This window comes from Melospiza georgiana, chromosome 12, assembly GCF_028018845.1.
Source record: "Melospiza georgiana isolate bMelGeo1 chromosome 12, bMelGeo1.pri, whole genome shotgun sequence".
In the NCBI taxonomy this organism is placed as follows: Eukaryota; Metazoa; Chordata; class Aves; order Passeriformes; family Passerellidae; genus Melospiza; species Melospiza georgiana.
The window spans coordinates 7,787,116-7,858,048 of record NC_080441.1 but is presented as its reverse complement, the minus strand read 5'-3'; the positions used below and the strand labels follow the sequence as shown (position 1 = coordinate 7,858,048).

General features: G+C 44.5%; 3 protein-coding genes across 3 annotated transcripts; all 3 read right to left on the bottom strand.

Moving 5' to 3' along the window:
* Window positions 1-21,323: 21,323 nt before the first annotated feature.
* Window positions 21,324-25,517, bottom strand: LOC131088693 (protein FAM162A-like). Its single transcript, XM_058032941.1, has 4 exons — window positions 25,397-25,517; window positions 23,457-23,562; window positions 22,084-22,192; window positions 21,324-21,431 (listed from the first exon to the last, which is right to left on the bottom strand). Exons 1-4 carry the CDS (start codon window positions 25,515-25,517, stop codon window positions 21,324-21,326), a joined length of 444 nt encoding a protein of 147 aa, XP_057888924.1.
* A 12,560-nt stretch (window positions 25,518-38,077) lies between these two features.
* On the bottom strand, window positions 38,078-51,968 carry LOC131088689 (sodium- and chloride-dependent neutral and basic amino acid transporter B(0+)-like). Its single transcript, XM_058032936.1, has 14 exons — window positions 51,903-51,968; window positions 51,168-51,306; window positions 49,277-49,408; window positions 47,639-47,800; window positions 46,154-46,289; window positions 45,265-45,397; window positions 43,304-43,444; window positions 42,120-42,348; window positions 41,910-42,035; window positions 41,700-41,818; window positions 40,431-40,530; window positions 39,927-40,036; window positions 38,824-38,991; window positions 38,078-38,224 (listed from the first exon to the last, which is right to left on the bottom strand). The coding sequence occupies exons 1-14, from the start codon at window positions 51,948-51,950 to the stop codon at window positions 38,078-38,080; spliced, it is 1,890 nt and encodes a 629-aa protein (XP_057888919.1). The 5' UTR covers window positions 51,951-51,968.
* Window positions 51,969-53,405: 1,437 nt separating this feature from the next.
* Window positions 53,406-67,397, bottom strand: LOC131088526 (sodium- and chloride-dependent neutral and basic amino acid transporter B(0+)-like). The gene is made up of 14 exons (XM_058032654.1): window positions 67,350-67,397; window positions 66,563-66,725; window positions 64,663-64,794; window positions 63,034-63,195; window positions 61,566-61,701; window positions 60,674-60,806; window positions 58,717-58,857; window positions 57,531-57,759; window positions 57,321-57,446; window positions 57,123-57,241; window positions 55,854-55,953; window positions 55,348-55,457; window positions 54,245-54,412; window positions 53,406-53,644 (listed from the first exon to the last, which is right to left on the bottom strand). The coding sequence occupies exons 1-14, from the start codon at window positions 67,395-67,397 to the stop codon at window positions 53,498-53,500; spliced, it is 1,914 nt and encodes a 637-aa protein (XP_057888637.1). The 3' UTR covers window positions 53,406-53,497.
* Window positions 67,398-70,933: the final 3,536 nt, after the last annotated feature.

Sequence of the window (70,933 nt, the reverse complement as noted above, 5' to 3'; positions counted from 1 at the left end):
CTCTGTAGACATTCCCATGCCACCTTATGCCTAGGAAATGCTGTCTCTACCACATTCACTCGGGTTTTCAGTTGCTGAGAATTTTAAGCCAGGTTGCAAAAATCTCAGAACAGCTTTCCACAGCACAGGAAAGCTGTTGTGTTGGGTTTTATTTAGCCGCATGTGTTCAAAAGCAAATGCTATAATTTATAAATCCGGGGAAAAGAGGTAAGAAAGGTAAAAATAAATCTGACTACTATCCTATGGCTGTTTAGCTCCAAGAGGAACAGTGTAGTTTTCTGTGCGCAGCCTGAGCCATTCTGCACACCACCATTTCATGCCAAATGACAAGGAAATGTTTGACCAAAACAACCCCTAAAAAACTGAAGAGCGGTTTCAGAGCCATTACCATCACTCAGAACAGAATGATTGCTAACCCTGACACGTGTTCATAAACACAACCTTTGTGAAGCCACTGGAGAGGGGACTGAAACAGCAGATCATTAGGAGACTAATTATGGCCAACTCAGAGACATTTTTATGACCTAGTTAACATTTGATGGCCAATATTAGCAGATGCAGCTGCCTGTGTCAGAGGACCTCAGTGGTGCCCATCTCTGTGCATTGCTGAGCCCTTGCTGATCCTGTCCCTGCTAAAAACACAGCCCTGAGCCAAAGAGAGAAACTCTGCTGCTCTTCAGAGGTGGTTTTTTTTTAATAAAGAGAGCAGCTGAAAGACACAGACAGAAGAGCTCCAGGGATCATAAAAAAGATCATGAAACTGCCATCTTCTAAAATTAACCACACACCCTATGAGTTCTCCCACTTCTTGTAGGAGTAGTGGGGCTTTTTGGAGTGGATTTTTTTTTTTCATTTATTCTATTTAATCTTTTTTGTTAGTTTTGCATGACTTAATAAATCTAAACAGCCTTTACTGAACAGAAATGCCAAGGCTGTCTTCTAACCAGAGGGCATTTAACTCTGCTGTAACACAAACAAAGGGGGGTTTTTTTTGAGTCAGTAATTAACAGAAGTGATATTGCACCAAATAGATTTTTGTGGTGATCCAGAACAAAAAGGTCATGATCCAAAATAAAACATAAAAGCCCTTATAATTAAATACCAAACTACTGATGTAGTGTTGAACAATAAGTGATAGAGACAGCAAAGGCAGCCTGTGGCTGCAGGAACTTTCAGTGAAACTGACACTCTCATAGGAAAATGTTCAAAATTTATACTCTCAATAGCATGGCAGCATTATCACAGGAGCAGCTGTGGCTTTGCCTTACCTTTAATGATCTCAGGTATAAAAGTAATAATGATGGACTAGTTAATTGCAGCTTTCCTATTCAGTAGTATAAAAGATCCTACTCTGCTTTAATTTTAATGTCAAAGGGGGGAGATAGAGAATGAAAAGACACCTAGGTAAGGAGCATACAATTTTGCTAAATATAATCCATGGTTTTACTTTTCTGTGTGTGCCAGCCCCCAACTGACACACATGGAAAAGAAGATATTTCATGCAAATGGGAAGCCCATTTCCTTCCAGCAGGGCCATTTCCTGCCTTTCCACATGCCAGTGTGGGAGTTCTGCATTTCATCTCCTCCCACACAAGGCTCCAGCCCCAAGTCTGCTCCCTTTGGTGCCAAAAGGGCTTTTGCTCTGAGCTGTGCAGGCTCCTCTGTGCAGGTGCTGTGTGTGCAGTTGCAGACCGACCTGAGCACGAGTTCAGGAGATGTGGGAGATCAAGCAGAATCACTCCAGCAGTGATCTCAGTTTTGCCTACCCCATCTCCATCACAGAGGAGCCTCAGGAAAAGGCTCACAGCGTTTCCCCAAAATTTCTTCTGTGTGTAGATATTGATGAGGGCAAGGTAACAGCAGCAGGGAGCACAGCCCAGCCCAAACCAAAGCAAAAATGAGCCTCCCTTTTGCTTTCAGAGTAGCCTACCCATCTCTGTTGTGTGTTTCAGCTGAGCTAAACCCAGCACAGTTTTCAGATTGTGCCCATGCTGTAATTGCTCAGGGCCCCATTATCTGGGGATATGGGACATGCTGCCCTCAGCCCCCTAAGAGCTTACAAAAATATTAATGCCAAATGTTTTATTTGCCTTTGCTTCATTTGGCTTTCACCTTTCAGCCTTGCTCCAACGAGCTGAAGGCAGAAGGGAGCAGCCCTGAATTTCCTCTGGGCTCAGCAGCACAGGAGCTTGCTCAGCGCAGAGCTGCAGACACAGGGTGACCCTGCTGCTGATCCCAGCTCTGCTCTCACCCCAGAGCCCGTGGGGATCCCTGTGCCTGCTCAGCTGGCAGGGAGGGAGCAGCCCTGTGCCCCTGGTTCCTTGGCTGGGGTGAAGGAGCTCGTTCCAAGAAGGAATTGGGATGGTCACAATCTGTGCTGTCCCAGGGGAGCATGCAGTGCTCTTTCTAGCTGAATGCAGATTCTTCATGGCTCAGAAATCATGAAGAATTGTGGCATGAAATACCTTGGGAAAAATTCTGCATGCTATTTACACCTGCCACCATTAGCTGAAAATTATTTTCCATAGGTGAGAACATTGACGTTTCATTTTCTGTCAAAAATATCAGCAACACTGCTAAACTCCTACAGATGAGCATTTTGCCAAACTCTACAAAAAGGAAAATACTTTTTGAGAGGTGAGGATGCTCTGGGAAAGGCAGGAATGCTGGCAGGTTACTGCTCAATGTCAAACCCCCTGCTGCTTATAAGGGGCAATTAACTAATTGCTTTCTAACTAATTGGTAATAGTAATTAGTATTAGTAAGTACTAATAGTTACTAATTACATGCTAACTCATATGCCTTATGAACTTCTAATAAGAAATAAATAATAATCATCTCTTCAGAATCTTTTTTGAAAGTCTGAGTTTTATCCTTAGCTTTAAACACTCCTAAAGCTTTAGCACAGCTTCTAGCAAGAGCTTCAGAAAGGGGAGCACAGTCCATGGGTGGCTGTGCCTTTCAAAGGAGAAGGGGAGTTCTAAACAGCAGAAAAACATAAAATAGAACATATAATAGAATAAAATATTCAGGAGCATCTTAAAATAGAGGGACTAGGATACCCTGGATGGCAAGTCAGGTACAGACAAAACAAGCCAGGCTTCTGCAGACAATGTGCTCTGTGTCTCCCACTCTCACCTCATCAAAAACACAATAAAATTATCATTTTGCAAAATCATCTTTGCAATAAAGCCTCTAGAATTGGGTCTTCTCCCTTGACCTTGGTGGTGCTGTCAGGCAGGATGGGCAGCAGCAGAAGAGGGGGAGGAAGAGAGAAGCACCACATCCCACCTCACTCCAAGCAGAATCATCCTTCTTTAGAGGGGTTAATAGATGCTGCTCATTTGGGGTTCACATCCCATTCTGCAGTTGGCCAGCTCCTCTCCCTGTCTCTCAGAAATGTCTGTGAATTTCTCATTTTGTTGCAGCACAGGACAGAACTGAAGCCCCAGCTGTGCCCATAAAGCAGAGCCAGTTCATGTTGACTCAGCTCCATGCACACCTCCACTCCTGCCTCCCTGCACCACAAGGAGGGAGATGGCACAGAGAAATTATAACCAACTCCTAGGCAGTCTCCCCCAAATGGGCTTTGCAATGGGTGTAGGATAGCTTGAAAGAAAAACAGAGTGTGGCAAGATTTTTGTAAGTTTTGCTAAACACCCAGTGGCCTTTAGCAGCACAAGGCTGGGGAACAGACTGGCAGGGGGTGTATGGAGTGAGCACATTCACTTGGCTTCACGTGCTGTCTGTGCAACAGTGATTTTTAACAATTCAGAGCTGCCCACTCTCCTGTCATATGAAAGTTCAGCTGTTTTCCCCATCTCAGGATGAATCACAGGGTGATGAATTTGCCTGCTAGCTAAGGACACAATCCAGCACTGGGCTGGCTGGCCCCTGCCTCTGCCCTAAACCCCACCAGCTTTGTTAAGACCTTCTGAACTGAGTCAACATGCAGGGCTGGGCTTTTGTGCTGGTTCCCACAAAGCAGACTTATTTCCTTTTGAAATTCTCCAGCTGTGCATTAGAGAAAGATTAACCTGTGTTTACGGGGTGGAGGAAATCAGACAGACAATGGATGTCTCTGCCTGATGCCAGGAGATCTCAGGTGGCCTGTACCAACAGAGGCTGCAAATCCACAGCCAGACAAAATGTCATCTGTATTACTCAGCCCCTGACTGTGGGAGCATTTAGCATGTAAATGTGCTACAGTCAGAGCAAAGGGTTTCCTGATCGATCCAGCTTCACACAGAATTAAAAGAGCAAAGAATTAAAAAGTGGTAAATTGCCAGTCTGTAAATCTGAGCAGTTCCCAGAAGCAGCAGAAGGGAAGGGACCTGTCAGACCAGACTGGTGATGTGGTAGATCACCTTCATGTGGTACTGGAACTGCTCTGTGGTTTTGGATGCAGACCTGGTTCACTGGCATCACACCTGCTCTTGGTTCCTGCACAGCCAGAACATGACTTGCAGGGGTGGAATCCCTGCTGATCCATAACAAAGGAGCAAGGTTGAAATCCCATGGAATCAGCAATCACAGTATTGGGAATCAGGACACACACTGCCAAAACCTTCTAGTTCTTGTGAAGGAACTGAGCTAGTTTCTCCAAGCTGTGTCTGCCTTTCTCTTGCAAACGCATCATGAACTTTCCTGTCATTTCCTCATAAAATTGTTCAGTCAAGATTTCCATACAGCTGGCTTGAGTGCATCCTTCCTATCACATTTATACATGTAAATGGATGGCATTACTGATGCAAGCAAGGGGATAAAAGGTCACTGAAGCAAGTTTAATTAAAGAGAAAGTCTGAAGTTGAGCAAGACTTAGCTAAACTGAGACATATTGATTAGCTGAGCTAACAGTTTTAATTATTACAAGACAACCACAAGTTTGCTTTGATTTGAACAGAGACCATCCTTCAGATCACACTATCCCATCTCTCTGACATTTCCAATCACTTGGGAGATTGATTAGGCTAAAACCAACAAAAGACAACTGCAAGTGAGCAGAGGTCTCCAGCCCAGTGTGGGCAGAGTTCCTGTTCTAGATGGAATTCAAACAGATGCTCCTGCAGAGCCCCCTTCTGTGGGGTAAATAAGTCAAAGCCATCTGTGTGAAAACTGGCCCCTTGGAGAAGACAGCAATGGCAGAATGGCTTAATTCCTGTAATTATACAGCTAACACATATTAAAAATATTTTTTATAAATGATGTCTTCAAGCATCACCATAGAATTTGAAATCAATTTTAAAAAAAGGGTGACAAATGGGGGTATATACTTATCCTAGATTCATAAATGGTGTGGAGAAGGGAGACAAAATAGAGTGGCATTTTGTTTTTTCTTTTAACCTTTGTACAAACCAGGGTTTGGGCAGTCAGCAGCACTATTCCTGAACAGAGAATGCATCCACAAGGCCCTTCTGCCACTACCAGTTTCTCAAGGAAAGGATATTTCTCCCATCACTTGCACCATGAGACAACCCTGAATGCAACTTAATATTTTTGGGTAAAGTTTTAAAATTATCGTGTCCCAGAAGAACTGGTCAGTCACTTCACCAAAACTCAGAGAAATTTTCTTTACTTCATCTCCCTAATTTTCAAAGCACTCTTTCCCCCAAATGAAGAGATATTGCCTGCACATTTGCTCCATCACACTTGTGACACTGCAGATATGGAGTGATAAAGGAGCACCAAGGGGAAAGGGAGCAGGAGGACTCTGAGGAAGTTTGATCATCTGAGAGGATATATCCAACTGAGAGTTGATGCTGGTGAGAGAAGAGAGGCAGAGAAATGAGTCTCTGCACCACAGATGCAATTTAATCAAAAGGAAACTGCTTCCCATAAATTCCCATAAATGTCCTGAACAATCTGATAAACAATGAGACTCATAGCATAAATACAAGAATGGGTGAGACTTTTAGTCATGGTAAACTCCAGCACAAGAGCAAAAATATTCAGGGCAAATGCTGCCTAAGCAGAACAGGAGAGATAGCATCAGATGTGAAGAGCTAATTGAAATTATCCCAGTGTGGCTGAAATAATTAAGTTGAAGCTTAGTTCTAATAGGAGCTAATTCTCCTCTGGGGGAGGCTGCCCTCCAGTGCCAGCTGGGCAGTGTCCCCCTGACCCTGCCAGCCCCCACTGCCACCCAAACCCACCCATCTCACCCACCCTGCATTGCCACAGACAAGCACTGCCTTCCCAAGCCTCAGCCCTGCTCACCTCTGGAATCTCGGGGCTCTGGAGCTTGAGTCAGAAGCCCCTGCATGGCACAGAGCTGGAGAGAAAGGGGACAGCAGCAGAGGCTGCTCCTCACCATCCCCATGGATGCCAGAAGGTGGCAAAGACCTTCAGGCATCCACATCTGCTTTTGGGGCTGGGGAGTTCAACTGCTGCCTCTAGAAAAGGTTCTCCTACCTAAAGCAAGGGTGCTTCAGTAAGGGCAAACCCAGCAGGACCTCTGTTAACTGGTGATTAATAACAAATAATATTACAAGGAGCTGGGCCCCTCCACCTCCCAAGGGAAGAGGCTCCTGTTACATCCCTCTCTTTTCACCTTGTTTCTCACTTGCCATTTCACCCCCAGCCCCTGGCAATAACAAAGCCATCATTTCTCTCCACACCTGAGGCTCATATTAATTCCTCACAGCTCTTCCCTCGGTCCCTCAGCTCCTGCTTGTGTTTTCCCAGTAATCTGCTGGAGCCAGAGGGACAAAGGCACCTGGTGCTCATCTCCACGAGGCTGCTCCATCCTGCCCTGTGGTCAGCGTTGGGTCTTGGCTTGCAGAAGCCCAGAATTGAATGGCTGCAGGTTGCATGATGAGGAGTGATTGCACTTCAATCAGCAACCAGCCTTGTGAAGATCAGCAGCTTTGATTTTGCTTGGTAGGAGAAAGGGAGGTTAGAAATATTCTAGCCTTGATCCCAGCTGGTCAGGTAAATTTTCAAAAGATGAAACAGAGCAAAGATTGTGTTAGGAAGTAGACTTTTGTGGATTTTCCCCCAGACTGAACAGAGTGCTCAGTAATATTGTAAATAATATGTTGAAGGCACCTGAACTGCAGTTCACAATCACAACCCAAATGATGCTCTGAGCTGGTACAGAGGACAAGGACCCCACTAGACAAGGAGGTTTTGCAATGAGAAATTGCACTTTAAGGGACATCATTATAGTCACTGCATGAAGATGAGAGGCTGGATCCATATTTAGTTACATCCCTGAAAAACAGCTCACAAAGTGCTTCCAGAGATGAAGAGAGGCTACAATCATGTCCTCAGCATGAGAGGGGAGAGCTGCTCTGCACAGGGCAGTGAGGGAGCAGCTCTGGACAGAATTCCAGCCTCATCTCCTCTGAAACCCTTGTGTGCTGCTGCACACTCTCCATGAAATGGCAATTCAAATGCAGGCTGAGTCCTTGTTGGCTTCCCCTGGCTAAGTCAAGAGAGCTAAAACCCATTCACAAGTACTCTTACAGTTCAGTCACTGCTGTTTGTACAGCAGAGCCAGGAATAAAACCTCTCAGAGTCAGGAATTCAAGGAGCCTCAAATCCCCCATGGTGGCAATCAGGCTGATCTCAAGCTCATCTTTTTCTAACTGAAAGTTAAATTTAAAAAGTTTACAACTAATCTGTCCTCTCTCTTCAAAACAACACATTTAGAAATAAAAAATTCTTTCCTGCATGAGACTTCAGCTTTTTACCTCCATAACTACAAGGCAGAGCTGAGATTTCTGCAAGGCTGAACTTCCCCTGATTTCCAGGCACCCAGGCTGATCTCTCCTAGGAAAAGCTTGCTGTGCTGTTCTGTTTGCTAAAATCCAGGCAGTAAGGACATCCCAACATAAGACATTACAACAGAATATTTCTGCTATTCAGTTATTGCAGAGAAACAGATCTTCAGTCTCAATGTGAGCTGTACGGTTGCAGGAGAATAAACAGCTGCTGAAATTAATTATATCCACACTCTTTGCTTCTAGGTTTTGGGCTTTCCACAAATAAAAATCTTCTGCTAAAAATTTTTAGTCACTTGAACTTGTATCTTTTCATTTTATGTATAATTTTTCTTATTGTGACTGTGTCCTGAGTTTTTCTGACTAGGGATTCTTTCCACCACACCATGCTCCATGTCAAATCCTGCTTTGAAGACATGATACACCAAATGTCATAGTACCACACAGGATATCTGTCTAATAGACTTTCACTCCTTTCATCTTCTTTCACATCAAAACACAAAGTATTTCCAGGCACTTTAGAAAGCCAGCATGTGTCTGCAGCACACCAAGATCAATCTACAATTTTAATGTAGTTTTGTCAAAAAATATTAATGCACCTAATGGCAACATAATGAGGCAAGGCTTAACCCAGCTGCATGAAAATTAAAGCAGATGAATATTATTTCACAGGATCCAGTCCTTCAGCAAAGCAGTTACTTGCCTGTCTGCGTGCCAAATTTGAAGCTGTGGTTCTCTCTGATGTGAAATTCTACTTTCTGATTAAAAAATCCACATCTGACATGAAGAATTTGAGCCAACTTGATTTGCACTGATAATCTGTGGTTTTCAAGAAGTTGCTATGTGGATCATCTATTAGAATCATCAGAAAATCCTGGGATGGGGTAAAGGACATAAAAGCCTCTCTGGACTCTGTTTTCAGGTGAAGAGTGCTGTACAGAGACATGCCCCTGCATTTCATTCTTTGCCGTTTTCAAGGTGGGATAAATCCTTCCCACACTGTGCTTGTGTTACTTCACATCACCTCACTTCCATTCCCTTCCCTTTTATTTCTGCCTTTGTATGTTTTGGAGGCTTCTCAAGTCCTTGATATCCATACCCTGCAGCCCTCCCCACTTTATCAAATGTGAGTTCCCCAGAAAGAAAGGTGGGGTGGTCTTTGCTGTCTTTGCTCTCCTGGGGAGCTTGACTCTCTCCATGTCCAGCACACTGTGAATGAAAAGCCCAAGTGATGCTGCAAGCCAGGCAAATGCTCTGAGACTCCTGGATCTGTTTGTTTTCCCACTGCTTCATTTAATTCGTGAAATCTGCAGGATTTCACAACAGTCCTTTCAAGCACAATAGTGCTCCAGATAGAAGGGCAAACACAAACAATCAGAGGGAATTTTGTGCACCAAAGAAAAGAAACAGCAATAACAAAGCAACGCCCTGAAAAAAAGGACAAATTATAAGCAGCTGAAAAAGCAGGAAAGAAAGTGAAAAATGCTGGTGATGGGAGTGAGAGTGCAGCAGAGCAAACCCTTGGCAGCTGGGGGATGCCACAGGGCAGTGAGGGCAGCACACAGGAGCTGGCTGCTCTGTGCTCTGCAGGTTCTGCCCTGGCTGTGAACAAACCTCTTCTTGCCAGAACAGTAAAACTGGCCCAAGAATCCACCCCTGATGGTGAGTCTGCCCAGGCTCCTCCAGGAGGGCACATCCAGTTCTGCTCTGTCTGCCACAGCCACTCTGCAAAGGGACCAGAGCCCTCTAGTGCCTCCAGCCATCACTTCAGACAGACTTCCCTGGCTCTCCAGCCAGCCATGAGAATGTCATTCATAAATAACCCATCAATTATCCATTTGCTAAAATGGCAGAGTCAGTCAGACACCTCCTGGGCTGTCTGGGTCACTGAAACATTTCCAAGTGGATGGGTGCAGCCATGGATAGTTCTTCACATTTCCCATCTTTGTGCCTGTCGGAGTGGGAGCCTCATTCTAGAACTGCTTTTATTTTCTTCTGTTTGCTTTTCATATTTAATTTCAGATTCAGGACAAATTTAGCCTAAGTCCTTATGTGCACTAAAGGCATTTTTTCTACTGCTAAATTACTAGTTGTCTTTCGTCCCATGCTGCCTGGTAAACCCAGAGTGAGCTACTTGCTGTTCTCCACCCTGAATCCAAGAGCATTTTATTGATAGTTCTACACCCAAATGTGTTCGGCAAAGCACAGAGACAGTGTCATTGTCTGGGACAATGCCCTTGATCCAGGTCTGCAGCCAGCTGCTGCTCTTTGGAAAAATCTGATTTAATGAATGGAAGGCAGTCTCCCACAGGAGCCACAGGGCCACCAGCCAGCCCCACCTGCCACCTCCCCCTGAGCATTACCCACACCAGGTACCAGCAGGATGGGCTGGCACCTGGTCTTTTTCTTATGGAAAACTGGCAAAAAACTGACCAGGACATGAACTTTCAGCTGGATTAACTCTTAGCTATTTCACATTTCCAAGATTGTTCCTTTCCTTGCAAAAGCTAGAAGCAGGCTACAAATTCACCTCCTCATGTCCCTGCTGACTTCCTTGCTTAGGCAACTCTGGAGTTGGGTTGAACTTCTGTGCTGTTCATTCTTGGTTCCTTTTGTTCTTCATTAGGAACCTATTCTTCTTTGAAATTTCTTATTTTAAAAACAACAAAAAGCTGAAGTTGTGTAAGACTGGGCAAACTTTCATCTGTTCAAGATAGCGCAAAATGGAAGCTCTACCAAGTCAAACCAATAACTCTTAGGTTTGTCTTTTAGGAGCTGGACTCACAACATGGAGAAGTATCTTTGAAAAATTCCTTGACTGAACTATGAAACTTCCTTTTCTTCTTTTGTTAGCCTGTGATAGTCTTACAGAGAATAGTCAAACCCCATAAAATTTACTTTGTGTATCTAAGTGATGCACTGGGACATAGCACCCTCTATTAACAATGCAGTGATCAGATCCAGAGAACATCAGCCAATATTCCCAGCTAGGAAACAAAAGATACTGTCCCCAACTTACATAGTTTAGTCTTTTTTCTGCTTCCATGGAGGTTAGGGATGGAGCTGTACCTTTTTTTTTTTTTTTTTTTTTTTTTTTTAATATGACTGCATGTGATGAAGATCTACTTTTTAGTGATTGAACCACTGCATTTTTGAAAGGCAGATTTTTTCCTCTATTTTTGCCACTGATAAAACATTATTATGTTGTTTGTAGGAATTATGGTTTTTATCTTCCTGCCAACAAAATATGCATGCAAATAGACTTAGATTATTTATGGAGCAACATCAAATTAAACTGCTTGTATAATGACTTAAAACTGGTTATCACCATCCTGCATAATATCTGTTTAAACACACCACTTGCAACAAGCTTTGCTAATCAAAGGAGGAAACAAAAACACAGTGTCACTAATTTTATGCATGCCATAGAGTGCTGCTCTCCTCTGAGCAGTGCAATGCAGGAGAGGGAGGCTGTTTTTACCAATATAAGACTCTTCAGCCCTTTGAAGAGTCCTATATTGGCCAAATTTCACAATAAAGGGCTCAGACACATCTGAAAACCTTATGCAGACTTCCAGGCTCATTCACTTGCTCCTGCCATGAGGTACAGAAATCTTGTGTGGAGGCTGGGAGCTGCAGGAGCGGGGTCTGTACAGATCTGTCCTTTCTATCAGCTTTATCCAGCTTTGGGATGGGAGGTTCAGGACAGCTGGGATTATTCAGTCACACCATGGAGCTTTTCAAACACCCACAAACCACGTGGAGCATGGGATGGTAGATGGCAAGGGCCACCTGCCAGACCCTGGGACAGCCACCCCATGGCCCACCTGAGCTGGCCAAGGAGCACCTACAGGTCTGTGTGCTGGGATATTGTGGAGGTGGTTCCCTCTTCACACCCATTATCTCTTGTTGTCTGCACCACCTCTCCCACCAGCCAGGGAGGTTCCTCAGCATCACAATTTGGGCTGGTTTGCAGCACCTCAGCTGCCCTCCTGAGCTTGGCATTATTCTGCTTTCCCAAGCCTCACATTTTGGGCTGCTCTTCCTGGCTCAGCCTCACCAGCTCACATCAACTGAAAGCCATTAACATCACCAAGTGCTTCAGAAATTGCTTTTGTCAGTAATAAAGCTGCATTCTGGCTGCCTTTCCTCCGGCCAGAGCTACAGTGCAAGCTGCAAGGAGCCTCACCCTGACATCATGAAAGCAACACCTCTATTCCTACCCAAATTTTCTTCTGCAAACACAGGGGTCACTTAAAAAGCACAGCAACAAAACAAAACAAGGACTGCACCCACTGCCTGAGCAGCTGGGAGCTGCATGTGAGGGCACCAGGGACACAGACTGAGCAAGGAGAGGCTGCTCAGCACCTGTAGGGCAGTCCTCATCACACTGCAGCATGTGATAATCTGACAGGAAATAAATTGGAGCTTCACTCAACCATTTAGAAGTGTTAGAAACTCCCCGGTGCAGGTCATTTAATTTGGTAAGGAAAGAAAAAATAGAGGTGGATTATTTTTTTCCTGCCTTCCCGACTATTTTTTCCTCTTAGACTCACTCTGGTGGTGATGGAGTTGCTAATGCTATAGAGTAATTGTGGTGTCTCCAGTCCTCAAAGGAGGAGATTTCCTCTTTTTCTGTGAGCTCCTCTTTTTTCTGAACAGTTTAATGATACTGGTTCTAGAATGTTGGCATTTACTCATAGAAGAAAGTGGCAAATTCTTCCCAGTTTTATCTGTTCTTCATCACTAGAGCTCTGGTTTGTGTCACTCCTGCACTCAAACATTGCTCCAGTTGAAGGGCAGGTGATCCCTCGTGAAACTGGTGCCATGGCCAGTGGGGATTAGGCAGGGCAGGCAGGTGAGGAGGGGCAGAGCCCTCCTGTCCTCCTCAGGTCTTCTTCTGTCTTCACCTCATGCATGTTCCTACTGAGAAGAGGAGGAAGAAACCATCCTGCATTTCCAAAACTCTCACTGAACAGGAAGAGCAGTGAGAAACTGAAAAGATTTTTTTCTGTCAAAAGAGAAAAATGGAGGGAAAGAAAAATGGAGGTGCTTGGTGGTTCCTACACAAACTCAGTTTTGCACCAACAAACACCTGTTTGGAATGGGAACAAGTCCTTCCCTCAGATCCTGCCTTCTGTTCAGAGCAAATTTGCTTTCTCAACATTTCCCAACAAGATTATGGATTCACTGAACTTTAAAAGTGATTAATCAGCACAGTGCTGGCCATCAGCAGAGGCAGGAGTGGTTCTGAGGGCATTTCCTGACTGGCAGCCTCCCCTGAAACCCACCTGGGTGCACTGCTGCCTCTCACCATCCTCATGGACAGGTGAGAGCATTTCTAACAATACCTGCCTGCTCCTTGGGTGTGTAACAGATGATCTGCCTCTAACAGCTACAAAATTTCACCTGCAGGTGTAAAATGAACCAATGTCAAACTCCTCCATTTCAGACAAGAGGTATTGACTGACAGCCTCGTTGTTAAACAGGCTGAAATAAAAGAGATTATGACACTAAACCCACAGCAGTGGGAAAAATCTTTGAGCGCCGGGGGTCGGTTTTACACATCCTGCTGAAACTTGTGGGCAGAATGTTGGCACAGCAAGACTTCCTTAAATCAAATTATCCCATTTCTCTGAAGGCTGAAATGACCTGGTCTGTACCCACGTGTGGCACACACAGGGTGGGTGTGATCTTGGAAAAATCCCAATATCCAAGGGAGCCCTGTGGTGTCTGAGCTGGGCCCAGCTCCCTGCAGCTGAGGTGGCCCAGGTGACAACGCTGGCCTGGAAACAAATCAGCCCCATGACAGCAAAGTGAGACCTGTGCTTCCTGAAACCATGGCAACCACAGAGGTACTTTTGAAATAAATAAATGCTGGGATTTTGGCAGAGGATACAGCAGCTTCTGCAAGGTGTGAGCGTGCTGTCATCCTGATCAAACCTGGGCCAGACTCAGCCTCTGCCCTGCTGCAGAGTGAAAACCCAGTATTGACAAGGAAGAAGCAATATCTGCTGGTGCCCAAAGGTAAATAAACATCCTTTTGGCTGAATCCTGAGCTTTCTACTTAGAAAGGTGAAAGATGGAAAAAATATGGTCAAACAGGGACTGTAAAGCCTGACTGGATAGAAATTCAGGCCTCACTTTCTCCTCCCTATTTGACAGCTTTCACCTTTTTACTGAACCATGATATTAATAAACTGTGCATTGTGTATTCTCATTTTCATGGGCTTTTCACTGATATGTTGACGTGCAGTTTCTCATCTTTAATATAAAGTCTGAGCACAGCATTGGGACTCTCCCTAGAGTTAGAGCTGACAGCTTGGAGCTCTCACTCATCACAGCTGAAGGCATTAATAAAAGCTATTTTGCTCATGCAACATGAGGTTGAATCTGGGCTTTTTTTTCCTGCCACAAGAAGGAAAAAAATTAAACAGTATATTCTGAAATTACTTAAATCTTAAACAAACAACTGAATATAGAAAGCCAAAGGAGAAAGTTTTTACTAAAATGCACTCAAGCCTTTGAGCAGGACTTCAGACATGCAGAAATGCTATGAAGGAGTTTTCTCTGGAGCAGACTATTGTGGAACGTGCAAATTGTACTGAAACACTGAATTGCTGCATTGTTAGAAGCACTTAAAACACAAAATGGAGCAGAAACAGGTTTCTTTGGTCTCTTTGGGGGTGGTAGAGAGCTTTTAGATCAATTGTTATGTAAATCTACCTCTAGATTCCTCCTAGGTTAAAAACTGGTCTCCAGTCACTTAAAATCAGAGTCTCTAAAGTGGTTATTGCATGAGACTTAATTTTCCATAGATGTCAAGATGTTGTTTTGCATTTTAAAATGTAGCTAGGAGCACAATTCCCCTTTCACAAGACATGTGGGGGACAAATGCATAAATCAAGTGCACTAGAGAACTGAGCTCACCCTGAGCTGGCCACCCCAGCCAGGCCCACCAGAAAATCCCACCTGAAATTAGGGCTGGTGTTCTTCAGGGATGTCACCTGTCTGAGAGACACAGGTGGACTGAGAGGTGTCAGAGCAATGGGCCAGACACAAAACTGGAACCTGATTCTGGTTTTATGGCAAGGCATTAGCTCAGAGCAGTACCCCAAACCAGAGGCCAGGAACAGCTGGCTGCCACAGTGGGGACTGCCATGACTTCTGAAATTACCCAATTCTGTCTGCCATTCCCTCAGGATGGACGCATCTTTTCATGTCCTGTGGACTTGTGCACCTTTGGTTTTGCTCAGATGTTCTTGAACCTGATCTACAGTGGGTAATTCTTGCTTCTCCCAGTCCCTCATTTGCCTTCTGTGCCTTGGGCAGTGTGGCTGAGCACTTGCTCGTGAGGCAGAAAGTCATTGAGTACCTATGCACATCCCATATACCACACAGTCCTCCTCTTTGTTATGGCACTTGGTCTAAAATGAAACATCAGACACTTCATAGCAAACATCAAACACGTCATAGCTCAAAACTGCAGAGTTTTGCACTTCTTAGCAGAGGAGTTTACATGAACTTGTGCTTCCAGCTCCCTTGTCTCAGACCAGAAGCCATTACCTGCTCCTTCACCTCTCCAGAACAAAGCCAATGTTTCTGTAAGACCAGCACTGTGAAACTGCTCCTGGGTTTATGGAACCAGACAACCAGCACACAGCTGATCTAAACACACCATTTTACACCAGGCAGACAGGTTTCCCTGTCAGCAACACACCTTCCCAGCCAGCACGCAGTATGTAGGTAAAACGTGTAAGGAGGTTGTTAGTCAGGACGCACAATGTGTGGCACTGTCATAATTTCTGGAAAAATCCCCTTGCCCAGGATCCTTCTCCTGGGAAGCTGAGAAGCCTCAGAGGAAAAAGAAAACAATATTATCTGATTTGCTTCTCATGTGTTTTGCTGCTTTGGAATGTGGTTTGGAGATTGTTTATCCAGCAGGTGGTTGTTTGATTGGTTTCATGTGAATTGTTTTGACTTAATGACCAATCACAGTCCAGCTGTGTTGGGACTCTGGAGTGAGTCACCAGTTTTTAATTGGTATCTTGTTAAGCCTTCTGTAAGTATCCTTTCTCTATTCTTGAGTATAGTTTTAGTAGAGTAGAGTAGAGTAGAGTAGAGTAGAGTAGAGTAGAGTAGAATAGAAAAGAATAGAATAGAATAGAATAGAATAGAATAGAATAGAATAGAATAGAATAGAATAGAATAGAATAGAATAGAATAGAATAGAATAGAATAGAATAGAATAGAATAGAATAGAATAGAATAGCCTTCTAAGAGCATGGAGTCAGATTCATCATTTCCTTCCTCCCACAGGGGACCCTGAAAACTCCACAGATCTGGGTTTGCCTGGCTGTCAACACAGCCATCCTGTGCTCACTGAAACCTGAGTGAAGAGCAGCAGCACTCAGCAAACACCACAAGCTGGCAAGCATCAATACTACCCCAACCCCGTAATGTGCAGGGGATCAGTGCTGGGGACTCAGGGACAGCAGTCACAGCCTGGGAGCTGTGTATGACACAGCACACACTACAGAGAGCAGTGGGATGGAGGCAGGATAATGGAGGATAATAGCTGTGGAGTGAGAAATCATAATAGCTCAGCCTACGCAGAGGTTAGGCTCCAGGAGAGTCATTATCTCAGCTCTGATGTCTGGGTGTCAGAGCTCCTAGGCCTGGTTTATTGGTTAAGTACATGGCTTTATTGCTGTTTATAGAAGTGTTCCTGCATTCTGAGCAGCGAGGGAGCACATTAGCAGGGAAGCACTGAGCCTGCACCAGCTGCTGTGGGAGAGTATCCAGACCCCAACCCAGCCTCATTGAGAAGATTGGTGAGTGCATAAGGGAGGCTGCCTCAGATCTCAGCTCCCTGGCTGATGTGTAAAAGCAACTCAAAACACATTTCCTTCTTGATGAAAACATTCTTAACACGGAAGAGGGAGTCAAATGAAGAGGGGGCAAAGCCATCCCTTTTCTCTGCCACATATGGGATGTTTCCTCCATCTCACTTCCAGGTTTGTGAGTATTTCTGCACTCAGCCACTTTCTACAGTATCACCACTCATTAGTGATACCCTTTCTAGTACACTCCCAGGGGATCCCTACAGGGGCTGGCCATTGCAGCAGGGTCTTAGGCAGAGTTCAGCAGCATCTCCAGGTGTCTGGGTGATGGGGAACCCCTTCCCAGCATCCCAAACCACAGCCCTTAAACCTCATTATCCTAAGCCCTCAGCTCTTTTTAGGGCACATAAAGGAGTGATGTCTATGGCAGTGCACACTTGCCCTGATGCCCTCTCAGAGCAGTGCTGCTCTCAGGGGTGCAATTTCCCCACCTTGAAAAGGTATGGCATGGCACTGACTGCCTTTGTGGTGCACATTGGGAGCTGCTGAGGAAAGCATTGATATCAGTTATCCTTTCCATCTCATGGTAGCTCTGCCCTTCCCAAGAGAATGCCCCTCAGCCAGCTGCACTTCTCCCCCTTCTCCTTGGCTACATCTTTTGTCGCTCTTAAGTACCGGTCACTATTGTCTCACCAACAAATAGGAGAAAATTCCCTGAGAGAAAGAAACAAAAGGAAAAATCCCAGCACTGTGGGAGTTAATACATAGGATGCTTTGCCCATTTTTGCAGGGTATCACTGTGCATCCCACTGGATCTGCATGTGCTCACACCACAGCAGTGGGTGCCCAGCAGTCCCCAGCCCACAGCATCCCCTGTGCCACCTGCACAAGGGCTCCCAGGAGAAGAAAAGCAGAAATGAGTGGGAAAGAACAACACACAATAGCTGTATTTTAGCTTTGCATTAATGCTTGTTTGTCAAGTAAAATTGCCTTCTCCTGGGGCTTACAGTCCTGAAATATTGGGATATTCAAGAGCCCACTTTTCACAGTTTTCTTCTGCCTCTTAAAACAACTTGGGACCATTCTGGAGATTGTTCTGTTCTCCCTGCAGCACCATTGCTTTAATGATGTCTTTACAACCTTAGTGGATGTCCTTGATACAGGTTATAGCCCTGCTGGTAGAAATTTGTTGCAGGACAATGTTTAGACTGATAAAATTGCTTGTGGGGGATGAGAAGTTGAGTGCAAGGGGGTGCAATTCATAGAGCACTGTGTGAGCTGTGTTTGCATTCACACACTCTGCCTACAGAGAAAAATGAACCATTAGGAACAATTGTAATTCACTCGGCTATTTTGGTTCCCATTTCATTTAGAAAAAGTCACAGGGCCATACATCATCTGTGGGATGTGGATTACAGACCAGCATGAAAATCCCTCCACGTTCTGGTGAAGTTTCCAATAACTCTGCTCATGCAGAACATACCTAAGCTGTGAATGAGCCCAACTTTTCTCTAGGAAACCCTGCTCCAGACTTAGCTCAAGGTTTGGGTTCTTCACTGAGGAACACTGCTGCAGAGGAAGAGTCAGGTGTGAGGTTTAGGTTTCTGTGTAGAAAAGCTCTTGCCTGCACAGAGAAGGTGTGGAGCCAGCTTGACTAATGCAGTGCTGGAAGTTGTGTCTGGATCCCTTACAGAGCAGAGAAATTAAATGCTCAGGTCCTTTCAGTGCCCTTCAGGAGCTACTTACTCATGATATGACTGTCACAGAGGTTTTGCAATACATCACACAGCACTGGAAATCATCAAGCTACTTAACCATGGAAAATTGCTTTAATGTTATCTCAATGCGTTAATGAATGATTCATTAATTAATTCCAATTATTGAACACTGGCCTTGCTTTCCTGCTGGACTGGAATGACTCCATGCCAAATCCAAGCAGGAGAGTTGTGTTTAAGCCAGCTCTGAAATCATGGTGGCCATGAGGATCTCACCACATTGGAGGAAGAAAGCTCAGTGCACCCAGCTCTGCCCTGCAGCAGCCTGACTCCCTGGGGAAGCTGTCTCTGGAAATCATAGAAACTTCAAAAAGTCATGGATGATAACTTTAATCCCAGGAGGAACTGTAGCAGTGGTTTTAACGGAAGCAGAATTAGATAACCCCAGCTGCTCAGCAGAGCTTCCCCAATCATTGTTACTGTAATGTAAATCTCTGTGGCACCAACCACCAGCACATTGTTAACCACTGCCATACAAGAATTCATTAAAACAGAAAAAAAATCCTGCAAGGGCAGAAGAATCCTTTCCCCCCAGCACAGAGCAGTAACGAGGAGGGGAGAGTTGAAAGGACTCACCCTTGGTCTCTCTGAGCAGCACAGCAAACCAGCATTTCCTCAGCTCTGTCCCCTGCCTCAGAAAGGAGCCAGCCCCTCTCCTCAGGGCCAGGCTGGCAAACACAGGGCACCTTATTGAAAAGGGAAGAAAAGCTCCTAGCCAATAACATCTCCCATCCCCTTTTTAAATGCCTGGAGGGTCAGGTGTGACACTGAAGCAATTCAGATGGGAGGGGAAATAAAGAAACTCACAGCTATAAGGTGCTGAGGATCAGCCAATTATACATTCAGGACTCTGTGTTAATTAGAGGCTTTTCAAGAGGAGAGTCAAAGGACTTTGCAGACACAGATGGAAACAGGTTTTAACAAGCAGTGATAAGTCCCAGTGTTGGAGAGGCATGTCCAGCTCACACAGGGGAGACTCCAGCTGAGACTGTGCTACACCAGCAGCCACCCACCACCGACCAAGTGCAAGCCACAGGTCAGTCCAATTGTTTTTTTGGGAGAGTATTATGATATAAAAATGAATAATTATGTAGGCACTGGTAAAGGATCTTTCCCTACATAATAGTCATAGCTCTTTATTAGAGCCCAAAAGCACCTGGGTCATCTGGTCACTCAGATGCTTTACCAGAGGCTCAGGGAGGAAGAATTGATTTTTTCTTAATGACTGTGTGTAATGTGGCAGCTTTATGCACTGTAGGCAGACAGCATGGCTGTTTAAGAGGATCTGACAAGAGCTCACAACTGAAGCAGGTTTCTTTCCTAGGCAGAGGAAAGTGCAGAGCAGAGACTGGAACAAGTCACAATTAATTATCTTGTTCTTTAGATATTGCTATGGTCATGTCCTTTCCTGCTTAAGTCAGGGAAGCTCAGAACATGGATGTGCATTTGTTTACAAGCATCAAAATGGTTCCTTTAATTGTTACATACACCTTCTGAAAAAGGGCACATTAAAGTAATTTAAGAATTTAAAAAAAAAAATAAAAACTAAGAGACTGAGCAAGCTCTTTAAGTTTATCCCCAAATGAGCACTAATTTTGAGGTAATTCTTGCAGTTTATTGCACTAACCAAGAAAACCAGGTCATATAAAATGAAAGAGCCCATATTACCTGTGAAGCAAAAGTGCCTTCTCAGCAGAGACTTATTCACTCTCTACTTGTCCTAGACCATTATTTCACTTCCCTGAGATGTGCTTTGTGGGGAATACTACAGGGAGCAGACATCACTTTTGGTGAACTGTACTGCATGGGGCTGTGAGTCAGAAACAAGGCCTGCAAGCCTGGAGATGTGACAGAGGTAACATCCCCTCACCCTAAACAGGTGTGCAGCATGGGCAGAGTGCTCCTAAGAAGCACCAGAGGGAAAAAACTGCCCAAAAGCCACAGGCACAGGAGATGGAGTCCCAGAGCCCAGCATCTGCTGCCCACCTGCCAGTGCCTCAGCCCAGCTTTGCCAGCAGCCTGTTTGTGCAGTGACACTTCAGCAATAAATGGATTTGATTTCTGACACAATAAACCACAGAGACCCGAGCAGGAGCTCCCAAACTCCCCTGGAGTGCAAGTGTGACTGCTCCAAGTAATAACCTTGGAAAGGCCAGCCCCAGTGTGATGCTCAGGACATTGCCCCAGGGCTGAGCATGGCTGCAGCATCTCCTGCAGCAGCTGGGTCAGACTGGCTGGGTTTTGCTGTGCTGTGTCCCTGGGCACTCCATGCAGCACATCCAGCTCCACCAGCAGTGTTACAGGTCCTGAGGGGGTACATGTGACACTTGGGGGATCAGAGCATCAGCACCCACAGGCATGAACTGGGGCCTGTCTTGAAGTTAAGTCACTTTGTGAAAATGTAATTTTCAATATCTCATTAGGACTTCTCCCATCTGTTAAGCATAATCCCAGAGAGTTTGATGACACTCTAAATGAAGCTGTGAAGAGATGTGTTTGTTTTAGATGTAATCGGACAGCTGTTTTATTATGAGTTAATGAACTATGATGATTAAAAAGAATTCAGTTTTAGCAAACCATGTATTAACAATTACTCTGGACTAAAATCACTGTTAAGCAAGAGCTAGACAACTTTCATGACAATCACTGGGAGCAATGATTGGATTGGAGGAGACCTGAGCACCAGCAGCACCATGAAAAGTTGATCCTGAGCTGGGGAGTCCTGCATTTGTCCTTTCCACACTTTGCAGTTTAAAAGAGATCTTTGTATATGAGCTGGGCCTGGTGCCAAAGACCAGAAGCCACAAAAAGCAGTTTATTTCCATAGGAGGTTCCCACTTTGCATGGAGCAGTTTTTAAGCAGTGAAGTCTTTGCTCTGAGAGTTTCAGTGAAAAAGCTCTTAAGAGTTAAACGAAGACAGGTCCATATGCCACATGTGGAAATCACTTATCTTCTTATGTTAAAATAAATCTGTTCCAAATCATTGTGACTTCCCGACAGCTGCCTCCTGACCTTTCTCCACTTCAGCCCTCCATTTGGCCTTCTTCTCTGCATTCACCCTCAGCAGAGTCTGATTCTTCTTGGCAGCCTGGAAACAATTTGGTTGAAATCATTGCCTGCACACAATTGCCACCACTAAATTTCCCCACATCTGCACCACTTCCTTTGACCCTCACTGTCCATTTTGAAATTTTCCAGTGATAGAAGTTAATCTGTTTCCTTGTTATACCACATTTTCAGCATTTGCAGCTCTGATTAGCGGGAGAATTACGCTGTAAATTGATTACAGGTGCACCAGGACTTGCAAGTCAAACTGGAGACCCAGCAGTGGTGTGGGACAGGGAGAAGAGTCACAGCTTTTGGTGCCCATGGTGGCATCCAGGCTGGGCAGGCAGGACCACAGGAGCCTGGTGGCTGGCAGATGTCAGGCAGAACCAGGTTCCAGTGACACTGTCTGAACTATTCCATTGCCTTTGGCCCAGCCTTCTGTTGAGACACCATCATAGAGAGCACTGCACTGCACAGGTTCATGGCAGAGTGGGTCAGGAGCAACACATTAATCAGCAGATTGTGCTTTCCAATGCCAGTGTCTCCTCTGGAGAAGGGGTGATACAGATCTTGTGCACACATTGCTCATGCGTACCTATTCTCAAACCTCTCTGTCACCCAGGTGCTTATTTCCAAAGAACACACACAGACCATGCGTTAAGTGAACCAGTACCCCCAGAAACAATACTCACTTCTTTGCCTGAGATGATCATGGTCACACAGCCCAGCACAGTCAGTGCAATCATGATGTAGCAAACCCTTATCCTGGCAATGCTCCTTGCAGTGTCCAGGACCTCAGACCTGTGGAGGACAGAGCAGATTTTTCATTCTGCAGCAGCCTGTGTGAAATGGGATCATGGGGAGAGGGGTAATGAATGCTCAAGTCTTGCAGCTACTTCCTGTCGATGTACAATAATGGGGTTCAGCCTTCTCTTTCTGCAGCTACTTAAAGGAGGACTCTAAAAATTAGCCTTGGGGAAAAGATTTAGGTCAAAAGCCATCAGTAATAACAGGATTAAAAACTCTTGCTCTCCTGTGTTCTTTTATTGTGTGAGAGAGGGAAAGCCTGTAAAATGACAGGGACAGGAAAATCTTTCCACTATAATAACAAAGGGCCAACCTTTGGGTGATGCAGGGCAGGCCCTGGGGTGCTGTGCAGCACCAGGAGGCACTGGGGCCATGCCACCAGGGCCAGGCAATGCCACCCTCAGGGAATCAAAAGCCCAGCACAGCACAGCTCTGCCAGGCAGTTGGCACCAGCCCCATGAGCATCTGCCTGTGGTGGGAGGCTGGTGAGAGCCCACAGCTGGGTCAGAGCACACAGCTGGGTCAGAGCACACAGCTGGGTCAGAGCACACAGCTGGGCCATCCAGGAGTTTTCTTCCCACGCAGCTGAACAGCCCCATCCATCACTGGAAATCTCCACCACCTTCCATGAGTAACTCCTGGCATATACCCAACAATTCATGTTTGCAAGGAACTGCAGCATGGCAATGAGCCATCCCTGAAATTATATCCAGGATTTACTCACACCTGCAAGGGGAAGGACAGCTGGAGGTGACCCCAGGATGTCACAAGTCAGAAGCATTAGGATTCCAAAATTGAGTGATAATCCTTTAACAAAACATCTCAGCAAGGAGGTGAAACCACAGCCCATACAGGAGGAACTCATTGCACAGGTCTGTCAACAAAGCTGTATGTAGCCTCAGCTTCTGATTAAAATTGATGCAGCATTATTAATCACTGATCAATAAAACCCAGAAAAACATGTAAAAACTCAGATTGAATGATGTCTTATTATGGCGGTTTCTGAGTTTTAAACCCACTTGTCTTGCAAAAGATACTTCAGCTTAGTCTGAAATTTGTGATAACTAAAATAAGCAAATCCAGTTTACCTCACAGGGAATGACAAAAAGTTACAAGAGTTACAATTATTTACAGCTATTTTTGGACACCAGCACGGGGGAGGCACTAACTCCACAAGAGCACAGCTCTGGGTAATGCAGGCTGGGGTCTCAATCTCTATGTTCACAGCCAAAAGAATCATTCTGACATGTCCACTTACGAAATGTGCCTGGGAATGTCCTCCTCCTTTTTAAAGCGTCCCGACCATACCAGCACCTTTTTATCAAAATTTGTAGGCTTTCTTTCATTCCTGAAAGGTTCTTTACCTGTAAGAGATTTTGTACAAAGCAATGAGCTGAGCTTCAAGAAGGGAAAAGAGCTGTTGGTACAGAGGGAAAAGGATTGAAAATTTAAAATTACACTTTTCTATTCTGTGGAAGCTAAATGTGCTTTCTAACATCAAAAAGACTCAGCAGGTGGTGTGAGAACCTTTGCTACATTTGCAGCTTATTTAATTTGACTTTCTTCCGTTTAATTTTGGTAGGTTTTAAAGTAAAAAAATCTCTTCTAAACTTCCTGATTAAGAGGGCAAATGATGTGGGGCTGAAGTCCCTGAGCCCACAGCAACATCTCACCCTGTGAACATCTTGCTTTTAAACGGCCCAACCAGTGAGTTAAGCAAACTGCCAGCGGCACAAGCAGCTCACTCCTCCACAGCTTCTCCTGAAACCACTGATGGAGAGATGATGTCTGCTGAAATGCAGCCTGGTGGGAGACTGGCAGTTGTTCTCATGCAAGCTGGGTACCGCATTACTGAGCTCTAATGATGATACATTACACCCCATCAGGCTACCACGGTGATGCCATTTGCATGCTGTCACCCACAGCACGGCGAGAAAAGGACTCTGGCTCCTCTTGATGGAAACAAGCCCAATAACAGCCAACAACAAGGACAGTGGCAGAGAGATCCTGAAAACACAGTAAGCAATGGCTGGCTCAAGCCCTGGCTTTTGCAGTGTACAAGTGGTCTTTGCAGGGCAGCTGAGACTGCTCACCCAGTACTTACATCCAGGTAGGTGCACCCACCCTACAATGCCCTGTGCAAATGTGGGGCTTGGGTTGGGAACTGGCATTTGTGACCAGGATGGGCAGGATGAGATGGACATGAAGATGTCTCCAGCCTCAGCACCCTCACTCCCTGCCTGTTGCTGGATTGCTGGTACTTAGCTGAAAGGAAATCACTGCTGCTGCAGAACAGGCATGGAGGGAATTTCTTCCTGCCTGTGTTGAGCTGGTGAAATTATAGTAAGTGCCTTGGCCCCAGAGCTGCTCATGTATGCCAGGACTTGTAAGTGGCTGAAAAATCCCAATTGTAAATCTTGGTCCAGGTAAATTGTCTCCTTTCTTCTCCTATTTCTCCCACAAGGTACAGTGAGACCAGGAGAGCTACATCAGCAAGTGCCAGAATCACATCTGCAGCAAGCAGTACACTTGCTCAAAGCAGATGCTCCATCCCAAGGAAGACAAGGACAAAGCCCCAGAAGCTTAGGGAAGCTGGAGACCCCCAGCCATCCCACAGGAGCACAGGCAGGCCCATGCAGCCCAGCTTTCCTAGGGTGAGGGGTCTGCAAAGGCACAGCCAAGAAAGTGATGGTGCAAAGAGAAATTCTGTCCATAGCAGGAAGCTTGTTCATGTGGGAGCAGCCCATGCCTGTTCTCTGGCTCATAATCCAGGGCGGTGCCTGGCACAAGCACACACAGCTGTGGCTGTAACCTGGCAAGGAGCAGAGCAGGAAGCAGAGGGAAGCAAATCCTCCACTTGCACCAGCCCTGCACACTCAGGGACAAGCACTGATCTTCCTCTGGAGACCTGGCAGCTGGGTAAGAGAAGGAACATTTATTTGTTTTAATTGACAGATTTCCTGGCATGAAGCATCAGTTGGTATTTGCTGCCATAGGAGAACAGCTATATAATAGAAAAAGCTTTACCCCTGTGCACTGTGCTGGTCAGAGCTCTGGGTGAGCTCTCTGCCCCAGGACTCAGAGCCCTGCAGTACCTCAGCCATGGCTGAGAATGAGCTCATTTTCTCACCTTTTCCTGCAAATACCCTTTCCCTCCACGCTGCAGCACCCAACAGTGACCAAGGGCTTTCCACCCACCTGGATCAGCCGTCTGCCAAGCCGTGTCCTGGGCGTTCTTTGCTCTGCTGCCAGCAGCTCTGGCAGGGCACAGGACCAGCCCAGCCACCCTCTGGCTGTGCCCCAGCAACCTCCCCAGCATCCTGCCCTGGAGCCCCACCAGCCTGGCCAGGAGTCCACAGGCTGCTGCTGGGACTCAGTAAAGTAAAACCAGCCCTTCCTCTCAGAAGGGAGCAGCACGCACTTCCACCCTACTGACAACAGGCTTTGCTTACATCATGATGACGAGTTGAACTTATCAGCTGTGATTACCAAAATGACACACCCTGGGAGCTGGGCGGGCACAAATCACCGCTGGGGCAGCTCACACCCAGCCCCGACTCTGCCCCAGGCGCCCCATCCCAAGGAGCTGCTCAGGAGAACACTGGTTATTTACATTGTTTTCTCAGTCCTACTATGGAAGAACTAAAATAAGACAGTGTGCTGTATTTCCCCAAAGACAGGCTTAGAGAGTGCTAATTATCACAGCTGGTTAAGCTGTTAGAGTTCTTAATTGTTCTCAGCTCCAAAATAATCTTGCAAATCAGTTGCTTTAAACAGATTTTATGAAAAGGAGCAGTGTTTACCACAACTCAAAATAAATGTGGTTTGGTGGCAGGAAAATAAAGTTGATGTCTGTACCTATAAATGCAGTATAGGGAGTCCATCTCACATGCAGACTGCAAACTTTCCTAGCAAAGAAAAAATACTTCAGATATGCTTCAGGTTTAAAACAGTAAACTAAGAAATTATAACAAAATTCTCAGCTGAGGTAGTATTTGTCAGTCAGTAAAACTGTCATTAAAATGTAGTGATACCTATAAAGTATTTGTCCTCCACAAAGTCTGGATAGTACTGAATGTTTTCCATAACACCAACTGTTCTAACCAGAGAAAGAACCACAACCAATGCTGCTTTATCACTCTGACATTTCTCCTGCATTTTGCACAAAATTCTTCCTGATGGGTCAGGAAATGGAAATGCAAAATACTTGTTTCATTTGGAGCTGTGGGGTATTTACTCTCCTTAGACATGCAAGGCCCTAAAGCTGATTTACAGGTAAGGAAAAAAAATCCATTCAAAAGTGAAGAAGCAGTTGCCAAAAGGAAAATTTTCAGAACCACTTAGCAATACTATCAAATGCAATATTGCAAATAATCAAAATGTGTCCAAGAGCAAGGGGAGGGACTGCAAGGGAAGAGTACTGCAGGTGTGGGCAGGGATATTCTGAAGGGGCTGAAAGGATGAAAGATGTGAAACAGATGCAGCTCTGGCTCCTCGACTTCTGCCCCAAGAAAAAACACTGTCATTTATGGAGATGTTTTTATATTTTTTGGGAACATGGACTTAATGATACTGAGAAAAGAAGAAAATCCCAGCAGTGACAAATGTGGTTTTTCCTGTTTCATGAAAGCACCACTATGGATCCGGACACAGCACAATGTGTTCATCTTAATTCACTTGTAATTTGGTAAAGCAAATTAGATCCATTTCCAGATTAGGAACTCATACAGAAAATAAATAGTGTTTTGAGCTTCCAGCTGCAAACAAGACCTGCAAACAAGAAGAAATCAGTGGATGTGATTATGTTGAAAAAAAGCAGAAGGGAAAGCTGGTAAAGTCAGAGAGAATATTTGTGTCCTGCTCAGGATTTCCCTGTGGTAAAATGGGTATGAGGGAAGATGCATTTATAGCCTGAAGTTTATGGCCAGCATGCCTGAGCATTCCCACGAGCTCCCTTCTCACCTTGTGCAAGAGCTGAAAAAAGGCATTGTTAACCTGGACATCCCCTGGTCCCCAAGCCAGGAGGGCAGCAGGGGCTGTGGGCAGTGGGTGGGATGTGCTGCCCTGGTGCTTGGGCCACATTTGGACCTGCCTGGCCCCACAGGGGCTCCAGCTGTGCAGAACATCAGAGCATCTCCACTCAAACAGGCACTCTCCAAAATACTCATTGCAGAAGTGACTGTTCTTTATGTCATGTCTGATTATGGATTTGAAGAGGAAAAAAAGAACATTTTTATATTGTGTCTTAATTTCTCAAAAGGGGAGAAAACTGGGGGTTGCAGGCCTCTTGCTTGCTCACCTAGGAGTTGCCAATTGTTTCCTCTAGCAGACACACCAGCTAACAGCTGTATTAATCATGTCTGCTGTGAGCAAAAAGGCACTTCAGGATTTATTATGCCAGCATTTGGAAGTGCAAAGACACAGAGGTCCCCACAAAACGACAAAGGCAGTTACTTGTTCCTGAATTTTATTTGTTTGTCTGGCACCATGCATGCTTAATGACAGGCTGAGTTTTACTGCAGTGCATGGAAGCTACAGGCACCTCTGTGTTAGGAATTCCAGCTTTCCCTACAACCCTGTGGGTCTCCCTCTGGCCCACAGCAACTTGGATCCCTTTCTGAAGAGCAGAGAGATGCAGAATGCTCTTGGACCAGGGCAGACTCGCGAGCAGCCTGATGAACTTTGGTCTCCTCAGAGGTGTGTTGTGCCTGTCTCAGTGCATGCACATCCCCTCTGGCCAGCTTACAGCACATCCACGGGAGGCTCAGCCAGTCACTCTCACACCAAGCCATCACTGATACCCCTCAGTGACCAAAGGGCAGCCAGTATTTCATGAGCATTAAGATCACATATAGGGAGTTGATTGAATAGGAGTAACAACTTGTTCAGAGTTCAGCATTAGCAAAACTGGGTCTAAAGCACCATCTCCTCTGCCTTCAGCATGCTTCTGCCAGGAGGAGAGCAGCACCCCAACTCCTGAGCAAGCCCTGGACAATACAGAAATCACTGACCAGCTCTACAGGCACTGCCCAGGCTTCCTCTGCCCTCACTGCAATGGGAGGGCACAGATCTGAAGGGTTTTGAAGTCACAAAGGACCAGACTAGCTCAGACAGAGCAGAGGATGGTCTGCAGCTGTGGTGGGGCAGCTCATGACATTTCTGGTTTCTGTGTGAGAGTGATAGGCAGCTGCCACACTTGCTGCACACTGCTGCCAACACTGAAGATTTAAACTAAACACAAAACCTCACAGGACTCCATCATGGTTCTGCATCCTCTTCACACCCCTTCCGCCAGCTCAAACTCTGCTACTTCAGCTGCCTCCACAGCAAGGACTAGCAGCCAGCCCCTAAACATACTCAAAAACCTTTGCAGAACTGGAACTGAGAGACCACAATATAAACCCAATTGTGTTTGTGAAACTCCATTGCTCTGGCTTATGGCTGACTTCATACTGTTATTCCCAGTGCCTTAATTCTGATTATTTTTAGAATTATTGCAGCAATGAGAAACTTGGACTCAGGTTCTCTTCACTTGTCCTTCTGCTGCTGCTTTCAACAGCCATAGGAATGAAAGTGTTTATTCTTCCAAGACCCCAGGTTCCCACATATCTCTTTATACCTCCTTGTTCATTTTCATAAAAACATATAACTAATCTTTTTCCTTATACACAGAGAAGAATTCATATGAGTATTAAAAAAAAAAAAAAGGTCTTACTCTGCAAAACTGTTTTCAGTGTCCTCAGAAACAAGTGTCTTACCATCAGCCTCTGGTTTGCATGCCATGAAAACTTCTTACACGAGGGCTGTGATGGGGAACAGAAGATAATCTTATCTTAAAATTCTTTGCCTTCCCCCATCTAATTAAACATGCAGCAGAGCTCTGTCTTGGTTCCTAGACAAGACAAACAGCAATCCTGGATGGGCTTGTGGCTTATGAAATTAGAAGTGAGTCAGGAAATATTTTTCCACGCAACTGGATGTTCTCCAGCAGCACAATTTGACACAGCAAGAGCAAGGAATTGCTTTGGAAAGTCTCATTCACCTGCAGACTCCCAGCCCAAAGCTGTCCCTCCGCTCTCAGGGCTGCAGCTCTCTCCAGATGAGCCACCTCCTCCCCATATCAGGGATTAGTTTGCCCTAAGGAAACTCAAATGCAAATACCAAGAACTAAAAGCTTCTTAACTGTTCCTCACCATGGCCAGGTCAATCAAAGGAATAGTTACAGCATCTTATAACAAAAACAGAATTTTGTTGATTTGTAAAGAGTTCTTTGCACAAGCAACAACATGACGCTTTAATCAACTCACAACACTTGGATTCATATTTTTTATAATTTTAAGTGCTGTCAATGAAACAAAACAATGGAGTCCCTACCCTTTTTGTGTGTAAACTTCAACTTTGCTTCAAAAAAAGAAATCCTCTATCCAGTTACTGAGAGATCCTGTATTTTCTGTCTATACTGTCCCTATTCCTCCAAATTTTATAGTACCACTACCATTTGAAAAATCTTGCCTAGAAACCATAAATAAGATACTAAACCATAGTATTTAAACAAACAAGACCAAGCCCAAACTCCACTGTCTCTGGTTAATCTTGCCTAATTCACACCACATGAGCCTTTTGACATCGGTTTCTTTAGAGGGAAAGCTAAAACAGGAGGACCCATAAGCCACATTTGCTGTGCTTCCTTCCATCAGTTCTGTGTTTTTAGAGAAGATGCAATAGAATCTTTGTTGGACACAGGAATGCAGCTAAGAATTGTCCTAATAGGAGCCAAATCCAGTGGAGGTTATGAGTTACAGCTGGAATCACTAATCTATGCAAGCAAACACAATCAAAGAACCTGGAATGGCTCTGAAGTGTCCTGGGTACAAGGGGCAGGGTCTGTAACAGCTCGTGGCAGAAGGACAAAGCTCATGGCAGCCAAACAAAGTCAGTCCTTGCTCTGGCAAAGCCCCAGTTTGACTTTCCCAGGGTCTGGGATGATCACACAAAGCTGCTGGTCCAGCACAGGGCGACTTGGCAGGTGCAGCATTTGCCTGCACATGGCCTGGAAGGTGGGGTGGCCCCAAGTGCAGCTTCACCAAGGGGGAGCAGCCCAGTGCGAGCAGCAAAGATCACAGGACCCACGGAAAATCATCCAAAATATTCGGGGTGTTGTGATGCAATCACAGCTTTTATTACTAGGGAAAATAATGCACTGATGAGCTTTGCACCAGGTCACTGGTTCCTGGAATGGTGCACAATTGGACTGTAGGGCAAAAATGTGTGAAACCCCGGAGAAAACAGAACCATCAGAACCTTAACAGTTTACATTTTGACTCAGAGTTTGGAGAACCATTTAATTTAAATGTTTTCCACACCTGTTTCCCCAGCTGAGCCAGAGGAACACATTGACAAGGACAGACTTGCTGTTCCCTTGTCACTTAATTATTTTCTTTCCTAAGAAAAATGGCATTGTCTTCAAAAACAGATGCATTTACAAAAATTTCAGTCCATTAGTCAATAGTTTAGGGGGGAAAAAAACCTCTAATTTAAAAGGATTGAACCATTCTGTGTGGAAATTTCTTTTCCCTGCACTTGTTTTAATACAAGGATGACTCAGTTTTTTTTCAGCTCCTGCTGAGAAGTCATATACCACCAGTCAGGCCAATAAACTGTCAGATATCACTAGGACCCCCTTCATGGTGGGGTTAAATTTCCCTCTCAGTGAGTGGCTGAAAAGGTTTGTAACCAATGCAGGAGCACAGTGGGAGGCACTGCCCTGGGCACAATTTGCACCAGTAATGAACAACACAGCAACCAGAACAGAGCCAAATGCCTCCTCAAATATTTGAATTGTTCTTGGCAATCCTTCTAAGGAGACCATGCTGGGTGAAACACAACCTACACACAGGATGAGATTTGCTTCCAGCAACTTTTATGTGTCCAAAGGGACCACAGGGAGACACATCTCCTAAGAGATGCATGGGCACCCAAGTGAGCATGGGGAGGGCAGGAGAGTGAAAATCTCACACAAGCCTCTGCATAGCAGCCTGGGGGCTTTGGTGGAGGAATGTTGTGTTGTTGCAGTGTTAAACCACTGGCTGTGTCTGCCTGCACACTCAGGGGTGGCTTCACTCATGCTGTGACTCCTCTGCTCCTTGCTTGTGCAGTGCCTGGCACAAGGGAGTCCCATGTAGACTGGCAAAGCAATAATGAGGAGGAAAATGAGACATTCATCTTGAGAAGATGAATAAGGACTGCAGAGGGGCAAGGAGCTGCTTAAAAATAAATTACATGCTACATAAACAGGACTTCACTTCTTCAGCAGTAACTCAAAACTGTCCTGCATTTTTTTGGACTATGCACATTGTAGAAACACATGCACAAACCATGGCAAAGAGCTGTCTTACTAAGGAGGGATTTACCCAAGATCTGAGTTTAGCATGGATATATGAGACGTTTCCAGTGTGCTACCCACATTGAATTGGCACCTTTTGTTTGCTTAACCTTCAAAAAAAGTCTCTCACAGGTACAAATACTATCCTTGGAGAACTGGGGGTTCCAGAAACAAAGACAATTTGGAGAAGGAAGTTAGTAAAGTGGGGGCCTAGGAAGACTGGAAGACCCTCTGATGTTGTATCAGAGGGACAAAAAGCACTTGGTGCAAAGTCAGTTCCTCAGGTCTAAGAATGAGGATTTCTGACTGCATTTGGTGAACCCAGGATGACACCAAGCTGCCAAATGGATGCTGGCATGGAAAAAGCAAATGCAATTCTAAGATGTACAAGAAAAGTCATTCTAGTAGAGAGAAAACAGTTTTAGTATTCTCACATAAAACATCTGGAATAGCCTGCAGTATTCTGCTTAAGAGAGTTACTCAAGAAGAAAAGGAATAAAGGAAGAAATGAGAAGAATGTCTTTTTCTTGGCTGATTATAAATGGAGAGGCATCATGGTAGATGTCTCTCTGAGAAGCTCAGTGCCAGAGAAGAAGGGCAGTCAGGCTGAATCCCAACACTGACACCTGAACAAAGGGAAAAAGCTGCTCCTGGTGAACTCCAAGGGCTGCACCTTTTCTGATGGGGCTCCTTGTACCTTCCAGCCCTAGGGCAGGGGCTGTCCCCACCCTTCCAGCAGCTGAAGCAGCACAAGCAGTAAAGCCAACAGCCAGGCCACAAAGCTCTCCAGGCTCCTGCAGTGCTGGTTTAACTTCAGGCCACAGCTGCACAGTCATTAGTGTTTACAAAACAAGTTTCCAGAGAAGTAAAATTACACACCAAGGAAATAATAAGCAGCGATGTAATCAGATGTGAGAAGGAGATCATTTCATTACCTGAACCAGGCTTCATTATTCACCATTTCCCTGGCAAGAGCTGATAAATGCAGGCTAATGAATCTTCAAACTCAGATGAGCAGTTGGAGCTGCTGGCTCAGTGCTGCCACATGCAGAACAGGACCAGGACATCCCACTGTCAGCTGAAAGCCCAAGAGGTAAAATACAAACTCATCCATTGCAGCACTGCAGCGAGAGGAGGGAGAGGATTCAACCATGCCTGGCTTGGTCTTACAGAGTCACCTTGGCTATGGGAATGCTGTGGCTGCTATCTGGCTCAGAGGAACAAACCCTAAACGGCCCAAGAACAATAGAGGATATGAGCAAAAACCAGAGCCAGATCTTTGGGAAAAGCCTTTCAGGACCAATAGTATCAGTCCTGACAGGTCCTTCCCCATCTCGACTGTTAAATATCATCCTCAGCCTGGTCATGATACAACATAACTACAAAGACAGAGGCAACAACATAAACACACAAAAAGCAGGAGATTTGTCCACTTCTGTGGCACTGTCATTTCTTTAACACAATTCCCTGTTGCCTACTGTAGCTATTCGTCCTTCTAAAAAGCAAGGAAACAGGAAATACACCACTCACTGTAGATAATTATTTAAAAAAACCCACCCCAACCCCCCAAAAAATCCCACAACACAAACAGAAAACAATGCTAAAGAAAATACCAGATTAGAGGAGCAAACCTCCTTAACACAAATGAGTTCTCAGAGTTGTGAAGACAATCTCTGCTTTTCCTATACTTTCTGCATGTGTCACCAGCAATGTGGATCCCCAGTTTCATATGAAGAGGCAGAATATTTGGCAAGGTTCCTCTGGAAAGAGCTTAGACACTTAACAGCCCACATAAGATGAAAACCTTTTCAGAGCGGAACACACATGTCCTGGCATTAAAGGGAAATACTGCCCTCATCTGTCTCCCAGTGACAGGTTTTATTTTCCTGCCTAGTCTGCCTAAGCCATTCATCACTTCCAGGATGAAAAGGTGACTCTGTTGTTGCAACCAGCTCCAAAGTCCATGCTTGGACCCAAGCTATTGAGCTATGCTGCTGTTGGTAACTGGAATCAATATGACCACGTTGCTGCAACAGAGCTTAAATGTAGGAATTTCTCAATTCTCTGCAGTGGAGACAGTGTCTAGGCTCAAAAGAAGAAAGTAGTTTGTAGATTCTTTCTAAAACTAAAACTAAATAATGAAAAACATATTTCTAATGCCAGAAGAGCAGAATACTGAGGTGCAGCATTGGGATTCAGCAAGAGCAGAGCAACCCCTGCTCCTGAAGCCATTTGCACACTCATGCACCAGGCAGGGATTAGGAAGCACAGAGAACGAGGCTGGTTTGCCTCTTCCATCCACACTGGCAAAAATCCATCCATCACACACACACACACATACACACAGGAGACACATTTTAAGCGCCATCAGTGGCCCTCAGGAAGGTGAAATGAAGGAGCAAATGAACACACATTCATTCATATTTCATAAAAGTATAAGCTTTGAAGTTGGAAAAATACATCTAGTAGACAAAATGTAGCACTATCTGGTTCTGTAAGGGTTTGGGGCAGAAGGAGCCTCTATTAAATGTTCCTCAGTGAGACAATGCCAATGGCCAGCCACATCCTCAGAAAGAGCTGTGGCTGGTGAAAGTGCAGATCCTAGCACATATCTGGTGGCATTTCAGAGCTCTAGAGGAACACAGCTTTTAAAGCAGATGGAGGTGCTTCTCCACCCATGCCTGTGCCTCTTAGTTCTATTATTGAAGTTAGCCCTGCTGAAACTCCAATATGGGAGCTGGACAATGCAACTCTGCTAGTTCCCAGTTTACTGACATCTCTCTTTGCTTGAGCCTTGTCCCACTTAATTCCCATTCCTTTTGACTTTATTTTATAAATCCCAGATTGAATCAAAGTCTGCATCTCCAAAGTTGAGCATACAGTTTCAGAACATCTTAATGGCAGGAGCATCATCCCAGATCATCCCAGCACAGGTCTCATTTGATGACAACAAAGTGACTTTCTGGCAGCTCAGGGCAGGGGTCTGCTATCAACCACAGAGTCTGGATTTCAGGATTCCCCCAGCAGCATGATCAGCTCTCACCTGCACAAAGCATGGAGGTGGCCACAGGCGTGGCACAGCCACAAGCTTTGTCCAGCCTGGAAGGCAGTGATGGAAACAAGGCTGGATGCTGCCTGCCCCATTGCTCCACGCTAACATCCAGGCTCTTGTGTCCCCACCTGAGGGAGACAGACTGGCCAAAGCCTGCCAGAAACATTTTGATCTGTACAGAAATGCTCATGGGAAGTTTTGTTTTTTTTTAAACAACCCTGGAATTAATTTTGTTTCTAATTGCTATCTAGTTTCCTGGATGAAAATTTTCAAAACAGTCCTTCCAAACTGATTTCATGGAAACATCAATCCCAAATGATCTTTTCCAAGATCACAGAAGAAGCAGTGCACTCAGGGCTGAGCAGCCTCAGACCCTCCAGCTGCACCAGGGCTCCCTCCAGTGACTCTCCCTCACAGCAGATTTTCCCAAGTCACCATCTCCAGAGTCTGGTTAATATCTCAGCAATCAGTCTCTCACTACAGCCTTTTTCCCTGACACCTTAATTTGATCTGTCATTTCACAGCCCTGGAGCTCTCTCTGAACACGTGGAATATGACAGATTCCTCTCATTATTTTAGTCTTTGCCAAACACTGTTATTAATTCACCATAATCTACGCACTTCTGGATTTTCCCATAAGCTTTCTCCTTTCTCTCATCAACAGCTGCATTTTAACACTCTGTGATTTCTTCCCACATTGCCATCTGCCTTCCCAGCCTGTCCTGGGTGTACAACGTGGGTTTGCTTCTTTGGGGTCTTACCTGGAGGTTCCTCTTCTGTCTTTGAAGTACTTCAATACTCAGCAAAGTAAAACTAAGAACCAAAATTCCTGGCGGTCATCTGCTTGTGTTTAATCATTCTGGCCACAGAACACCTGGGGAAATTCTGTCTGTCTTCATGCTGCTAGTATTTCACTAACATGTATGTGTAGCTACAAGCTGCCTTGCAGGAATCCAGGTTAGGTGGTAGAGGTGAAGATGAGCTCTCTGCTTTCTTGAAAATGCCACAATTCATCTTTTAAAGGGAATTTCTTTACCTTACTTTGATTAACACTGGTGGAGGGGGATCTGCCATCATTGGTGCTTGGTGCTGGTTTCACTCTGTGGAACTCAGGCTGCCCATAGCAAAGCGAGTCATGGTTTTCATACTTTTTTAAATTACAGTAAGAAACTCTGCCAAGAAGTTCTGCTTTCCTGATTGCTTGAAGGAAAATAATGAAAGTCTAGAACTGAAGAGATTGTGCAATACAGAGAGATGTCCAGATGAAACTGCAACCAAACCGTGTTGAATGTGAATCTGATTGTGTCTGGCAGAGGACACAGGAGAAAATTCAATTCATTTCTCTTGGCAACAATGTCCTTTTTCTTGTAAATGAGTAAAAGTTTGCAGACATGAATCTTAGAGCTTGAAGTCTACCCAAGTGAGCCCTGTGTGCAGCAGCAGGGGTTTCTTGCAGGGCAGTAGATGGCTGGTACCAGCCTTCAGCATCTCCTTTGCAAAAAATTTCCTGAATTCTTTCTGAAGCTGTTTTGTCCAATGTCCTTCCCCACCACCTCATTGCTCTCACTCACTACTTCACTAACTTCCCTCTCTTCCCCCAGTCTGTCCCTTCCCAGGTGAGGACTGCTGTCAGCTCCAGCAGCTGGAGCCTGCTCCCAGCCTCTCCAGGCTACTGACAGCCCTCTTTTCTGGCTGAACAATGATCTTAGAGCAGCTGGAGTGCAGGAAAAGGCTCCTCTTCACCAGCTTCTAGTACAGCCTCCAGTCCCACAGTCCTTTATATAAATTCCCATTTAATTACTTTCTGTACTTTCTGAGCCCACTCGAAAACAAGACTATTGCAACCTTCCTGGAGGTTGAATCTTTCCACTTCATGCTCTCAAAGGCTTAGGATCATAGCAGCTTTTGTGGCCACCAACTCCACACACAAAATTAAAAGTTTCTAGGTCCAAACACATTAAAAACAGAAAATTACATTTTATTTGCCAGTTCCAGAATCATTAAAAATAGGGGGGAAATCACATTTGTTCACCATAAAGTGTTGATTTGTCACAAAAAAAAGGAAAAAAAACCCCACACACAAAACTCCCCAAGTATAAAACATAAACCAAGGTATGCTGCTTGAGCAAGAAAGCCAGTAGCCACACTCCTTCATGTCCAGAAAAAGTGACAAACCCCTGAGAGGACGTAACAGCTGAACACTGCTGCTTTGTTGCCAAGGAACCATTATCACAGTGAGAGGTGTTCTTCAGCACACCAAGTGTATTCATTCTCTCCTCAGTCTTTTTTTCTCCCCTTTACCTGGATTCACTTGTATTACAAGTCAGTTTCTCTTCACCCAAACCCTTCCTGCCTATGTAGATGCTCAAGTCTGTGTTCCCAAATACATTACAGACTTCGTAACTTTTCATTAATTTCATTATTTCAGCAAATTTTGGATAAACAGTGCTACAAAGTAGTTGTAACCTTCACTTTAAGTTCTGCTTCTTTTGGCCCTACCATAATACTGCTTGAAGCTTTTTTAAAAGCACTTTGGGTCTCCTTTGAAGGGAAACTCAAATCTGACTGAAAGAAGCAGAAAAAACCTGATGGGTAAAGCATCGATGAAAATAGGAGAGCAGACAAACCAGAAATCAATGGTTACCCTTTCATCCTGTAGAACCAGAGAATATGGAAACATGACGTCTTTGAATTAAAGACAGATGAGGGCTGAGCACAGGGCATGAGAGAGAAGATAGCTCTTTAGGGATCCCAAGGGGAATGAGAAATAGAAGGCAGCCTGCTTTCAACCATGTTTAAACCTTATTTCCTGTGATGGCAATTTTTGCCACACAATATTTGTATTTGTTTAGACAACACACACACACGCACGCGCACACACACACACACAGAGTATACTCAACATCAAATCCTGAGCAGCCTCCCAGGTGCTTACAGAGGAGCTTAGGGAGCAAGGCTTAGACAGAGAAGAATTATTCATGTTCCCTGAGCTCCAGTGCCCAGCAGCAGCACACCCGTTCTGCTCTGCTTACTGCACACCCCTGGGGTGGCAGAGCTGCCCCTCAGGGCACGGGCACACGCACACACAGCCCCTTTGGGCTCCAGCTGGGAGCACCAGAATGTCTTTACTCTCCCCCATACCTGCATCTGCAATCCAGCTGGATACCAGCTGGATGGGGTTAATCATGCCCAGTCCAGCAGCCTGGGGAGCCTGCAATGGATTATCCTGCCCTCTCAACCTACACACCTGGTGAGATCTCAGTGCCTAACTGATGTGTTCCTCCCCAAAGACTAAAACAATAAAAATAAATAATACAACTCGCTTTCATTGTAGGGCTGCTCATTTGCCTTTTTTTTTTTTTTTGTTTGTTTTTTTTTGCAATATTGAAAGACGAAAGCCACATGTATGTTCTGAAAAGCAGTCATCCAAACAGCCATCTCACGGTCACTTGTCTGAGACGGCAGCCGCATCCGCAGGGGGATTCTCGTCCTCCTTTCTCTTGGGGTCCACCATGTGGCTGTAGCGCTCCCCTCGGTGACGCTCCAGGTAGGGGCCCCAGTTTGATGCAGGCCGGCAGCAGCTGACAAGGCGCTGCAAAGCAAAACCAACAGGCATTTAATGTCTTCCCTTAGTCCAGGCTGCTTCTAAAATTCAGCACAATTATAGCTCTAGGCACACACTGCAGCTCAACAAATGGCGAATCACCAAAGTTGTTTAAAATTGTTCCAAGTGTCCTTGGGGTTTGTGGGTGCTGGACACTGAGGTCAAGGAACAGGAAAAGCTGTGACCAACACAACTGTTTGGGAAAGCCTGCCAAGAGCAGAATATCTCAGATGTGTCACTTGCTTCTGTGAGGAATGGGAGGCAAAACTCCAGAAAATTATATGGGGATAGAAAGCAATAGAAATTCTTCAGAGAATTTAAAGAAGCTGGAATAGCAACAGAACTGATGAAAAATCTCTCTCAAATGGTGTGTGTGCACTCCCAAAGAATTAGACTTTATCTTTTTATCAGAACATGGCAGGGAGATGCACCTTTGATGCAACTACCAGAGACAATGCTTTGGTTAAAAGTCCATTTGAAAAACATGTCAAAGTAGTAAATGTGCTGGAGAAAACAGCACAGGTGGTCCTGATAATACCAAAGAAATTCAGATTTGAGGCTATATCAGTGGGGGTTTTTGCCCTTACCTCAAGAAGGGTTCCTTCAGCTCTATATAGTTTTACAACAGCAACAACAGGAATCCACATGATGCTGAAGATGATCATGCACCAGCCAAGAATGTTTCCCCAGGCTGGGTATATTATTGAGCCATAAGTGGGATTTGAAAATGTCATCAAAGACCAGATCAAAACAGACTAGAAAAAATGGCAAAAACAATAAGAGAAAATCAGGTTTCCAACAACATTGAATTTGCACTGCTTCCAAGTTGGTTTAATAAAAAGAAGGGTTGTCTACAAGTTCTGCACAGTTCCCTCTTGTTTCCTGAGTAGGAGAACAGTTGTGCAGACTTTGGTGTTCAGTCATCACCAAGCAGCAAGACTGAAGGCCAGGACTGAAAAATGACACCAGTGCTGAGGTGCACTAAGTATATTTGTGTTTGAACATAACTTAATCTCTAGGTTTTCTTTAAATCTTATGTTGGGTAATATATGTATTGCTGGCTGAGCCCAGTACCCTTCTCTAAATGTTTTTTGCGTTCCTGTATTCCATTATTTACAGGAACACAGGAAAGAACCTAAGATTAGAAATTGGCAAATATTGCTTCAGAAATTGGATCGTTTTAAGCAGCATTTTCTAAACTACAGTCTGGGCAGATTACAGGTAATGTACTGGCCAGAGTGACTTCCCACTGTTCCTGGATTGGCAATGTTAATCAATTCTGTCATAGTAACATAATCCAACCATCTACACTCACCATTGGAAGTACAGGTTTAACAAAAACCAAACATTCAACAGGACATTTAAAGGTCTCAGTTAGACAGCAGAACATCTGACCCAAAAATGGGATTTCCCTCAAAAGGTTTTCAAACCAATCTCAGTCTGAAATTAAGATAATCCCGCTGCCAAGGCAGAGGCTCTAGCTGCCCTGTGTTAGTCCTTGGGAGTGTAGACCCAGCTCTCTCTGTATCAGAAAGCAGATACAGGCCATAGTTCACTTCACTGGCACAGCTATGCCCCATCTTTATACATAGAGCCTGGGCAGTCAGTCCTGAATCTTCACAAAGCAACTTCTTCAATATTAAGTCACCAAATTCTGTCACACTAACACAATCCAGTCATGTGCACTCACCATTAACACCACAGGAGTGACGTAAAACCAGGACATTTTCCACCACAGCCAGAATGAATTGGTCTTCTTTCCAATCATCATTTCAATGTCTTGAATGAACCTTTTTCCTCCTGTTGGAAGACAATCATGGGACTCACTGTAAAGCAGGTACCTCCCTTGCACGTGGGGTTACTCAAAAGCAATCAAAGAAAAGCAATAATCAAGGACAGTTTCTCCAGCTCTGCATTGAAGTTTTTTTAAATCCTATTATTATTCAGATGGTTAACTTATAATTTCTTTATTGTAATAATTAGTCTTTTATACCCCTGGCACTGCTCAAGGCCAGGCTGGATGGGCCTTTGAGAAACCTGGTCTATTGGAAGGTGTCCCTGCCCATGACAGGGGCTGGAATCAGGATGATTTTTCAAGTTCCTTCCACCCCAAAACCATAGTGTGACTCCATGATATACACTGCTCCTGGGATTGTTTAGTTTAATTAATGTATTTTCAATGCAAATAATTTACCGTAAATGTGGGAGATGCCTAATATCTCCAGGGAAGCTGAAATGAGGATTCCCCATCCAGCACAGAAGTGATCTATTAGGTTAACCCAGTAAACTCCTGCCTGCAGGACAAACATTAGAGGTTAGAATTTGAGTAGTAACATACAGATAAGATGCATTTGTTCAAGACAATTTAACTAATCATGACTCTGAGTTTTTAAGTTCACAGTTCTCCAGGTCAACTACAGATTTGTGAATATTATTTTCTTTAAATCCTCTATGTAAAGTTCAAAAGCACATCTAACAAAACACTATAGGTGCTAAAAGCATGATCTATGCATATAGAGAGCATACATAAACAACTGAGAGCAAGATTTAAATTTGGAGCTTACAGGAAAAAATTTGGGGCCAAAGGTTTTATACTGAACTACAGCAATGGCTATACATGTTATCAGTTCTGGGAGGCTTCAATCCTCCTACATGCCTGACTTCTCCATGGGGTTAACCACAGCTTTGAACACCAGCATGCAATAGCAGGATCCCAGAGCAGGAAACAATCTCTGAGCCATTCCACACTCTTGTGATTGGGTCCCTTGCAAGCTTCCTCATCATCCTCTTTCATGACTTATGTACTTTGCTTGACGATACAAATGTCTACTCACCACAATTACCTCCTTCACATTTTCAGTCTGATTACACACATAAATCTTTATTTCTAGATGGAGTAATAGCAGTGAACCTTTACACCCTTAAAAGCAATTGCCTCAAGAAATTTTACACAGTATACTTAAAATTCCTTTTCTGTATATCTATTTATAGAACTATACACTTACAGGAGAAGTAACCATGCAATCTACAAATGCTCATGAGCCAATGGGTTTTTAATACATGGACAGGTCATTCCTTAATTCCTGTCCTCCTTGGTAGTGAGTTCTGAACAAAAAGATCCCATCAGCATTTATTAGCAGCACCCACTGTGCTGTGGACATGTTCTATGCGTGTACTTGTGAATACACAAATAAATTCCTGAACTGAGGAACCATAAATCAGGCTGATCATTTGCAGGCTCTGTAAAAGCCTTCTATTTAAAAGCCTGTCTCAGTTCAATAATCACAGAAAACCTTTGGTTCTTCAAGCTTTCCACTTGATTGTGTGTTTAGGCACACTGTCAAAATTCAAGGGTCTCTAAGATTTATCCACAAAGAAAGCAACAGTTGGAAAGGGTATTTTGATTTGAGTTCATCACTTGCAGCATAACTAAACTCACAACCAAAAAAACTTAATTTCTTACCTGAGTAACACAGACAAGCCCAAATAAAAACAATACTGCACACACACCCATGGTTATAGGTCCTCTATATTTTTTTAACGCGGTGGGATTTATATCTTGAATGCTGGTTATAACTGTTTCTGCAAAGGAAGAAGAAGTGAGTTTGAACAGCGAAATTAAGAAAGGCAATGGTCACTTGAAAAGACATGAGTCACTTAAAACCTCACTTACCTATAAGGGCAAACTGGGAGTCAAGGCCCAAAAGCACAAGCATGAAGAAAAACAGAATGGACCACAGAGTAGAAGCTGGTAACTGAGTGAGAGCCTCTGGGTAGGCTACAAAGGCCAGATCAAACCCTGGAAAATAGTGGAGAGAAGGATGTTGCTGTCGTGCCTTGGCCAATGCAAGTCCCAATACCAACAGTGTGACCATCAGCCTACCTGAGTCCACCACCTCTGCGACAGGCCTCTGAGACACAAATGCCATGTGCCCCAGGATGGAGAATATTGCAAACCCAGCAAATACACTGGTGGCACAGTTGACCACACAAACTATAATGGCATCTGCGTAGCAGTTGTTGTAGAACTTGTTGTATGAAGACAAAGCAACAAGCCCACCCCACCCCGTAGAAAGGGAGAAAAATATCTGGGTGGCTGCAGCTTTCCAAACCTGCCAAAAAAAAAACAAACATGAGAATTGCTGTATTACTTATAGTATTTATCATAAACACTGAAGTCTGTCCACCATTGAAGCTCAAGGGTACCTTTTTTCATTCAGCCTGTGTATCTAATTCTATTTTGTATGAATTTTAGGGAGGATAGAATATAACATGCTGGTGACCTTGCAGTCTCAATCACAAACAGTATCTCTATCGTGTCTAAAGGTCACATCCCAAGCATGTTGCCAAATACTTAAATCGTAGTGGGCTAACCCTGAAGAAAAGATTAGATTTGTTCACATAGGTGAATTGCTGAGATATGAATCTTGGCACAGACACAACAAATAAGGACCACCAGGACTGGCTGCGGGAGTGAGAACTTCCATGTACACTCCCACTTGTGTGACCCAAACAAACCACTCCTGCTTCTGATGTAGTCCATCAGCTAGTGCCAAGCACTCATATAAATACCACAAATGCATATCACACCTAATGGTTGCTTTTGATAAAACTGCAATAATATTGGCATAAGCCAGAACAAAGAAAGGTCTGGCTTTCTTTGCATGAAGTGCCCTTCCTGGTCCACCTAATTACCCAAGGTAATTTCCCAGGCAAGGCATGGCCTGAATTTCAAACTCAGGGATCCCTTCAGCCTTATGATAAAGTCCCTTAAAATCATCAGCAAGAACTTTGTCAGCAGATCCTGCTAAGATTAAACTTCAGCATGGTCCCCAAGAACTGTTTAGAAGCAATAGCACAGTTCTCATCACTGGGGTGGCAGGGAGGGCGAAGGAGGTGACTGTCTTTCAATTTGAAAGAAGCTGCAATAGGGGCTTGGACGTTGTACACAACCAGCTGCTGATACAAAATACAGGGCAGAACCTGAAAGACCTGACTGGATAAAAAAGAAGAAAGCCACATAACCAGGAAAGCGTGTCACACTTCTGGGGCTGAACTTCCTCTCACCTCTGCTTCCATCAGCTTGGTGATGTTGGACTCTCTCCCAATGTAGAACTGGACGCCATCCAAAGCACCTTCCAGGGTGGCACCTCGCACCAACAGGACGAACAGGATGACATATGGGAAGAGTGCAGTAAAGTAGACAACCTGCAGAAAGATGGGCAGGGACACACATTAGGCGTGAGGGGATCCACAGACCTTCATGCAGGAAGACTGGACAGGCTGTAGGCTAAGGTCTGCTGGTACAAAAGAGAAACAGGCAACCAGAGAAATGAGCACATGCCAACCACCAAACCATCTGGCTTAGCCGGTTCTGGAGCTGCATTCCCACAGAAGCAGAAGGCCCAAGCCACATATCCACTTTTGAGAGCGCACTTGACCAGTTTCAGAAATGCATTTTTCTGGCATGATTTACTGCTGTAGGTCTGGATTCAACTAGCCCAGACATCTCTTGCTAGGCAGTGCTTCTAGCAAGTGCAAGCTGAAAGCCAGGAAAAACTAGGCAACCAGGGGGGAATTATCTCCTGATGAGCTCTCTGCTACTCCCCCCAACCATCCCTCAAAAAAAAAGCCAAAACAAAAAATTTTTTTTAAGTCACTGCTCTGGAAGCTTTCTTTGCTGGAGCAAGGACTTTTAGGTTCTCTCAGACACAGTTCTATTCTGTTGTACTAGCACAATGGGACCAAGGCCAGCAGTACAGTTATTGTCACACAGGCTACGTTCAACAATACTCTGGTTTCTTGAGCCTTAGCTTCAGTGTTATTCAGACAGGGAATTGACCCAGGGCTGCTGCCTCCACCAAGCCAGAGCATTGTGCCATTGTGTGGTGAGTCTGACATTTCCAAAGACTTCCTTCATGCTTGCCTAGCACAATTCTCACTGTCTTTCATCTGTCTTGCTCCTGCCCAGCTAGATTCTTCCAAGTCTCACCTTACTCTCCAAAGAAAATTGTCTTGGTGCCAGAAAAAAAATGACAACAGCAAGAGCAACTGACAGGAACCCAAAGAACATGAGATTAAGAAGAGCCATGCAGCCAAATAATTGAGGCTGGGAAAGAACAGATATTCCACCCCAAGGAATTAAACAAGGACAGAAAGCTCCAAATAGAAATCAAAACAGGAGGAGACCGCATACTGAGCAGAGGAAAGGAGACAGCAAGGAACCAAAGAAAGGCACAATGACAGAAGGAAAATGGGGAAAAAATCTGTGCAGAGAAGGTGAACAAAAGAGCAAAGGCAACTGAGACTGAAGATATAAATGATGGAGATGCAACACAAAGGTGAGAAAAGAGCATGAGGAGGAAGAAATCAAACCAAGAAAAGGGTCTCAGTGAGAAAGGATGAAATTCAGCCTGCCTGAAGTCAAGCCCAAGCCTAGCCCAAAAAAAACTCCAGAAAACCATGCTGCAGCTTGTGGAAATGGGAGCTCAGCAGAGACAGATTCCGAAAACAAGCATCTAAGTACCTTGTCCCTACAACTAATTTCAACCCTTGGGAACAAACAACATTTCACAATCTGCCAGAAACCTGTGCACACACACACCTGTTCACAGCACCTGACCTGTATGGTCCAACCATCTCAACCAGTCTGGAAGCACAAAATAATCACCGGGTGCTCCCAGGGCGTGTGCCCATGTGTGCCATCACACGCACACTTCCATCACACAGCCCAGGCAATGGCTGAAACTCAGCTGGAATCACCGGCACAACGGCAAGATTCCAAAATACAGGGCAGCCCAGTGGAGTGGAGGCCCAGGAGTGAAGTAATAGCTGTGTAATCAGCACCTTACTCATATTTTATGTAACAGTTATGAAGCCGAGGAGCAGAAGGGAAGACAAACGCTGAGCCCAGCAGAGGCGCGTGTGTTAGGACTGCATCCTGCCTTGTGCTAAACTTCCCTGGCTCCAGCTGACATTGGGAGGGCAGAATCAGGCCAAAAGTCATCTCCTTGGTCTTCCTAACATACCTTTCCAGAAGATTTGATTCCTTTGTACAGGGCACCTGCAACAATGATCCAGGCGAGGAGGAGGCAGAGAGCCAGGTACCAGACGACCCTGCCGGTCTCGTCCAGCCCACTCGAGCGCTGCAGAGCCACTTTGCTGAAAGCACACGATGCTCCCGTCAGGAGGGGATGGCACAGCACACAAACCTCACACACTCCTCTTCAGCTACTTCTCCAGAAAAAATGAGCTGCTGTGTGAGGCTATTACAACACTCTACAGCCTCTTCCAAGAGCGTGCAGTTGGAAGTGCATGATTGGCAATGAGAAGCTCTATATATATGTAACTGCAATTTTTCCTTCTTTTTGAAGCCTACCAGCTCTCGTCTCTCCATACATCTCCTCTAAGACCCACCTAAGATATTCTGTGTTAATCATGAAATCCTGACAGGAAAAGAAGAGCCCAAAAGAATCAGTTTCCAGGAACCCAGTGAACACGAGGCAAATTGAGACCGTGGAGCAATAAAGAAATGGCAATTTTACAACAGGCCCAGATTCAGAATAAGGTGAATATATTTTACACAGTAACTCCTGAGAAAAAGATAAGTATATGCTATGTGTAAAGATGCCAAGTAGTGCCTACCAGGACTCCAGAGAAGAGGACTTCTAGAAATGGCAGCATTTTCCAATTGGTTAAAGGTTGACTCACTTGCTTCTCTTTCTATACATAATTTCTCTTTAAAAAAGCCAAACTTATCAATTAAATTTTAAGTCCCCTCTCTAGTGATTTGCATGCCCATGTCCCTTGACTACATTTTTTCTGGACTGCAAGATAAGATGAAAATAAAAGGTACATCCAAAACCACAAAGCATAAGAAGGTATTTTTTCAGTAATTTCTTTAAAGTATTTACTTACTTCCAGTATTGCTCGGTAGGAAATTGCACTGGTTTGTACGTTATGGTGCCCTCTATACATGTGAGATTGTTGGCCGTGACGAAGGTGTAGTTTGCACGAATGATTTCCCCATTGTATGTTGTGTTGCAGTCATTTACTGAAATCAAGAAAAAGGAATCATTAATACTGGGATGGCTATTATTAAAAAAATCAGACCGATACAGCAAATGTGTTTCCTAAGCAATTACAGCTTCAGTTTGCCTGCTAACAAGATTTGGAAACAAACCGGAAATGTCACTTGCAGCTGTGATTTCCCTACTTGACTGTAAATCAAAACACCAAGAATCTGGTGTGCTCACCACGTTTTACTTATCCTCAAGAATACTTACAAAAATCAAATCTGAGCATAGTTAAAATTGTAGCCTTGGTTACTCTATGAAAACCTTTGTCCCAAACCAAGGTCACACATGGATCATCTGGTATCTGATATTCATCTGATTGCGGCAGAGGGCTTGTTAGAACACTTTACATATTTTCCTTGGAGCAGAGTTGGAGGAATGGAAACTGGGGTTGGGAATTTTTTTGCCAGAACATACAATAAAAAACACTTCAGCAGCATATGCATCAGCATTTACTGGAAATTCTTGTTGAAGCCTATTTCAGGACAGCTTCCTCAGTTCAGTTCAGTTTTGTGTTCCCCCAAAACTTACAAATTAGGTGCTGATATCTTTGTTGTTTTGCCAATAAATGATTGCAAAGTTTTTGCTACATAAGGCCTCTTAGAAGATATTTTCAGATATATGGTTGAGATATATTTACATTAATACTGCAAACAATATAATCCATCCTCATCTTGTTCTTGTTATTTTAATAATCACTGGTTACCAGGCAAGAACATTTCCAGCTGCTAACTGGTAATTACCTCACCAACTTCACCTTTTGCCTTAAACTGGTCTGATACAGAAACTGGTGAGGTAACTGCTTAGGCCCTACATCTGCTGTGAAACACAAGAACAATGGTGTGGAGATACATTCTAAAGAGTTAATGAAGAGCGAAACCAGCGCCTCAGTGGTGCTCAGGATTACCATAGCCACAGGGGACGCAAGGAGTAATGAAAAGACCTCGATAAAAACTACTGCACTAGTTTGTCTCATGGAAGGGGTTTTTTTGCCACAAAGCCTGATGAAATGGGAATGCAGTATTTCAAGCAATTGGAAATGTATGTACTAGAAAAAAGCTGAGGTTTAAAAGGAAACAAAAAGGATCCAACAAAGTGATTTCAGCCCAGTTCTCTGTAGATTTCCCAAGCATCCAGAACCGGTGGCAAAGAAGTGGATAAGCATCACTCCTCTGTGCTCAGATACAAAACTCCAGGAAGGACTTTTGAAGCCATGGGTAGCTGTCCTAATCCTGTACTTTCACCCAGAAAACTGTTACCAAACAATTACCAAATATAACCATTACCAAAACCAATAATATTCAACTCTGTCTGGTAAGTATGGTACCTTTTTGTGTCTTGCTGCAGAGATCATCTGACCAGGACAAGCAATCTGACCACGGCAACACTTTTTGAAATGAGGCAAAGAAATAGAAGAGTGCATAAGCAATGATAACATTGTAGTAGACAGTCACAAATGCTGTCAGGATGACCATTGTGATGCCCACTCCTAGAAAAGAGAAACACAAAATATCTTAACCACCTCAAACTCGGGTTGCAAAACCCCTCCTCCCACCAAAACAAATAGCCTTCACTTGACTTTTAAAAGGTGACTTGGGAAGAAGTTCAAATTGGTTTTTGTTTGGTTTTAAAATATTTTTTAACAGCAAACAAACAGCGACATTTCAAACCCATTAAATTATGGATATGATCCAAACTGACCATCTCAAACATGCTTTTGAAACACAATTTGAATCAGGCCCATAGAAAAATGCACTATTTACAAAGTCAAAAGGAGAAAGTCAGTATTTTGTTCTCTCCCCATTCAGAGGGAAATTTACTAAAATAAAACAAACTCCACTAGGACTGCCCAAGCCCTTTTAAAGATTCCACTGTAATGAATGCTTTAAACCACAGTAAATCTTCTCAATATTACTGTTCTCCCCCTTGTTAAATCAGTTTTGTTCTGTGAGTTTGGAAAAGCCTGACAAACCGTACCAGTCATCTTAGAAACTATAAATAAGTTGCTGTCTTTACAGATATATAAAACATATGCTGGGTTTAAAACCTTTTGCTTTATTTAAGATAGACAGACTGCTTTCGTGAAAGTTTCTTGTGCTGCAGAACAGAGACTGGCAATAAGAGTAAATGTTGGGGCAACCAGTTTCTGTAGGTGACAAGCAAATTCTTGTTGCATCCAAAGGAAACTTCTCCTACGTTAACTCCTCTGGTAGATTAAGACAAACAAAACCATTGCAGAGTCCTTTACACCCTTGGTACAGGACCAGGATGGACAGGCATGAGTGTAGCCATGGTTAATTGTTTCCAAACAAATCTCCTTTTAGAGTGTTTGAAATACAAACCATCACCCCAAACTCAAACTACCACTACAGCATGCAACGATTTCTCTTATCTCAAGAGGCACCCCACTTTACAAAGCCAGAATCTAGGCTATTTTATCCCACCAGCAGATGACTCCCAAGGCAGCTGCTTGGTGATTGTGCACAAGATTGCACAGAGCAGACCCGCGTGCCTGTGCCCACAATGGCAGCCAAACACAGAATTAACCCATCCAACACACAAATGCCTCACAAGACACACTGGACATGAAGCAGAAAAAACCAGTGATAAAATCAACTTCTAAAATTTACTTTCAATCTGTTGCTCACATTACACAAGTTGTTTTACTTAAGTTTTTCCCTCGCACGGCAAAACAGAGATATTTCCTTCTGCCTGGACAGATGGAGTGAGAGTGATGGAGCTGCTGAGCACAAGAATCTCTGACAAAACCTTTCACAACCAAGAGCCTTTCTGGGGGAATCTTTACTCAGCATCTGTTTATTAACTGAATAATGAGGAAGTATATACCTGAGTACACAACACTGGTAACACGGATATCGGTGTCTCACAATTAGTAACTTCATTAAGAAATCATTAATTCACAACAGTTTATTATTAGAATAAAAGGAAAGATAAGAAAACCAACCTTGAAACAATGGTAGCATTCTCCAGACTAAAATTGGCCCTTGACTGGCAAACTGCCCCATGGAACATTCCATGAAAAATAAGGGCAAGCCAGCTAACGCCAGCATGAAGGTGTAGGGGATTAGAAAAGCACCTGAGAGGAGATAAAAAATGGGGGGAAAAGCACAATCACACACACAGAGAAAACAATCCATCTTTCAGTATTCACCACAGTTTTATCACATTTTATACTCCTCCTTTCTCCCCTGTTCCCCACTGGAGGCGCTTATTTTTGAAATAGAGAGATTTGTTTCTAAGTCCTGTTTTCTATAAGACTAAGTAGTACCTGCAATGAATGGCAGAACTGATTTTAAAAGAATTACTTCTCTTATAAGAAAGTAAATTCATTTTATAAAAAACTATTGAGGATGTGCTCTAATACAAGTAAGAATGCTGCTTAACTGTAGTGCACCTTGTCCACTTTCTATTTAATCCTCCAACTTTTAATTTAAAGAGGAACAGAACCATTCCTGTGTGTGCTCAGCTGTGTTTTGCAACTGCCCTGTTAAGCAGGTACTGGACATCAAAGCATGAAGATTATTTTCTATGGTTGGCTGAGTCCTGTGTCAAACATCATCTCAGGACGGCTCTTGTTCAAGTCCATTTAACAGTGCATGTTAACCTGATATCAGTGAGCGCCTTGTTCTGTGAAAGGGACTGGCACTTCTTTGTGTGTGCACAGAAGACAGGGAAAGCGAGAGCATGAGTTTCATAAACATAACACGATATCCCTGCAGGAATCTGTCCTCATCACTCTCAGTGAATTTAAAGCAATCAAGGACCCAGTTCTGCAAGGAACTGCAAATACATGATGAAATTTCAGGAAGTAAATTGTCCCACAGAATTAACTGGATTACTCCTCTGTTTCAAAACTAGGATATAACAGTTGTCTTTATCAATCATGGGCAAGGGGCACAGAAAAGGATGCAAGCAACAGCACAAATATGCTTTAAATGCAAAGTCTCTGCTGCAGCAGATGAAAAAAAAAGATCTAGTCCAAGGGCTGACATCACAACTTACTTGGTTTTCACAATTTTCTTCAACAAAACTTCAAGTAATGCAAACCAACCCATGTCACTCCAATAAAAATTCCATACTGGAAATGCCTCCTTATATTCCATGTGCAGCTGTCTGGGCTGTACTGCCTTTACAGCCCAGAATTTTACTTCAACAAGAGTTAGGCAGAGCAAACAGGTACATACAAGTAAGTTCTCTGCAGTTACTATTTAGGCACTCTTTAATTACCAGGGGTCGCCTGGCAAGTAGATAAAGCTCTGGAATACAAGCCAAGGAAGCCAGTGCCTCTGCGTGGCTTTGCCACTAGTTCATTGTGTAAGCAGGTAGAGGCTCTCCCTGTCTCACACTTCCCAAGTGTTTGATCTGGGTAATTATTGAGCTGAGATAATTATTCTGGCTTAGAGTGTTTCCATGGAAAAACAAAGGTGCAGAGGGGATTCCACTGTTCTCTATAAACATACCAGGTATGGTATATAACATAACCTTACCAGAGGGTAAGCACTGGGGAGGGAGAGCAGCTATTTAGACAAGGAGAGGATATTGGCACATGGACAAAAAGGTACACATTGTTTATGAGTAATTCAGAAGATGGTATTCTCAGGTAGAAATTTGCAAATACTATTTCCCTTCTCAGCTGGTACCAAAAAAGCACATAGGTGCCTCTTAGTGCCCTTTCCCATGAGCAGGCTCTATCCCAGTTCCCAGGGTGGTAGAGCTCACATCCAGCTTTAACAGAACATGCCCAGCCTCAGAGCTGGCCCTTGGAGCTTGCTCTGCTCTCTCCTGGGGATAGCAAGGTGTGTCCCCCCTGTGACCCTGCCGTTCAGCACAGGTACCTCCTCCATTCTGGTAGGCGAGGTAGGGAAAGCGCCAGACGTTGCCCAGGCCCACGGCATAGCCCACCATGGACAGCAGGTATTCGGCTTTGTTTGTCCAGTTGCCACGGTCCACATTCTCATCGGTGCATCTGACCTCCTTTGGAGAGAAGAGGGAAGGCTTGTGATACCCACCAGACAAGAAGGGCAATCATATCATCATTTCTCTGTCCAGAGACGTACCTTGTCAGGATCAGCAGAGTCATTTTTTTGGGTACCAGTCCAGTTGGCCTCTGGCAGGACAGCACAGACCTGTGAGAGAGTGTCCCCCCAGAGAGCCCAAACACCTCCACAATTTTGCCTTACTCCTGCCTTACTCCTTTGTGCTATCAGCTGCAGGACACTCCTCTATTCTGCCCCTACAGATGCCCCCATACATTGTTCAGATGTTCACATCTGTATGCTCACTTTAAAAAACACCTGTCCTAGCGCCTTGTACATCTGTCGAGGAGCTCATCCCACTTTACCTTCCGCTACCTGTTTGAATCTCGCCTGCACAGACAACTTCATACCTGCCCTCAGCTGCCGACATACCTGCGCCCTGCTTGCCCGAGCGCCGCTACGCCCACCTGGGCACCTCCACAACCCACCTGCCCAGGTGCACCCACACTCGCCTACATTCTCGCACACCTGCCCAGGTGCCTCGGCACCCCACCTGCCCGGGAGCCTCCGGTCAGCCTCCCCCCGCCGCCTCACCTTCTTCTTCCCGCAGGACAGAAAGCCGGGCAGGCTGAGCATCCCCATCTCTGCCGCCGCTGCGCTCTGCCCGCGCCGCCCGCCGCCCGCCGCTTTATCGGGCCGGCAGCCGCCCGCCCCTCGCTGCCCTGCCGGGAACCGCGGCCCCTGCGCTGCCCCGGGGCCCGGGCGGGGCCGCCTCCCGCCCCCGGGGCAGCCCCTCGCAGCCCGGGCCCGCTGACCCTCCCCCGGCCCCGCGCCCGCTTCCTCGGGAACACCCACCTGCCTCAAACACCTCGCACGGTCACCTGCCCACTTCCCCTCCTAAATACCGCCTGCCCTCCGCACGCCCTCGCTCCTCGCCTTAGCCCGACCCACTTCCCTGCCGCCAACCTGCCCGGGCTCGCTCCCCCACTCTGGGCTCTTCAGCTCTGCTTGCACCCCTGCCTGGCCGCCTCTCTGTCACACACCTTCACTTCTAGCTTGTCTCCCCACTCCTTCCCCTCTTCCTGCTCTTCCAACATCTACCCACACACTCTCCTTGTTTTCTACCTCAGGACTGCCAATCCCCCATCAAACACTGACTCTCGCCTGATCAGCCCACTCCGCTGCTCCTTGTGCCTGCTCCCCACGGAGGCACTGCCTGTCGGCCTCACCTTCTCCCACTGCCCTGGTGGTCTCTTGGCGGTCCTGCTTCCGCACCAAGGAACTTATGTTCCCCGGTAGTTTTTGCATCTTAACACAACTTTCAGGTACAGACTCAGAAAGGACAAGTCAGGAGAGTTGTCATGTCCAGTGGAAGAACTTGAGCAGAATGACCAGGCAACCACCAACACAACCCATCTGCCCTGTTCCAACCAGAACCGTGGCTGTGACATTTCACCCTCTATGGGAAGGGATGTCATAGTGACCTTCCCCAGACATTCCATAACAGCCAAGGACACTCCTCAAAGTCCACACTGAGTACAGACATGGGAAGACACAGATTTTCTGGTTGCTTAATTGCTCTCCCCTATTTATAAATGGTCTTTTCCATGGCTCTTTCAGATCCACACCTTGACAAATACCTTTTCTGTCCAAATTAGTGGGGACTTTTTATTTAGCAAAGTGCTACCCAGTGTGTCTCGGTATGCCAGGCAGCAGCACACCCGTTCCCCTCTGCTTACTGCACACCCCTGGGGTGGCAGAGCTGCACCTCAGGGCACGGGCACACGCACACACAGCCCCTTTGGGCTCTAGCTGGTAGCACCAGAATGTCTTTACTTTCCCCCACACCCGTATCTGCAGTCCAGCTGGATACCAGCTGGATGGGGTTAATATGCCCAGTCCAGCATGTATCTGGGCATGATTAACCCCATCCAGCCTGGGGAGCCTGCAATGGATTATCCTGCCCTCTCAACCTACACACCTGGTGAGATCTCAGTGCCTAATTGATGTGTTCCACCCCAAATACTAAAACAATAAAAATAAATAATACAACTCGCTTTCATTTGGGGGATGGATATTAAAGACGCAGGGCTGCTGATTTGCCTTTTTTTTTTTTTTTTCGGTACCTTTTCCATATCAAAAGACAAAACCCATATATGTGTTAAAAAACAGTCATCCAAACAGCCATCTCAACGTCGCTTGTATACAATGGCAGACACAGTGGGAATCTCGTTCTCCATCTTCTTGGGGTCCACCATGTGGCTGTAGCGCTCCCCTCGGTGACACTCCAGGTAGGGGCCCCAGTTTGCTGCAGGCCGGCAGCAGCTGACAAGGCGCTGCAAAGCAAAACCAACAGGCATTTAATGTCTTCCCTTAGTCCAGGCTGCTTCTAAAATTCAGCACAATTATAGCTCTAGGCACACACTGCAGCTCAACAAATGGCAAATCACCAAAGTTGTTTAAAATCGTTCCAAGTGTCCTTGGGGTTTGTGGGTGCTGGACACTGAGGTCAAGGAACAGGAAAAGCTGCGACCAACACAACTGTTTGGGAAAGCCTGCCAAGAGCAGAATATCTCAGATGTGTCACTTGCTTCTGTGAGGAATGGGAGGCAAAACTCCAGAAAATTATATGGGGATAGAAAGCAATAGAAATTCTTCAGAGAATTTAAAGAAGCTGGAATAGCAACAGAACTGATGAAAAATCTCTCTCAAATGGTGTGTGTGCACTCCCAAAGAATTAGACTTTATCTTTTTATCAGAACATGGCAGGGAGATGCACCTTTGATGCAACTACCAGAGATAATGCTTTGGTCTAAAAGTCCATTTGAAAAACATGTCAAAGTAGTAAATGTGTTGGAGAAAACAGCACAGGTGGTCCTGATAATACCAAAGAAATTCAGATTTGAGGCTATATCAGTAGGGTTTTTTGCCCTTACCTCAAGAAGGGTTCCTTCAGCTTTAAGTATTTTTACAATAGCAACAATAGGAATCCAGATGATACTGAAGATGATCATGCACCAGCCAAGAATGTTTCCCCAGGCTGGGTATTTCACTGAGCCATAAGTGGGATTTGAAAATGTAGTCAAAGACCAGATCAAAACAGCCTAGAAAAAATGGCAAAAACAATAAGAGAAAATCAGGTTTCCAACAACATTGAATTTGCACTGCTTCCAAGTTGGTTTAATAAAAAGAAGGGTTGTCTACAAGTTCTGCACAGTTCCCTCTTGTTTCCTGAGTAGGAGAACAGTTGTGCAGACTTTGGTGTTCAGTCATCACCAAGCAGCAAGACTGAAGGCCAGGACTGAAAAATGACACCAGTGCTGAGGTGCACTAAGTATATTTGTGTTTGAACATAACTTAATCTCTAGGTTTTCTTTAAATCTTATGTTGGGTAATATATGTATTGCTGGCTGAGCCCAGTACCCTTCTCTAAATGTTTTTTGCGTTCCTGTATTCCATTATTTACAGGAACACAGGAAAGAACCTAAGATTAGAAATTGGCAAATATTGCTTCAGAAATTGGATCGTTTTAAGCAGCATTTTCTAAACTACAGTCTGGGCAGATTACAGGTAATGTACTGGCCAGAGTGATTTCCCACTGTTCCTGGATTGGCAATGTTGATCAATTCTGTCATAGTAACATAATCCAACCATCTACACTCACCATTGGAAGTACAGGTTTAACAAAAACCAAACATTCAACAGGACATTTAAAGGTCTCAGTTAGACAGCAGAACATCTGACCCAAAAATGGGATTTCCCTCAAAAGGTTTTCAAACCAATCTCAGTCTGAAATTAAGATAATCCCGCTGCCAAGGCAGAGGCTCTAGCTGCCCTGTGTTAGTCCTTGGGAGTGTAGACCCAGCTCTCTCTGTATCAGAAAGCAGATACAGGCCATAGTTCACTTCACTGGCACAGCTATGCCCCATCTTTATACATAGAGCCTGGGCAGTCAGTCCTGAATCTTCACAAAGCAACTTCTTCAATATTAAGTCACCAAATTCTGTCACACTAACACAATCCAGTCATGTGCACTCACTATTAACAGCACAGGAGTGATGAAAAACCAGCATATTTTCCACCACAGCCAGAATGAATTGGTCTTCTTTCCAATCATCATTTCAATGTCTTGAATGAACCTTTTTCCTCCTGTTGGAAGACAATCATGGGACTCACTGTAAAGCAGGTACCTCCCTTGCACGTGGGGTTACTCAAAAGCAATCAAAGAAAAGCAATAATCAAGGACAGTTTCTCCAGCTCTGCATTAAAGTTTTTTTTTTAATCCTATAATTATTCAGATGGTTAACTTATAATTTCTTTATTGTAATAATTAGTATTTTATACCACTGGCACTGCTCAAGGCCAGGCTGGATGGGCCTTTGAGAAACCTGGTCTATTGGAAGGTGTCCCTGCCCATGACAGGGGCTGGAATCAGGATGATTTTTCAAGTTCCTTCCACCCCAAAACCATACTGTGACTCCATGATATACACTGCTCCTGGGATTGTTTAGTTTAATTAATGTATTTTCAATGCAAATAATTTACCGTAAATGTAGGCGACGCCTATTATCTCCAGGGAAGCTGTAATGAGGAGTCCCCAACCAGCACAGAAGTGATCTATTAGGTTAACCCAGTAAATTCCTGCCTGCAGGACAAACATTAGAGGTTAGAATTTGAGTAGTAACATACAGATAAGATGCATTTGTTCAAGACAATTTAACTAATCATGACTCTGAGTTTTTAAGTTCACAGTTCTCCAGGTCAACTACAGATTTGTGAATATTATTTTCTTTAAATCCTCTATGTAAAGTTGAAAATCACATCTAACAAAACACTATAGGTGCTAAAAGCATGATCTATGCATATAGAGAGCATACATAAACAACTGAGAGCAAGATTTAAATTTGGAGCTTACAGGAATAAATTTGGGGCCAAAGGTTTTATACTGAACTACAGCAATGGCTATACCTGTTATCAGTTCTGGGAGGCTTCAATCCTCCTACATGCCTGACTTCTCCATGGGGTTAACCACAGCTTTGAACACCAGCATGCAATAGCAGGATCCCAGAGCAGGAAACAATCTCTGAGCCATTCCACACTCTTGTGATTGGGTCCCTTGCAAGCTTCCTCATCATCCTCTTTCATGACTTATGTACTTTGCTTGACGATACAAATGTCTACTCACCACAATTACCTCCTTCACATTTTCAGTCTGATTACACACATAAATCTTTATTTCTAGATGGAGTAATAGCAGTGAACCTTTACACCCTTAAAAGCAATTGCCTCAAGAAATTTTACACAGTATACTTAAAATTCCTTTTCTGTATATCTATTTATAGAACTATACACGTGCAGGAGAAGTAACCATGCAATCTACAAATGCTCATGAGCCAATGGGTTTTTAATACATGGACAGGTCATTCCTTAATTCCTGTCCTCCTTGGTAGTGAGTTCTGAACAAAAAGATCCCATCAGCATTTATTAGCAGCACCCACTGCGCTGTGGACATGTTTTATGTGTGTACTTGTGAATACACAAATAAATTCCTGAACTGAGGAACCATAAATCAGGCTGATCATTTGCAGGCTCTGTAAAAGCCTTCTATTTAAAAGCCTGTCTCAGTTCAATAATCACAGAAAACCTTTGGTTCTTCAAGCTTTCCACTTGATTGTGTGTTTAGGCACACTGTCAAAATTCAAGGGTCTCTAAGATTTATCCACAAAGAAAGCAACAGTTGGAAAGGGTATTTTGATTTGAGTTCATCACTTGCAGCATAACTAAACTCACAACCAAAAAAACTCAGTTTCTTACCTGAGTAACACAGACAAGCCCAAATAAAAACAATACTGCACACACACCCACGGTTATAGGTCCTCTTAATTTTTTCATCATGCTGGGATTTATATCGTGAATGCTGGTTGTAATTGTTTCTGCAAAGGAAGAAGTGAGTTTGAGCAGCAAAATTAAGAAAATTAAGAAAAGACATGAGTCACTTAAAACCCCACTTACCTATGCTGGCAAACTGGGAGTCAAGGCCCAAAAGCACAAGCATGAAGAAAAACATGAAGGACCACAGAGGAGAAACTGGTAACTGGGATAGAGCCTCTGGGTAGGCTACAAAGGCCAGTTCAAACCCTGGAAAATAGTGGAGAGAAGGATGTTGCTGTCGTGCCTTGGCCAATGCAAGTCCCAATACCAACAGTGTGACCATCAGCCTACCTGAGTCCACCACCTCTGAGACAGGCCTCTGAGACACAAATGCCATGTGTCCCAGGATGGAGAATATTGCAAACCCAGCAAATACACTGGTGGCACAGTTGATCACACAAACTAGAATGGCATCTGAGTAGCAGTTGTTGTGGAACTTGTTGTATGAAGACAAAGCAACAAGCCCACCCCATGCCGTAGAAAGGGAGAAAAATATCTGGGTGGCTGCATCTTTCCAAACCTGCCAAAAAAAAAAAACAAACAGGAGAATTGCTGTATTACTTATAGTATTTATCATAAACACTGAAGTCTGTCCACCATTGAAGCTCAAGGGTACCTTTTTTCATTCAGCCTGTGTATCTAATTCTATTTTGTATGAATTTTAGGGAGGATAGAATATAACATGCTGGTGACCTTGCAGTCTCAATCACAAACAGTATCTCTATCGTGTCTAAAGGTCACATCCCAAGCATGTTGCCAAATACTTAAATCGTAGTGGGCTAACCCTGAAGAAAAAATTAGATTTGTTCACATAGGTGAATTGCTGAGATATGAATCTTGGCACAGACATAACAAATAAGGACCACCAGGACTGGCTGCGGGAGTGAGAACTTCCATGTACACTCCCACTTGTGTGACCCAAACAAACCACTCCTGCTTCTGATGTAGCCCCTCAGCTAGTGCCAAGCACTCATATAAATACCACAAATGCATATCACACCTAATGGTTGCTTTTGATAAAACTGCAATAATATTGGCATAAGCCAGAACAAAGAAAGTTCTGGCTTTCTTTGCATGAGGTGCCCTTCCTGGTCCACCTAATTACCCAAGGTAATTTCCCAGGCAAGGCATGGCCTGAATTTCAAACTCAGGGATCCCTTCAGCCTTATGATAAAGTCCCTTAAAATCATCAGCAAGAACTTTGTCAGCAGATCCTGCTAAGATTAAACTCCAGCATGGTCCCCAAGAACTGTTTAGAAGCAATAGCACAGTTCTCATCACTGGGGTGGCAGGGAGGGCGAAGGAGGTGACTGTCTTTCAATTTGAGAGAAGCTGCAATAGGGGCTTGGACGTTGTACACAACCAGCTGCTGATACAAAATACAGGGCAGAACCTGAAGGACCTGACTGGATAAAAAAGAAGAAAGCCACATAACCAGGAAAGCGTGTCACACTTCTGGGGCTGAACTTCCTCTCACCTCTGCCTCCATCAGCTTGGTGATATTGGACTCTCTCCCAATGTAGTACTCAATGCCATCCAAAGCACCTTCCAGGGTGGCACCTCGCACCAACAGGACGAACAGGATGACATATGGGAAGAGTGCAGTAAAGTAGACAACCTGCAGAAAGATGGGCCAGGACACACATTAGGCGTGAGGGGATCCACAGACCTTCATGCAGGAAGACTGGACAGGCTGTAGGCTAAGGTCTGCTGGTACAAAAGAGAAACAGGCAACCAGAGAAATGAGCACATGCCAACCACCAAACCATCTGGCTTAGCCGGTTCTGGAGCTGCATTCCCGCAGAAGCAGAAGGCCCAAGCCACATATCCACTTTTGAGAGCGCACTTGACCAGTTTCAGAAATGCATTTTTCTGGCATGATTTACTGCTGTAGGTCTGGATTCAACTAGCCCAGACATCTCTTGCTAGGCAGTGCTTCTAGCAAGTGCAAGCTGAAAGCCAGGAAAAACTAGGCGACCAGGGGGGAATTATCTCCTGATGAGCTCTCTGCTACTCCCCCCAACCATCCCTCAAAAAAAAAGCCAAAACAAAAAATTTTTTGTTAAAGTCACTGCTCTGGAAGCTTTCTTTGATGGAGCAAGGACTTTTAGGTTCTCTCAGACACAGTTCTATTCTGTTGTAATAGCACAATGGGACCAAGGCCAGCAGTACAGTTAATGTCACACAGGCTACGTTCAACAATACTCTGGTTTCTTGAGTCTTAATCTCAGTGTTATTCACACAGGGAATTGACCCAGGACTGCTGCCTCCACCAAGCCAGAGCATTGTGCCATTGTGTGGTGAGTCTGACATTTCCAAAGACTTCCTTCATGCTTGCCTAGCACAATTCTCACTGCCTTTCATCTGTCTTGCTCCTGCCCAGCTAGATTCTTCCAAGTCTCACCTTACTCTCCAAAGAAAATTGTCTTGGTGCCAGAAAAAAAATGACAACAGCAAGAGCAACTGACAGGAACCCAAAGAACATGAGATTAAGAAGAGCCATGCAGCCAAATAATTGAGGCTAGGAAAGAACAGATATTCCACCCCAAGGAATTAAACAAGGACAGAAAGCTCCAAATAGAAATCAAAACAGGAGGAGACCGCATACTGAGCAGAGGAAAGGAGGCAGCAAGGAACCAAAGAAAGGCACAATGACAGAAGGAAAATGGGGAAAAAATCTGTGCAGAGAAGGTGAACAAAAGAGCAAAGGCAACTGAGACTGAAGATGTAAATGATGGAGATGCAACACAAAGGTGAGAAAAGAGTATGAGGAGGAAGAAACCAAACCAAGAAAAGGGTCTCGGTGAGAAAGGATGAAATTCAGCCTGCCTGAAGTCAGCCTAGCCCAAAAAAAACCTCCAGAAAACCATGCTGCAGCTTGTGGAAATGGGAGCTCAGCAGAGACAGATTCTGAAAACAAGCATCTAAGTACCTTGTCCCTACAACTAATTTCAACCCTTGGGAACAAACAACATTTCACAATCTGCCAAAAACCTGCGCACACACACACCTGTTCACAGCACCTGACCTGTATGGTCCAACCATCTCAACCAGTCTGGAAGCACAAAATAATCACCGGGTGCTCCCAGGGCGTGTGCCCATGTGTGCCACCACACGCACGCTTCCATCACACAGCCCAGGCAACAGCTAAAACTCAGCTGGAATCACCGGCACAACGGCAAGATTCCAAAATACAGGGCAGCCCAGTGGAGTGGAGGCCCAGGAGTGAAGTAATAGCTGTGTAATCAGCACCTTACTCATATTTTATGTAACAGTTATGAAGCAGAGGAGCAGAAGGGAAGACAAACGCTGAGCCCAGCAGAGGTGGGTGTGTTAGGACTGCATCCTGCCTTGTGCTAAACTTCCCTGGCTCCAGCTGACATTGGGAGGGCAGAATCAGGCCAAAAGTCATCTCCTTGGTCTTCCTAACGTACCTTTCCAGAAGATTTGATTCCTTTGTACAGGGCACCTGCAACAATGATCCAGGCGAGGAGGAGGCAGAGAGCCAGGTACCAGACGACCCTGCCGGTCTCGTCCAGCCCACTCGAGCGCTGCAGAGCCACTTTGCTGAAAGCACACGATGCTCCCGTCAGGAGGGGATGGCACAGCACACAAAGCTCACACACTCCTCTTCAGCTACTTCTCCAGAAAAAATGAGCTGCTGTGTGAGGCTATTACAACACTCTGCAGCCTCTTCCAAGAGCGTGCAGTTGGAAGTGCATGATTGGCAATGAGAAGCTCTATATGTATGTAACTGCAATTTTTCCTTCTTTTTGAAGCCTACCAGCTCTCGTCTCTCCATACATCTCCTCTAAGACCCACCTAAGATATTCTGTGTTAATCATGAAATCCTGACAGGAAAAGAAGAGCCCAAAAGAATCAGTTTCCAGGAACCCAGTGAACATGAGGCAAATTGAGACCGTGGAGCAATAAAGAAATGGCAATTTTACAACAGGCCCAGATTCAGAATAAGGTGAATATATTTTACACAGTAACTCCTGAGAAAAAGAAAAGTATATGCTATGTGTAAAGATGCCAAGTAGTGCCTACCAGGACTTCAGAGAAGAGGACTTCTAGAAATGGCAGCATTTTCCAATTGGTTAAAGGTTGACTCACTTGCTTCTCTTTCTATACATAATTTCTCTTAAAAAAGCCAAACTTATCAATTAAATTTTAAGTCCCCTCTCTAGTGATTTGCATGCCCATGTCCCTTGACTACATTTTTTCTGGACTGCAAGATAAAACAAAAATAAAAGGTACATCCAAAACCACAAAGCATAAGAAGGTATTTATTTTTTCAGTAATTTCTTTAAAGTATTTACTTACTTCCAGTATTGCTCGGTAGGAAATTGCACTGGTTTGTACGTTATGGTGCCATTTATACATGAGAGATTATTGGCCGTGAGGTAGGAGTAATTTGCACGAATGATATTCCCATTGTAGGTTGTGTTGCAGTCATTTACTGAAATCAAGAAAAAGGAATCATTAATACTGGGATGACTCTTATTTAAAAAATCAGATCGATACAGCAAATGTGTTTCCTAAGCAATTACAGCTTCAGTTTGCCTGCTAACAAGATTCGGAAACAAACCGGAAATGTCACTTGCAGCTGTGATTTCGCTACTTGACTGTAAATCAAAACACCAAGAATCTGGTGTGCTCACCACGTTTTACTTATCCTCAAGAATACTTACAAAAAACAAATCTGAGCATAGTTAAAATTGTAGCCTTGGTTACTCTATGAAAACCTTTGTCCCAAACCAAGGTCACACATGGATCATCTGGTATCTGATATTCATCTGATTGCGGCAGAGGGCTTGTTAGAACACTTTACATATTTTCCTTGGAGCAGAGTTGGAGGAATGGAAACTGGGGTTGGGAATTTTTTGCCAGAACATACAATAAAAAACACTTCATCAGCATATGCATCAGCATTTGAAGCCTATTTCAGGACAGCTTCCTCAGTTCAGTTCAGTTTTGTGTTCCCCCAAAACTTACAAATTAGGTGCTGATATCTTTGTTGTTTTGCGAATAAATGATCACCAACTTTTTGTTACATAAGGCCTCTTAGAAGATATTTTCAGATATATGGTTGAGATATATTTACATTAATACTGCAAACAATATAATCCATCCTCATCTTGTTCTTGTTATTTTAATAATCACTGGTTACCTTGCAAGAACATTTCCAGCTGCTAACTGGTAATTACCTCACCAACTTCACCTTTTGCCTTAAACTGGTCTGATACAGAAACTGGTGAGGTAACTGCTTAGGCCCTACATCTGCTGTGAAACACAAGAACAATGGTGTGGAGATACATTCTAAAGAGTTAATGAAGAGCGAAACCAGCGCCTCAGTGGTGCTCAGGATTACCATAGCCACAGGGGACGCAAGGAGTAATGAAAAGACCTCGATAAAAACTACTGCACTAGTTTGTCTCATGGAAGGGGTTTTTTTGCCACAAAGCCTGATGAAATGGGAATGCCGTATTTCAAGCAATTGGAAATGTATGTACTAGAAAAAAGCTGAGGTTTAAAAGGAAACAAAAAGGATCCAACAAAGTGATTTCAGCCCAGTTCTCTGTAGATTTCCCAAGCATCCAGAACTGGTGGCAAAGAAGTGGATAAGCATCACTCCTCTGTGTTCAGATACAAAACTCCAGGAAGGACTTTTGAAGCCATGGATAGCTGTCCTAATTCTGTACTTTCACCCAGAAAACAGTTACCAAACAATTACCAAATATAACCATTACCAAAACCAATTATATTCAACTCTGTCTGGTAAGTATGGTACCTATTTTTGTCTTGCTGCAGAGATCATCTGACCAGGAAAAGCAATCTGACCACGGCAGCACTTTTTGAAATGAGGCAAATAAATAGTAGAGTGCATAAGCAATGATAACATTGTAGTAGATGGTCACAAATGTTGAGAGGATGACCATTGTGATGCCCACTCCTAGAAAAGAGAAACACAAAATATCTTAACCACCTCAAACTCGGGTTGCAAAACCCCTCCTCCCACCAAAACAAATAGCCTTCACTTGACTTTTAAAAGGCGACTTGGGAAGAAGTTCAAGTTGGTTTTTGTTTGGTTTTAAAATATTTTTTAACAGCAAACAAACAGCGACATTTCAAACCCATTAAATGATGGATATGATCCAAACTGACCATCTCAAACATGTTTTTGAAACACAATTTGAATCAGGCCCATAGAAAAATGCACTATTTACAAAGTCTAAAGGAGAAATTCAGTATTTTGTTCTCTCCCCATTCAGAGGGAAATTTACAAAAGTAAAACAAACTCTACTAGGACTGCACAAGCCCTTTTAAAGATTCCACTGTAATGAATGCTTTAAACCACAGTAAATCTTCTCAATATTACTGTTCTCCCCTTGTTAAAATCAGTTTAGTTCTGTGAGTTTGGAAAAGCCTGGCAAACAGTTCCAGTCATCTTAGAAACTATAAATAAGTTGCTGTCTTTACAGATATATAACATATATGCTGGGTTTAAAACCTTTTCCTTTAAGACAGACAGACGGCTTTCGTGAAAGTTTCTTGTGCTGCAGAACAGAGACTGGCAATAAGAGTAAATGTTGGGGCAACCAGTTTCTGTAGGCGACAAGCAAATTCTTGTTGTATCCAAAGGAAACTTCTCCTACGTTAACTCCTCTGGTAGATTAAGACAAACAAAACCATTGCAGTCCTTTACACCCTTGGTACAGGACCAGGATGGACAGGCATGAGTGTAGCCATGGTTAATTGTTTCCAAACAAATCTCCTTTGAGAGCGTTTGAAATACAAACCATCACCCCAAACTCAAACTACCACTACAGCATGCAACGATTTCTCTTATCTCAAGAGGCACCCCACTTTACAAAGCCAGAATCTAGGGGATTTTATCCCACCAGCAGGTGACTCCCAAGGCAGCTGCTCACTGATTGTGCACAAGATTGCACAGAGCACCCAGACCCGCGTGCCTGTGCCCACACTGGCAGCCAAATACAGAATTAACCCATCCAACACACAATTGCCTCACAAGACACACTGGACATGAAGCATAATAAACCAGTGATAAAGTCAACTTCTAAAGTTTGCTTTCAATCTGTTGCACACAAGTTGTTTTACTTGAGTTTTTCCCTCACACGGCAAAACAGAGATATTTCCTTCTGCCTGGACATATGGAGTGAGAGTGATGGAGCTGCTGAGCACAAGAATCTCTGACAAAACCTTTCATAACCAAGAGCCTTTCTGGGGGAATCTTTACTCAGCATCTGTTTATTAACTGAATAATGAGGAAGTATATACCTGACTACAGAACACTGGTTACACGGATATCGGTGTCTCACAATTAGTAACTTCATTAAGAAATCATTAATTCACAACAGTTTATTATTAGAATAAAAGGAAAGATAAGAAAACCAACCTTGAAACAATGGTAACATTCTCCAGACGGAAATTGGCCCTTGACTGGCAAACTGCCCAATGGAACATTCCATGAAAAATAAGGGCAAGCCAGCTAACGCCAGCATGACGGTGTAGGGGATTAGAAAAGCACCTGAGAGGAGATAAAAAATGGGGGGAAAAGCACAATCACACACACAGAGAAAACAATGCATCTTTCACTATTCACCACAGTTTTATCACATTTTATACTCCTCCTTTCTCCCCTGCTCCCCACTGGAGGCGCTTATTTTTGAAATAGAGAGATTTGTTTCTAAGTCCTGTTTTCTATAAGACTAAGTAGTACCTGCTATGAATGGCAGAACTGATTTTAAAAGAATGACTTCTCTTATAAGAAAGTAAATTCATTTTATAAAAAACTATTGAGGATGTGCTCTAATACAAGTAAGAATGCTGCTTAACTGTAGTGCACCTTGTCCACTTTCTATTTAATCCTCCAAGTTTTAATTTAAAGAGGAACAGAACCATTCCTGTGTGTGCTCAGCTGTGTTTTGCAACTGCCCTGTTAAGCAGGTACTGGACATCAAAGCATGAAGATTATTTTCTATGGTTGGCTGAGTCCTGTGTCAAACATCATCTCAGGATGGCTCTTGTTCAAGTCCATTTAATAGTGCACGTTAACCTGATATCAGTGAGCGCCTTGTTCTGTGAAAGGGACTGGCACTTCTTTGTGTGTGCACAGAAGACAGGGAAAGCGAGAGCATGAGTTTCATAAACATAACACGATATCCCTGCAGGAATCTGTCCTCATCACTCTCAGTGAATTTAAAGCAATCAAGGACCCAGTTCTGCAAGGAACTGCAAATACCTGATGTAATTTAGGGAAGTAAATTGTCCCACAGAATTAACTGCATTACTCCTCTGTTTCAAAACAAGGATATAACAGTTGTCTTTATCAATCATGGGCAAGGGGCACAGAAAAGGATGCAAGCAACAGCACAAATATGCTTTAAATGCAAAGTCTCTGCTGCAGCAGATGAAAAAAAAGATCTAGTCCAAGGGCTGACATCACAACTTACTTGGTTTTCACAATTTTCTTCAACAAAACTTCAAGTAATGCAAACCAACCCATGTCACTCCAATAAAAATTCCATACTGGAAATGCCTCCTTATATTCCATGTGCAGCTGTCTGGGCTGTACTGCCTTTACAGCCCAGAATTTTACTTCAACAAGAGTTAGGCAGAGCAAACAGGTACATACAAGTAAGTTCTCTGCAGTTACTATTTAGGCACTCTTTAATTACCAGGGGTCGCCTGGCAAGTAGATAAAGCTCTGGAATACAAGCCAAGGAAGCCAGTGCCTCTGCGTGGCTTTGCCACTAGTTCATTGTGTAAGCAGGTAGAGGCTCTCCCTGTCTCACACTTCCCAAGTGTTTGATCTGGGTAATTATTGAGCTGAGATCATTATTCTGGCTTAGAGTGTTTGCATGGAAAAACAAAGGTGCAGAGGGGATTCCACTGTTCTCTATAAACATACCAGGTATGGTATATAACATAAACTTACCAGAGGGTAAGCACTGGGGAGGGAGAGCAGCTATTTAGACAAGGAGAGGATATTGGCACATGGACAAAAAGGTACACGTTGTTTATGAGTAATTCAGAAGATGGTATTCTCAGGTAGAAATTTGCAACTCAAACTAAATACTATTTCCCTTCTCATCTGGTACCAAAAAAGCACATAGGTGCCTCTTAGTGCCCTTTCCCATGAGCAGGCTCTATCCCAGTTCCCAGGGTGGTAGAGCTCACATCCAGCTTTAACAGAACATGCCCAGCCTCAGAGCTGGCCCTTGGAGCTTGCTCTGCTCTCTCCTGGGGATAGCAAGGTGTGTCCCCCCTGTGACCCTGCCGTTCAGCACAGGTACCTCCTCCATTCTGGTAGGCGAGGTAGGGAAAGCGCCAGACGTTGCCCAGGCCCACGGCATAGCCCACCATGGACAGCAGGTATTCGGCTTTGTTTGCCCAGTTGCCACGGTCCACATTCTCATCGCTGCAACCGGTATCTCCATCATATGTGAAACTGACGTCCTTTGGAGAGAAGAGGGAAGGCTTGTGATACCCACCAGGCAGGAAGGGCAATCATATCATCATTTCTCTGTCCAGAGACGCACCTTGGGATAGCTGACCAGCCAGACAGGACGGGCAGAGTCATTTTTTTGGGTGCCAGTCCACTTGGTCCCTGGCAGGACAGCACAGACCTGTGAGAGAGGGTCCCCCCAGAGAGCCCAAACACCTCCACAATTCTGCCTTACTCCTGCCTTACTCCTTTGTGCTATCAGCTGCAGGACACTCCTCTATTCTGCCCCTACAGATGCCCCCATACATTGTTCAGATGTTTACATCAGCACATACCTGTATGCTCACTTTAAAAAACACCTGTCCTAGCGCCTTGTACATCTGTCGAGGAGCTCATCCCACTTTACCTTCCGCTACCTGTTTGAATCTCGCCTGCACAGACAACTTCATACCTGCCCTCAGCTGCCGACATACCTGCGCCCTGCTTGCCCGAGCGCCGCTACGCCCACCTGGGCACCTCCACAACCCACCTGCCCAGGTGCACCCACACTCGCCTACATTCTCACACACCTGCCCAGGTGCCTCGGCACCCCACCTGCCCGGGAGCCTCCGGCCAGCCTCCCCCCGCCGCCTCACCTTCTTCTTCCCGCAGGACAGAAAGCCGGGCAGGCTGAGCATCCCCATCTCTGCCGCCGCTGCGCTCTGCCCGCGCCGCCCGCCGCCCGCCGCTTTATCGGGCCGGCAGCCGCCCGCCCCTCGCTGCCCTGCCGGGAACCGCGGCCCCTGCGCTGCCCCGGGGCCCGGGCGGGGCCGCCTCCCGCCCCCGGGGCAGCCCCTCGCAGCCCGGGCCCGCTGACCCTCCCCCAGCCCCGCGCCCGCTTCCTCGGGAACACCCACCTGCCTCAAACACCTCGCACGGTCACCTGCCCACTTCCCCTCCTAAATACCGCCTGCCCTCCGCACGCCCTCGCTCCTCGCCTTAGCCCGACCCACTTCCCTGCCGCCAACCTGCCCGGGCTCGCTCCCTCACTCTGGGCTCTTCAGCTCTGCTTGCACCCCTGCCTGGCCGCCTCTCTGTCACACACCTTCACTTCTAGCTTGTCTCCCCACTCCTTCCCCTCTTCCTGCTCTTCCAACACCTACCCACACACTCTCCTTCTTGTTTTCTACCTCAGGACTGCCAATCCCCCATCAAACACTGACCCTCGCTGTCATAGTGACCTTCCCTAGGCTTTACCTAACACCCTGCTCAAAGCACACTCTGTGTACAGACATGAAGAGACACAGATTGTCTGGTTGCTTAATTGTTCTCTCCTGTTTATAAATGGTCTTTTCCATGGCTTTTTCAGATCCACACCTTGACAAATACCTTTTCTGTCTAAATTAGTGTGGACTTTTCATTTAGCAAAGTGCTACCCAGTGTGTTTCAATCTAGCCACAACAAAGAGGTACACCAGGACTGAGGAATGTGTACAACAGCATCTGTAAATTGGGAATGAAACATAAGATTTTGTTTTATCACCCTGTGCAGCAGATTCTCAAGGAGAGTTATATTTTAGATACTGGAAAGATGCCAGAATACTCTTACCTTTGGAACAAAAAGCAAGTACAGGTGCTGTGTCCTGACAGGACACAGGCTTTGGGAGAAAATAATAAATAAAAATTAAAGAAAACAAGGCTCTACAGACTGTCTACAGTGAGCAGAGGAGAGAGGACTATCTCCAGAGAGGATTGTGCCTGAAGCAGGGCTGTATTTCTCCTGTTAGCTCTGCAGCTGAACAGCACAGCAGCTCCCCTTGCATTCACTAGGGGCTGAGTCCATCAGGTTGATCCCTGAGCCTGGTTCCTCACAGCTGGGATCACCACTCACCAACCAAGCACCATGCCAGCCAGTCACCCCTGGAATGTCTCAGCTATGAATACAGAATTATCAGCCAGCCAACCAGGGCCAGTTTGGCTCTACCATAGATGAGATATCCCATCTCCTGACCAGCAGCCTGACTGACGTAATCTTTCTAGTTTGGAAAGCACCTCTGGGTTACTATCAATGCCATTTACTGAATCTTCTGTTAATCCAATGGGGGGAAAAATTAGAAATGAATTAATTATAATCTTAACATGCTGAGAATACAGCAAACAATTCTGACATTTCCAGGGAGCAGTGAGATACCTGTGTTTTCCATTTGGTTGCACCAGTGCTATTATCAGGTGTTGGGTATTGCCCTTAGCTAACACAAATAGCTCTGGTGATACAGCAGATTGTGTTTGATGTGCTTATTTAGGAATACGATGAGTAAATTCTGTTCTTAACCTCTATCTTCTGTGATAGCAATGCTTACTAATATTGGCACTAACATTGACACACACATCCAAAACTGATTCAGCAGACAAAGCTGGGGTTCATTTACCCCTTCCAACTGGTGTGAGCTAAAGACCAGAAAACTCACTTTGCAAATCACTTCAGAATGCACTGAATCCTAGCAGCCCAACACACGCAGACCCACCAACCAACAACAACAAAAAAACCCCATATTGGCCTTCAGGATCTGAGGAAGATGATCTAAATCATTTAACTGTCTATCAACAGCATATAATTACTCTCATCCAGAACTCAACTGGCAATGTAACACTCTTTAGAGGAGACTATCAGACAGACTGCTATAAACAGGCGAAGCAAGGCAGAAAACACACAGGTAACTTAGACCAAATCTTTACCACTAACTTAAAAACAAAAAAAAATCAATTGTTGGTCTAGTAGCCCATGAAAGCAAGGCAGCATTCTCCATCTGGTGAGAAATGTCTTATTTCACTGTGAGCCTGCTGTAAGCAAGGTGGAAGTGTATCTACAAGGAGGGCATGCCAAGAAGTGGCCCTTCTGCTTAGAAGACAGAATGGAGAGGCAAAGATGGCGTTGTCAAGGACAAATTACAAAGGCAACAGTTTCTGAAATGGCCATCTGTGACTCCAGAGAGGTACCTGTGGAAGCAGACAGGGTTTGTAGCAAAACACAGTCTGGGAATTACTTGCTGAAGAGGCCTCATGCCAATACTGGCTTGCCTGGCTCTAATGGTTCATCCAACTGTTTGTGCAACAAAGGTAGGAAGCAAATTTTCCTTTCAATGCTGCCAATCCCTCCAGGGTGAGGAGGTTTTGCTCATGTGAAAAGGAGTTGATGTATTATATATCCTTCCTGAATTCTTATTTTTAATCAGTTTTTGCTTTTCTCCATAACTGGGATGTTCATTGCTGCTGCTCAACAGACCACCAGGACACACACATCTACTCAATATGGATCTCAAGCCACAAATATTTTTTCATTAAATGGAAATCATGAAAAAATTTTATTCAGAAAAACATCAGAAGTTTTCAGCACTGTGTGATAAGTTTGGTTCTCTAACATAACAGTAATTCATTCTATTACAAATTACATAATCATATTAAAGACCTGTATTGGCAAAATCACAACGAGGTGCTTAATCCAATTTTCTCCAACTTCAGGACTTTTGGATTCATCTCTAAAGCCACCTCAGAGGTGAGAAATGCAGCAAGGTCACTCCTACTTGCCTCTATGGACAGTCTTCTATCACAACTCAAAAGAAGCAGCTCGCTCATTTATCTCCTTACAAAGGAACACTTGCAAAAGTGCTACAAATGCAAAATGCTTAAGCCTTCGAAGTCATGCTCATAATATGGGTGGAGACTTGAAACTATATGGAAAGCAGATTTGCCCTCAGGACTTTTCAGCAAGTTGCAACCTGCAAATCATTAATATTATGTGCAGTAATCAAGTTAGCGATGGGGAAGTTTTACATATGCATGTAGAAAAAACTTATAAGACAGAAATAAATTAAAATATACCAATAAAACTGAAAGGTTCTGCAGAATTGCTTTTCTACCACACCGAGCCTGGAAGATTTTGTTGTCCCAGCCACTCAAGAGGAAGCCACAGGTCTCCAACCACAAAATTAATCAAGGTGTTTTCATGACTCTTGGCAAGATTGACAGTTCTGTATCTATGGAACATTGATCTCCAGTTAATTTTATTCAAGAGTTGGAATGTGCTCCTCAATCACTTCACCCTCTGACTAAAACTCCAGGATAACATGGTCTTTCTTGTAACACTGCCTCTCTCCAGACCCTGAGAGCTCATCAATCAGTCAGAGATTACTGAAGTTGCCATACAGGAAAAAAAAGGTTGTTCTCAAACACAGAGCTCCATA

Excerpts from the sequence above, each read along its gene's own strand:
- LOC131088693 (XM_058032941.1), bottom strand. The coding sequence starts at position 25,517 with ATGCTGGGGAGGTTGCTGGGGCACAGCCAGAGGGTGGCTGGGCTGGTC. Across the intron at positions 23,563-25,396 it reads TTGGCAGACGGCTGATCCAG|GTAAAGAACCTTTCAGGAAT; the intron begins GTGGGTGGAAAG and ends AATCTCTTACAG. Across the intron at positions 22,193-23,456 it reads GACATTCCCAGGCACATTTC|GTCTGAGGTCCTGGACACTG; the intron begins GTAAGTGGACAT and ends TGTCCTCCACAG.
- LOC131088689 (XM_058032936.1), bottom strand. The coding sequence starts at position 51,950 with ATGGGGATGCTCAGCCTGCCCGGCTTTCTGTCCTGCGGGAAGAAGAAG. Across the intron at positions 41,819-41,909 it reads CTCCCAGTTTGCCCTTATAG|AAACAGTTATAACCAGCATT; the intron begins GTAAGTGAGGTT and ends CTTCCTTTGCAG. Across the intron at positions 38,992-39,926 it reads TCACTCCTGTGGTGTTAATG|TCTGTTTTGATCTGGTCTTT; the intron begins GTGAGTGCACAT and ends CATTTTTTCTAG.
- LOC131088526 (XM_058032654.1), bottom strand. The coding sequence starts at position 67,397 with ATGGGGATGCTCAGCCTGCCCGGCTTTCTGTCCTGCGGGAAGAAGAAG. Across the intron at positions 63,196-64,662 it reads AATGTTACCATTGTTTCAAG|GAGTGGGCATCACAATGGTC; the intron begins GTTGGTTTTCTT and ends TCTCTTTTCTAG. Across the intron at positions 60,807-61,565 it reads CCTACCGAGCAATACTGGAA|CAAAGTGGCTCTGCAGCGCT; the intron begins GTAAGTAAATAC and ends GTGTGCTTTCAG.